The sequence below is a fragment of the Centroberyx gerrardi genome, chromosome 22 (genome assembly GCF_048128805.1).
Source record: "Centroberyx gerrardi isolate f3 chromosome 22, fCenGer3.hap1.cur.20231027, whole genome shotgun sequence".
NCBI classification, from domain to species: domain Eukaryota; kingdom Metazoa; phylum Chordata; class Actinopteri; order Beryciformes; family Berycidae; genus Centroberyx; species Centroberyx gerrardi.
The window spans coordinates 10153923-10219844 of record NC_136018.1 but is presented as its reverse complement, the minus strand read 5'-3'; the positions used below and the strand labels follow the sequence as shown (position 1 = coordinate 10219844).

Below are 65922 nucleotides of genomic sequence, written 5' to 3'. Positions count from 1 at the left end.
CCAAGAATCTCGGATCGATAACTCTGTCGTAACACTGTAATAGCATTTTTTATAGTACAGTTAGTTGTGTGTATGATGTGACATTATTTCCCTTAACAGAAATTTTATTTGAACTCTCTTGCAGACAGTAAATATAAATACCTTGGGAGTTCAAATAAAATTCCTGTTAAGTGAAATAATGTCACATCATACACCCATCTAACTGGACTATAAAAAATGCCATGACAGTGTTATGACAGAGTTATCGATCCATGATTCTTGGCTCTTTTTATTGGTCTGATAACGTGGAACATTTCCTAATGGCTCAAAAGCCGTCGGGAGGATCTATAAGGTGAGGCGGTCGATGATCCCACGACAAAGGTGCCGCTCACCTGACCTGGCATCAAGCCCCGGCTACGTCAACATGGAAACCGCTCAACATGACTCATACCTCCCTTTGTCGTGACCGCCCATCAATTCTCTCTGTCACACGCTCACTCTCTCTCTCCCTTTCACACTCTCTCTCTCCCTTTTCTCTCCTCGCCGTGTCCCTGTCTTTCTCACGGACACACAAACGCATTAACGCGCACCACAGGCACACTCCTTCTCCCACTTCCCGCTCTTTCATTATGAATGAGCTGAACGGAAAAAGATCAAATGCAAAATGTGCTGAAGTAAACATGTGACAACACTAATTTCAGAGGGACAAGGTGGCCTGTTTGGGAGAGCAGAATAAAGCAGCGTGACCTGATTGCACATTCACTGTGCATCTATGCTGTTCAGTATGTGGCGTGGCCTATTCTGTATACCGAGCTTCATTTTTGTATTCTGTTGAGTTCTAGAAATAGCATTTCACATTTCAAGCTACTCTGCAGTCTGCCAGGGTGCCCCGTTGACAGCTGCCTGGCCGTATAAATAGGATCCCTCAGGTCAAACCCACACAGAGAAAAGAGTGAGAGAATGGGAGGCAGAGAGACAGGGGTAGAACAGTTGGAGGGGTGGAGATCTGTCCCAACTTAACGTGCGTATAGGTAGCGTCATGATATCAGAAGGCCGTGTGCCAGAAATGAGGGCAACACATCTTCAGTAAAGCGTAACACTTCACTGTGCTGTGAGTCGGTATGAGGAGAAAAGGCTCCGCCAAGGAAGTATCCTCCCTAATGAGCCCATGACGGGATGCAGCAGCAGATAAATCAGCACATTCTTCCAGACTCTGACATTCTGGCTCTAACAACTTTAGTAATAGTGTCCCTGGTAGGATTCCCTTTTTTCAGAATGAGGGACTTACTAAAAAAAAAAGCAATCTAACATCCTTGCATATTTAAGTATCACGTTCCCAGTGATAACAGTGTTAAGGCAAGTACTCCTCCAGCCATGACATCCTTTGAGTAATCTTTCCAATCGGTGTCAGATAAAGATTTTTAGGTGGCTGAGGGGGAAGGATCACTAACTCATCCAGAACCAAAGAGCATCCCATGGTGATCAGGGCCGAAGCATCAGCCTGTGAACGATTGGAAAATGAATTGAAGAGAGGCAGAAAACACAAACAATGGCACAGAGGGGGAGCGTATTGGTCACTGGCACTGAAAGAGGGATGATGACAGGTCAGTGTTTCTGTGTTATTTTGGATGAGTACCTGCTCAGGATGTAGCCTTGGTCCTATTCTGAATAGATAATTGCCCCGTGTCTGTTCTCTGCTGCCGTCATTGTGCTGCCTTGTTGTACATGGTCAGCGAGCCTGTCTGTAATTTGTGCGTCCTCGCTCTATGTGACATCACCCATCTCTTCATGGTCCATCTGTTCACACAAAGGAGGTGCATGGGGTTGTTTTTTGCCACTGCTGACTCCCTCCATCTGGTAACAAGGCAGTAAAGATAATGGCTACCGAGAGAGCCAGCCAATCAATAAGGACTTTAGCATGTTCCCCGGGTCGATCAGAGTTCCATCCAGCTCTAAGGAAGAGACCATGGGAACAATGACAAACTGGCTGTGGTGGCTCCTCGGTGATTGGAGCAGAGGTAATAAAGCGAAGAATCTATAGGAAAAATAAATAAATAAAAGGCATTCTTGGAGGGCTCCAACTAAAGTCATTAAACATACTCAACTCCCATAAGAATTCATCCATCTTTACTTGCAACGTTCTGTGCGTTTGAATTCATACTGCGTGAGTCACTGCAAATAGGTACTACCATACAGATTGTTCAAATATTACTTTCAAGGTGTATAAGGCCTCAAGACTGCAACCAGCCACACCAGCAGTAACATATAGACTTACTTTGTGCTTATAGCAAGTTCCTTATAAATGTGTCACGACTGAAGCATGCTATAGACCTCACCATTATTCAGACTCAGTGTAGGGTACGGATATTGTTTGAAGTTTTTTTTTCTGTGCCGTATTTATTTCAAACTGCAGCTTGAAATTCAAATGATTCCCAAGACAAGCTGGGGTGAATCACTTAGGCATGGGAAAACGGAGACTATCCAAAACTCCACTATTTTTAGTCCTATTAAAATGTATTGGCAAATATGCTCTCCCCTGAGCTTTACATAACGTGCTGAAACATTCTCCTGGATGACGAAACCAAATGTCCTTGTGCTATGTGCATGAAAAATCTCTATTATCTAGCTCTTCATTAGCCTACTAACATTCACACAGTATGATTTATATCCATCCTCTCATAACATTATACATGGATTAAGATGCATCAGTGCACAGATCTATTAGAGCCAGTTTGAGTCTGACATACTGATGGCAGTGGGCCATATTTCAGTATATATTGCTATAAGCATCAGTTGTCTCATGTTCATTCCTGGCTGAAGCATCGCTGTTTACTCTGGCCCTGTTATCAGTCTTGCCACATCCCTTTCCTCCTCTCCTCACTCTCACTATCTGATGCTTGCCAACCTTTTTAACACAAACGCAAAAATTAGTGGACCGACAGATTTCGTGTCCTGGTGGGTTGTGTTTGCGGAGATAAGTGTAATAGGGTGACCTGCCCGTTCAAATCAATATCCTGTGGTATCTGGCGACAATGAGTCTTAGAAGAAAATGTTCCCTTCGACCAAATCAAAACAAACCGCCTTGATCTAATTCACTGAGAGAACATGGCGATGTGTATTTCTAAGGGGCGCAGCGGGCCACGCTGAGGGCGAAATGGCAAATGCAGGTTGTCTTGCTACTTTTAAAAACATCAAAGTGTTCTCAGGGACAATGATGAAATGACACGCTGTGGCCCGCTCTAGACTATTTCCTGAAAGAAAAATAGTCTGGGAAATCTCTTTGATGTAGCGAACACTTTGGAGTAACTACTGAAGGAGATGGACTTGCTCTGGTTGCAGCAGCCCCAGGTTTGAATTAAGAAATTGCAGGTTAGTTTTTTGATTTTGCACATGTGGGAATCAAACCGTTATCGCTAAACTGACAACTTTCATTGGATGATAGAAGATGTCTAGTTGGTTATACTGGCCTGGCCCAATTCCCTCAAACTGAGCCCATAAAAACAGCTTGTCTTTAAAGTCTGTAATACATCAATATATATTACAGTGCAAAGCAATTATGAATAGGAGGGTTTTGATTTAGGTCACTGTTTCACATGGGGGCTTCAGTGAATCTATAATCTCCCTCCAATAAATCACCTTGCTCTCTGACCTTCTTAACTCCCACTACTCGATCTTTAAACGACACACTGATGATTAATTCTCTATCAAATAATGGATCATCCTCCTCTAATAATCTGGTCTCACATTAAACTGTAATTACTGGTGTCTATCACAGCTTCCACTGTGTGATAGGCTGGTTAGGGAAGGGAGTCATCACACGTCATAACATCCTCCATCTTTTCCTGCTACAGATGCTCTACTGTCAGAGTAGCAAACACATCAGGTATAAAATGTGATAAATGAGTCCAATACCTTGACTGCTTGTTTTGTTGCACACTGGCGACTCCACAACGGACTTTGAAGGACGCATTTATTCTCCTGTGCTGCAGTCAATCTGATTTCCATTTGCTGTTGTTTGAGATTGATTTTATTCAGGCCCTCGGTGGTGGCGTTCGCCTCAGTAGACTTACTTTGAGTCAGCCGAGGTGTAAAACAGAATATCCTATTGATCCCTTTTTCTGTCATGTCTTGTCTCATCAAAGGATACAGTGATACTAATGTTTCATTGCTAAAACCTATTCAAAGTAGGAGATTTTAATTATCTGATCAGATTACTGATCTGATTACTTCCACTGAACTGAACAGACTAACCCTATAATTCAGACAGAACACAAAACTAAAATTAGAGGCAGCATGAATGCATCTAAAGTCAGTGGAATGAGGCAAACTGGATGAACTTTCACTCAGCTGCAGATTGAGGCGAAGAGGTGTTCACTCGAGTTTAGCTTTTTCAACATGAGCGAGAAATTTGCCTGACACAGAAAAAGCCAATCAGCTTCCAGCAGGGCTTTATCCAGGTGCCTGTACATTTTTCCCACCACCTAATATTTACAGCAGTACAAATGTCCATCGGGTATTTGTGACCAATAACACTCACTCCAGTGAAATCTGCACAAAAAGTTTATAAAAGCTAGATTCCTCACAGAAGACATTGGTCATTCTGGCTGCCACGCCTGGCGCAAAAGGAAAATGCAAGCATGATAGAATCAAAAAATATCATGCTGAAGCATAATTTCAAGCAATCTACATTGTCTCATCATTCCTCACCGTTAAAAAAAAGCCGTCAAGCAGAAAGATGTCAACCAAAGCCACTAATCATAATAGCTGTGACTGTGTGTCAAGTGGTGTCATTAAACGTGCTTGCATATCATCACGTCAATTTCCCTGCTTATTCTTCAAGTCAAGTGTTCAAACTCATGCGAGTAAAGCTTCCTGTCTGAACGTAGGTCTAGACAATGAGTTTGGACAAAATGAATTGAGATATAACACTTTTTTTTAATTAGAGAGATCTAATATCCTTGTATGCGTAGGAGGACGAGTAACAAGTTGTTTTACTTTGGCTACAGTTGCACTTTGTCATTTCATTGCTGCTTTCATCATCTGATCCAGCCAGGACACCTGAAGTGACAAGTGTGATTGGATCTTCAAAACCAAATATGGAACTGGTCAGGTTTGCATGAGGATCAGCATTTGGCATAATCTGGATGCAGTCCAGAGAGAGAGAGGGAGAGCAGAAAAAGTCGTGCAGACACAGATTCAAGCAGCCACAGACGGTGTATAACCATTTTCATGTCCACACATATTCATTTTCAGTGTGGACAATTTGATCTCATAAAATGTGATGATTAGAATTAGATCTCAAAAATCATGTTTGATTTTGGACAGTTAGTTTCTATCACATCAGACTTTAGTACTGGAAATATACTCTGAAACGAATACCCTACTTTAGCCATGTGTTGGCCTGACACTGATAATCAATACCAGTATTGATGTAGATGCATCTCTACTTTGAACTGCTGGTGTGGGCTGCTGATACACCACATCACACTCCAGCCTTTGCAGCACCAGCTGGCGTGAAAGACTTAAATCAGTGTTATTATTGTTCTGTGTTTCTACAGCAACTACAGCCTGCAGTGCTCGCACAGAGAGTGTAATTTATGCTGTCCACAGTTTTGTACATTCTGCACCTCATAATTGACTGAAGCATCCCTCATGCTCTCCATAAACACATGATGGATGAGTGAGGCTGCTGAGACAAGGCAATGCCACCATCCATCCCCACTTATAAAACATAATGTAGCTGCTGCATTGTGATAACAATAAACATAACACAGCTTTCTCTTATGTTTGCATATCTCTACAGTCTATCTTCCCCCCCGCTCTCTCTCTCTCTGGCTGTCTAGCTGTAACTCTACATCAAATAAATCTAGAATAAATAGACCAGACAAGACCTTCAACAAAATAGCATCCACAACAGCATGATGATCCATTAAGACATTTGCATAATTGTAAATCTAATAAACTGAGCAGAACATTTGTTGGTGAATTGTGATAAGAAGAGATGTGATGGTTAAATGGGCGGATGGATGCAAGAAAAGGTCATTCTCATGAGAGGAGAGAAGGCGTCTAGTCAAAAGGATCACATGCATTATGGATCAGCACACGTACACACACGTACACACACAACACACACGCACATACATACACACACACACACACAGGCTGCTGTATTAATTCTCCCTGGGCCTCCCAGGCCAGTCTGTGGCAGTAGTCTGAAGGGGTTGAAGCATAGGCTAATCAAAACCAGAAATGGCCATGTCTTAATCACAGACTCTGACGCAAGGTTAAACCACCTGGGGCAAAACTGGATGTTTCTGTGCCAGATGGTCTTTCTGATGTTACTTTTAAGATACAAAAGAAGAAGAGCAGTTTGTTTTTCAGGTATATGGAAGGCAAATTTATGCATTATCTTTCAGATGTAATGGTTATACCGTGATGTTGAATGGTACCCAGTAGTAGAATAGATTTCTTTTGATACAGCCTGTAGTGAGGAGAGGTCTCCAACATAAAAAAAAGAAATATCCGCTCTGTTGAACAGGCACAGAAGTTCCCATGCTGACTCACTCAGGGGACTCGGCCTACGTGTCTATCTATTGTGAAGGGACTGAAGTTGTGTCATCCACTTGTACACTCTTACACGGTCCCCTTTTCAAGCTGTAGAGATTGGTTTGTCAAGCACGCTCACAACAGCAAACCACACAGCTTACTGTCAACCCTGGCCTCCCTACCTCAGCTCACAATGTCACTGAGCTGAAGACTGGGCAGCCTTTCAGCTGAGTCCCAGACAGCAGGGAGGTAAAGGCAGTGTGCCGCGGCAGCTCATACAAAATGCCCCCTGTCAGATCTGTCTCCCCACAGCAGGGGGAAACTAGCTTGACTACCTTTCTTTCATAACCTCATGTCTAAATGCTGACTGTGCCTTCTGAACTGCTTCTCTTGGGGTCCATTTTCGGCCCGCAGATACAGTAGGAGCTACACTCCTGTTAGGACTTTGAACAATTCATCTCCAATCTTACTTTTACACATTGAACTCCTCTGTTAGGCTAAAAAAAGAATATATAGAGCCAGAATCCCTTTCCCATACAACACTACACTACTCACACACTGTGGGACTGCAAGCCATTTCCATACATACATATAAGCAAACTAGCCTCTCTAACACATTAGCCAAGAAAACAGGCCAAATTCCAGTCTCATAAAATTTTGTGAAACGAGCATGAACTCATTACATGTTATGAACACAAATTAATGTCAACATTATGTTCCTATGCCGCAAATTGGATTATGTGACAATATCACAAATTAGACCAACTATTGTCACCTGTTCGTCGTGTGAAGATGTTAGCTAACAGGTAATTTTAGGCAAGTAAAACAACTTCAGGTTAAGGTTAGGTTGGTTAGGCAACTAAAACAAAGACTTTCACTGAAAATGAAAGCTTCACCCACAGTAGAAAACATCTTGGCATGAGTTGAGAATTGAACCTGGGTTGTCAAAGCTGAAGGAAAATGTATTAATAACCATCCACCACCCTGACCACAATGCCCTCTCTGTCGTTTTCACTACTTCAATGCCAAACTGGTTGTAGTCGACTGTCCTTCACACGATCCTTTGTGGTGGGAAAACATATTTCTCTTGCTTATTGTGCATTGAGGAATGAAAGGCAAGAGAAAAAAAAAAGGAATTTTCTTTGTGGATCCAAATAACTAAGTCTTTCTTGTCTTGTGTTTATCTCAATATATAGTAATATATGTATCTCAATGTATAGACTTACCAACAGGTGGAAAAAAAAATTGTCTTTTTCTCACTGTTTTTTTCACTGTCCAATGGCAAGTGGACTGATATTGCACCACCTCTGTCAACTGATGATGAAACCCAGTGCCAGTTTGATGAATGGTGGCCATATAGCCAGGGTCAAAGCAATATCACTTTTCTGGTGGAAAAACATAGACATGATGCCATTAAAAGCTCTGAGAATGTGTGTGGCTTACTGTGGATCACTGGTGAATTGCCTCTCTTAGACAGAGACACATATAAATGCACATATGAATCCATTCATACATGCATGGACTCACATATATGCATACAGGTGTGTGTGTGTGTGTTTTGTGCATGTATGAACAAACATAATACACCTTCAGCTCCATGGATTTCCTCATGCCAATTACCCAAGGAAAGTAAATGAGGCAAATCATGGCATCATATTACAGTGAGCCATCGGCTGCCCACGGTAAATCATGCTAATGAAGCCTCAAGTCTCAAGGTACTGCCACAAGCCTGTGAGGCATCTGGAAGGAACATTGCTTCCTTACAGTCCACACCGCAGCATTGCTCCCAAGTGGGGCCGTAATTCAAACATACCCACAGAAAGGAATAGTATTCTGCATAGACTTGTATGGAGTTTTCACAGGCACACACAAGATGTCACAGCAAATCAGCAAAAAAAAAAAAAAAAAAATCATTTCACAACTGCTGGAGCTTCCAATTATGCTTGGTTGCACTGATATTATCAGAGTGAGAGAGAGAGAGACAGAGAGAGTGACAATGTGTTGAAGCTTGTTATCTGCTACAGTGGAAGTGCAAGTTTGATGGAGAGGAGGGAGGGGACTTCAAAACTGTCCATCCTCAGGGAAACTTCTCCCCTCTCCGTAATCTGCATCTAGTTGGATGAATATGATTTTAGGTCCCACAGTCTCTCCTTTCATCACTCAGCAGATGGGGTTGAAATCACAGAGGCAGGATGGGCTGAGGTGGGATGAGCTTCAATTAATTTCAATTTTACAACTGGAAGACATTTATAGCCCATGGATCACTAAAAACCTGCTGTGTAACAGTATAGGAACCATAAAATGTCACATACCACAAGATAAACCATTCCTGTTTAAGTTATCAACTTAATCTGTATGATTTTCACGTGGACTGTATTGTATAAGACTTTATGAGATTATGTTAGTGTTAGGGTTATTGATTTCTCTGTTGGTGAGCAAATAATCTTATTTGATCAACTGATTGGTTTTAATGTACTTTGATTGTAACAAATGTTTTCTGTGTTGATAGGTATGGTAGGACACAGAGCATTAGCTTCAAAGGTGTTGTGCACCCTGATGATTGTCTTGTCAAATTCAAGTGGGTTCACTTGGGTTGAATACTTGGTAAGCAGAGTGTGTGTTGAGGCTTGGTGGGTTATTTTGATTTCCGTTTGAGAGAATCCCCATTGCATTGGTTACTGTCTGCTGGTTTGTTCCCTTGCTGAGGTGCCACTGTCTATCTGCTTTTACTTCCTTCCTTTCCAGGTTTTAATTAAATAACTTAATACAATAATAAAGCATGCTTTGTTAATGGCAATTTGACCCACACTGACTGTTGTGCTTCCTGACTGAAATAGACATGTGAATGTGTTGCTTTTGAAGTTGTTTCTGAATGTCTACTAGTGACATAATGCATGACTTTGTTTCACCTTCTTATAATATGTCGTAAATCAGTTTTCCCCGTTTGGGCAAAAGAGTCAGGAAAAGAAAAGTAATGATATGTATGAAGTTGTGTGATCTATGATGATACATTTTCATATTTAATCTCTGTGACCAGATACTTTTTGAGACCTTTTGAGTTGATAAAAAAGAAATGAAGTAAACACTTAAGTTCCATCTTTATTTAGTTTTTTCCCACGGCGCAGCCGAGGGGATCATGAGGCAAATTCAGGTCAGTCAGTCAGTCAGTAAGAAATGGATCTAAATTGATAACGCGCCTGATGTGCGCATCATGTCATGTCTGGAATTTGGAGATGTACAGACAGCACACCAGCAGCATTGAACTCAGGACCGTTTCTAGCTTGTTGGGGGCCCTATGCAAAATCTTGTTTGGGGGCCCCTCCCTATTTCAAGCACTCATGAGTACACATCAAATCTGCATTGACACAAATTCCATATGCATATAAATCAGACCGAATGCTGCATTTTTCACATAAAAAAACAATTTTAATTTCAGGAACTTAGTTGCATTGTTAAGACATCAAAATCAAAAGAAACATGCAAATTGTAAATACTGAACAAATAAAATGGTTTTTTTTTTCAAAAACAGAATGCTTTGAATAAATTATAAACTTATGAACAAGAATACACATAAAATTAAGTACTATAAAATGATACTAGCATCAGGATAAAAGTGCAAATGACAAATAACAATCCAATAATATATAGCCTATATTATGCAAAATAATTTCACAAATCAGACAAGAGGTACTTGCATCTGGTGTTAGTGGGTCTGCTGAGGAAGATGATGATGGACCTGGTGTCCCCTGACAAGCAGAGAGGTCTGGCTGTGCTGAGGCTGGTCCTCCAAAGTATTTCAGAAGTGCTCCTGCAGAGACATAAAGTTTCTAGGTGAATGAACAGATTTTATCATAATTATTACTCATATTGTAATACTGTTGAAATCCAAAACCTGTTCCTTGGTAAAATTACATTAGTGACTAGTAAATGGAAGAATAGTGACCAGTCATTAGAAAATAAGCACTAGTGCCTAATTTTAGTGACTAGTGCATTTTAAGGATTAAATGTTAAAACGGCCTGCCATAGTTACTGTAGTTTAAAAAAAATCCCCTTAAGTAGCTTTAAAAATGCCTTTTCCATATAGGACAATGTTATATAGGCCTACATATTCTGTATCTGCTCGTTCCAACACATCATTGAAGTGAGTGAAATATTCAAACCCAAAACGCCATTTTTTATGGCTGAGCCATTACATAAAATGGAAAGCTCCAGATGTCTTGTGCATCATTGTATACATATTTCCCTGTAATTCAGCATGACATATTTGGTAGGCTATATTTGGAAACCTTGGAATCTTGAGTAGGCTGTGAAATGTGTGTTTGTAATGATAATCCCGCATGAGGGTCCTTAATCCCCCCTCCCGTTAACAACCACCGCCATAACTAAATTGTCAACCTGTGGGAAACACATATTAAATGCGAGCTGTTCGGATGATTATATACATGCCGAATTATCAGAACACCCTATCAGTTAATAACAAAGTCTCACGTCATGTTTTCATATGCGTTTTTTGCCGATAACTAATGCAGAAACAAATTGCCAGATGTTTGAACGGACCTTCGCCTACCGGTCTCCCCTCGCGGTGCGCAGAGGCGGTAGCCGTGCCGATAATTCTTACCATGATACCATAGATCACGTTAGCTAGCCTAGCCAGCTCTGAAAACAAAACTCGTGTTACTAGGGTTAGCAAGCTAGCTAGGTCTAGATAGCTGGCTCCTATTATAGGTAGTAAACCTACATAGCTAACGTTAGCTATCCAGTGATTCAGGTAATTTTACACCGATCGCTGACTGGTAGAAATATTTATAATATAATTCTCAATACGTGAGAATCTGATGCTGACTTTGAAATTGGTTTGCTTGTAAGGCAAAGAGCTCTCGAAATAATAGCTGCTTTTTGATCTATCTTGAATACAGTAAATGCATTTTATTTTCGCCATTTTGTGCTTATAATGTATGTGTTTTTGAACAACACATGAAGACGCTTGGTTACTAGAAGAGGCCATTTATATTCGAGGAGGACAAAAATACGGTGGCGCAACGAGGCCCCCTAGCGGTCGCGGGGGCCCTATGCAGCTGCGTAGTCCGCGTGTAGCAAGAAACGGCTCTGATTGAACTCAAGAGTCTCCCGGTGTGAAAACAAAAGTGAAACTCTCATTCACAACACACATTCCACAGTCAGTAACAGGGATTTGCAGACAGTAACTTGTCTTCGCTGCCCTACAAACTTTAACGGTAGGTGACGTCATCTTGTGATATTTAAGTAACGTTAGTGGAATTATGTAATTTAACCGTGCCGCATTGCTTCAATGCATAGAATTGTACGCACGCTCTGTGGGTCTGTACAGGATCTGTGCTTGTTTTTTAGTGGGAAAAAAACAACAACAGAACAATACCACGCAAGAAGGTCCTCTCTAGGAATGCCTTTACTTTTGTTCATACATAATTAAAAAGACTCTGTTTAGGACAAACTGCTGAGTCGGCCCATTTATGATTCATGGAAATATGAGGCACTATTTGAAAGGGAAAGGGCCATCCCACCATTGCAGGTTATCACCATACTGAAGAAAGTTAGGCATGGTCCTTAACAGTTGGCTGAACATGACAGTGTTTGTGTTCCCCCAGACAGAATGAAAATCTCTAAAAGCCTAATTTTATCTGAATTCTCCTTGGTTCATTCAATGGCAATCCACAGGAATTCAATTTTGTACACAAAGTTTGCGTAAATTATCTGTCCAGGACGCCTCCGCTGCTTTCTTTCTTGTAATAGATACCCAAACTAAAATTATTTGGGCTCTTGTGAATATGTTTATGATTCAATAAATAGCCTGTATTCAATTATGCATGTAGATATTTAGCATTGGTCTTACTGATTGGTAAGATAAATGTTATGCATGCTTGAGTGCATTCGCTAGTGTGCTTGCTTGGCCCTGAAGGTAGACACAACACACACACACACACACACACACACATCCATTCACTCACTATAACCCCACCACCCATCCACATCGATTGCCCATCAAAGTCACCATGCATTCCACATGATTTGTTCTATGTCAGTGACAAGCCGCTTCTCACATTCTCCACTCCCCAATTCCTTATATTGCTGTATAAGCCTGTCAGTCATTCTACCAATAGAAGGGATAGTGGGTTGTCGTTTTCTACTCTCCACCCCAATAAAATGGAGATATATCTACTTAATCAATGACAGATGGCCTGGCCTCCAGACAGAAGATGAATGAGCCTCATGTCTATTGTGAAAGCCCATTAGAGGGGCCAGACAAGTCTAAAAATCTAAACCACAGGTGTTGAATACAAAACAGAGACTTCAAACCTCTCATTTTTTCCCCTCCAATATGCTCACCAAATGGCCAAAAGAAAGATAACACAGAATTCCAGCTTTTCAGTAGAAAACAAGCCATCCAGAGACAGAGTGAGAGAAATGTGAGATGACTCATAACTTTTATTCCTTTGAGCAAACAGACTGTTAAAGCAAAAAAGCTTCTAGGTACAGAGCAAAATATTGAATTTCATACCAGTCTAGTAAAATTTCATGACATGAAACTGCACATAATGTTTGAGTTTCTATGCGAAATCCCTACAAATCAGGAGATCAATGTGATGCCCAGTATACCTTCTGTTATCAAACATGGCAGGCTGTGAAACAGATTTAATCAGCGATCCAAGCAGCTCCTGTCTTTTCACTCCTAGATACAAAATAGCTCTCGCTGTGTGCTGATCACTGCACAAAATACATTAGTGTAGATTCCTCACAGAAAAAAATAGAAACCTTACGCATGACCGCTGATTAATCATAAGCAAAACAAGTGTTGTTCCTGTGCATACTCCTGTGCATAAGTGAGGATAAACACTTACATTTTCAATTATGAATGCAGTTCATTGGCTTGAAATTCTGTGTTGATTTGTTTTGCCCATGTCAATAATCAGTTGATAACCCGAACGCAGCCATGTAACGAAGCTCCAGGGATAATAGAAATTTATTGACATAATATATTGAGTAATTAGTCTTCATTATGTGGGCTCACACCTATTTAAAAATCTCCTTGTCTGCGCATGTCAATTCTTGACACCTATTGATTTTAATGGACTGCGTTCAGACATTATGAATGATGGAAGCAACTTAGATGAGGATTAAATGTTAAAAACAAGCCAAAATGGAACAGGGCAGAGTTAAAGAGTCAAAATAACTGATATACAGTGAAATCGACAAGTGTTTATTTCTAAGTAAGAAAAGCATCTTTAGCATTCAGGCAGCTTAACATGTTACATCTCCCCTGAGTTATCTTGCAGAGCAGATACAGGAAAAAATCTGTTCCTCTGTTTAGTGAAATAATGTAAAATCTCCATTTTCAGCACTGCAGCATCTTGAACTTTTCACCTCTCAAGTGAATCATGACAAACCTCCTTAATTGAATTCCCATCCTGTATGTTCATCCTGAATGGTACAAGGAAAAACTGCACCGTTGCTTCACAGCTTCATCGTGGTTCAATGAGCTGTGAGGCAGTTCAACATTTACCAGGGCTTTTTATTCCTTCACTTATTTCTGTAGCAGAGGCACTGAATGCTTAAGCAATTACAGCTTCACACACTCCTACGCTCCCTCTTAAAGTCACTTGTTTTGAAAAATCGAGGTGTTCCCCCATTCTTTTCAGAAATAAATGCCTGCTCAAGGGAAACTTCAATGTCATTTATCAAAGTGTTACAAAACATTTTGCAAAGAAGAGCTATTTGCATTTGAACACTATTTACACCTAACTAAGATCAAGGGAATGATTGTAGAAACTCATAACTATTAAATTGAGATTTAATACAGAAGATCTGCAATGATTCTACTGCATCTCAAACAGTACAACACACTTTATGAGGTTGGTAAACAGATTATGTGTTGCTTACAACAAGAATATTCAAGCAATAGTAATTTCTTTTTTTCATAACACATTAATATTGTAAGCCCAGGTAAGTATCTATTAACAATCCTAAAAAAATCCATCCTTCCTCATTTTCAAAGAAATGCGAGTGAAATTCAAAACACGTACTGTAAGTTGAGTATACTTAAGTATTTTCTCTGAGTATATAACATGATATTTCCTGATATACTCTAGTCATAATTTGGGTTAAGTTTATTGTATGTTACCAATGATATTATGATCAGACCTAAGTTTGTATGAGTGTTGTGATGTCAGAGGACAACCAGAGTGTCTCCACAAACCATTGTATTATATTTATGCTTGAGGTCCATCATCAGTTCATCATCTGAAAGGTTGACTTGCCATCAGACCCACAGATGTGTGTGTTTCATATGTTGAAAAGATAACAATACAGTCACATCTAACCTAGCCAACTATACTTTTTGCATCACTAATAGGTCTAAATATTATTATAATATCATCCCTTTAAGTCCATATTTCCTACAGTCCTCCTTGAATTAAATATGTTGTACTCCCAACTAAGCTGGCTTTAAAATGCAACCTAAAATTACAGTTCACACAGCCATTTTAAATGTTCAGTAAAATGTGACATTAAGATAACTTTGTTTAAAGAACACTTTTATAAAGAACACTTCATACAGCGCCTGCAATGATTCCAATTTGATATGTTTTCTTTTTTCTGCCATGACTGATTATAACCTTTCATTAGCTGATTAACCAGAATGACAGCTATTTATGGCAATTGTAAATAGCTAAATGTAAATGTTGAGACACAGTTAATGGCCATAGCATCAGGAATAAATGTCACCTGGTGCTCTATCATGGTTAAAATCAGAGGCATGTAACCGAGGCAGAGGGTATAACAGCTAGTAACAGTATGATCTACCAGCTGAGGCTCCTGTTGCATTGCCTGGGGGGGTAAACTACACAGTGAATCTAATTTCAGTGCTTTCAACTTCCCCATCTTGAAATGACTATGAATTTCTGCCTGCACCCAACATCTGGCTCCCCTTGATTTTTCTCCCAAGGATGTCATCATTTAACATCCACAGGCCCATCCATAAACTGGCCTCCCAGCAAAAGACCCAGTGGTATTTTTGCAAGATGAATCAGTGTATTTGCGCCTATGAAAACAGTGGTCAAAGTGATTTGCCTGAAGCAAGATAGAAATCCATTGTTCTTTGGAAAGAGCCTGGCTAGGAACTAGTAGTGACTGCCTTGCACACAAGAGAGAACCGACTGATCCCATGAGATTCTCCTTGTGGCAAATGGGAAGATCCCAGAGAGGATTGTGGGAATCCCAGTGGTTGCAGGCTGTGATACCAGATAAAAGAAACAGTAAGAAATACCTTGACAAGCTCATCCAATATCATTTGGCACATAAACGAGGATGTGGCAAATATGTCTAAAACCAGGAATGTACTGTAAATCGTACATACATAAATCTTAATGACATAACATAGGCTACTATAAGATAAGATAGAGTCTTTTAAGGCAAAAAATCAAAACATAAAGCTTTGATTTTTGTTTGTATTGGTGGTTGTTTGCCTCATGGTGATCCAGCCTTTTTCCTTCATCACTGCCTACAGCAGGATTATTGCAGAGCGGCAAATCAAATGCTCTCATTAAAGTGAATGGGTTTGACTCATTTTCATGTGCTGATGATGATGATGATGATGGTGATGATGGTGATGATGATGATGGTGATGATGATGATGATGATGATGATGATGATGGACCAACGCACATCTTTTTCCCTTTTGAGAGATGACGAAGAAATAACATTTTGAGAGGGTCTAGGTGGGGGCAAAAAAATAATTTTGGGGAGGAGGAGAGAGCGCTGGCTGTGACTAAGTTCAGTTCCCATCCTTCCCTCCTCTGCCTTTCCCCCGCTCCAGCAGCAGCAGCAGCAGCAGCACCGACCATCGACAGCGTGGAGAACAAACAAGCACCTCGCATCTTCAAGAGGCGCTCCACTCGGAGGGGAAGATGGGGAAATGGCAGTTGCAGTTCACCAAATGTAAGGGTCGAGAAATCAAACAATATTTCCATTTATGACACAAACCTGGCTTATGCATCGGTAGGAACTCATTAAAGAACAAAAGGTAAGATATTTAACGTTGCTTATATTTTTCTATTAATTAATGTTATTAGGCAAAAGCCTCATTAGACCGTCCTTTTAAAAATGCATGCCTACTGATATAGCTATAAACATATACATGGTATCTGAATTTAGTGATATGGGCTGTGAAGAAAATAGCAGATATACAATATCTAGCAATGCAGACTTACGTAAATGCACATGCATTCTCTCAACCTATAAGTTAAAACTGATTTTTAATAATTCACATGACATAATCCTTGCATTCATACAGAAATAATTATTACTCAAAGGAAAGCATTAGTCGGGTTTTAGTCGGTCCATTTTCTGACTTGAAAGTGTTTGCCCATTCTCCAGAAAATGAGCTTTTTGTCCGATTTTGCCATCTGAAAATAATAAGACGTCGTTATATTGGATGTAAACGCTCACAGCTTTGCTTCAGGCTGTCTTTTCATTATCAAATGGAGAGAAATGTTTCAAATGGAGAGAATTGTTTCTTTGTCGTTTTTTCCCCAACTCAGCATTTTTCCCAACTCATTATTATTGTTGACATTGTTAGACGTTAATATTTCTGAATATTTCAGGAATTCAGAAACAAAGAGCGAGCGAGTATTGAAGAGAGAGAGAGAGAGAGAGAGAGAGAGCGAGAGCGATGAGGGGGAGGGCAAATAGGGATATGTTTCTGCCCCCTTGTGGTTTTGAGATATTAATGTTGTGTGGAATTGACAGACTGAACGTGATGGTAATGATCATCTTGAAATACAGGAATTATTGCCTGTAGTCTCTTTAATCACAATGATATCAGACATGTAAGATTTAATTTCTTTCTTTGTGACCCATATTTGTGGCTGCATTTTTCATTCTTTAAATAATCCATATGCAATTTCTTTACAATGCAATTATTGCAATGTAATGAATCCCTCTTGCAACAATAATTGTTTTTAACATAGGCACTTTTCAGTTCTTTGCAATTTGGTACTTTTCTGGAGACACAGTCATGCAGTGCTTGCATCCTTCAACCCAGTCGCACAGTGTTAGTGTTAAAAGCAAGCATCAGGAAGCACTTTTTTTGAAGGACCCCAAGGTATTAACCCTTTCACGCAATCCCTTTTACAGAATTTGCGAATTTATAGTGTGTCTCTCCTATAGTCTTATAAGTGGAGCACATTCATCTATCTTCACTCTGTGGTTTCCTGTTATGTAATTTCATCCCCATCAGCCTGCATCAGCCTCACAAGCGTTGCTGCTTGGCTTATATGAGCTCGTGATGGATATATATATAGAAATAGCACAACACATGAGTGTAAGGATAGACAGGGTAAAAAGGTAAGTGAGAGGGTGCTGAGAAGTGTGTGTGTGTGTGTGTGTGTGGGTGTGGGTGTGTGTGAAAGCACGTGTGTATATGTGTGAAGGGGCGAGGGAGGGATGCTGAGACAATGAGCGATGAATTATGCAAACATTTTCCTTTCTGTTTCAGAAAACCTCTTTCTTGACTGAGTATGCAAAAAAAAAATCAGACCATGGTGACAATATTTGGATGCCATTTTAGTAATATTACACAGTAATGACTTTTTATTTTATTTTTCAGATTTCCCCTTTGACTCCTAAAGAAACATGGATACATCCCCATCCAAGCTGCAGTATGGATCCAAAAAGAGGGTTAAGATCCACCCAAACACAGTCACAGTGAAATACGCCACTCACTTTCCCCAGCCTGGTGATGAAGGCTATGATGATGCACCTTCTTTTGAGGACTTTGGCGCCTTCGCAGAAGCAAATGTGGGAAAGAGACTGGTGTCGGACAGCAAAGGTGGCAGGACTTTCTTCGGAACCATGGACACCCAGCCTAAGCAGCCAGGTGTGCAGAAGGACAAGGGGGTCGGGGGCCAGCTGGCCAGCTTTGGCGAGGCGAACGTGTTAGCCTCTAGGGTGACCTGGATGGCCTTGTTTGGGGCAGCGGTGGCCCATGGGTGTGTGGCACTGATCACCCGTCTGGCGGCCGACCGCTCTAAAGTTCCCTCGCTCGAGCTGCTCTTCATCCGCTCCGTGATCCAAGTGCTGTCCATCCTGGTGGTGTTCTACTACCACGAGGCCCCCTTTGGCCCTAAGGGCTACCGGCTGCGTCTCTTCTTCTATGGGGTGTGCAATGTAATCTCAATCACCTGCGCCTACACCTCTTTTGCCATCGTGCCACCCAGTAACGGCACCATCATGTGGCGCGCCTCCACCACGGTCTTTAGTGCTGTGCTGGCCTTCCTGCTGCTGGATGAGAGGCTGGGCTACACAGATGTGGTCACAGTGGTGGGCAGCGTCTTCGGCCTGTGCCTGGTCATGGTACCGAACGTGGCAGATGAGGAGAAGTCCAGGCTGAGCTTCTGGAAGGAGGCCTTCGGCTACACCATGACAGTGATGGCCGGCTTGACCGCTGCCCTCTCCATGATCGTCTACAGAGCCATTAAGGAGCGAGTCAGCATGTGGACGGCGCTCTTTACCTTCGGCTGGACGGGCACGGTGTGGGGTGCCTCCACCATGTTTATCATGCAGGAGCCCATCATTCCCCTGGATGGCGAGACCTGGGGCTATCTAATTGGGATCTGTATCTGCTCCACCGTGGCATTCCTCGGAGTCTACTATGCTCTAAACAAGTTCCATCCGGCCTTAGTTAGCACCGTGCAGCACCTGGAGATCGTGGTGGCCATGTTCCTCCAGCTCATTGTGCTGAGGATGATCCCGTCCATCTATGATGTCATCGGAGGCCTGGTCATCATGGTCAGTGTATTCACCCTGACAGGAGTCAAGCTTTACCGGGTGAGCAGGGCCATTCGGCAGGATTATCAAGAGATCCTAGACTCACCCATCAAATGAGTTTAGATGTGTCAATCTATTTGTTTACAATGTTGCTCGGTTCATGTGCAATTTCAAGAATGTCTGGATCATCATTTAATGATTTTGTATTGTTGTGTTGTTGGAAGAGTGCCAGTTATGTAATGTCTTATATTTGTGTGTGAAATAAAAGAGAAATGTACTATGGTGATTTTTTCCCCTGATAGTATTGCTTTAATGTCAAATGGTGTCTAAGACCAAAGTGTCAGCAAAAAACAAGAATCTATTTCATTTTTGTGATATATTTTACATACATATGAAAACATGTTGAATCTGGTCTTGTGAGTAGCAGTGTAAGAAGATCATTTTAATGATTTGCAACCTATGGTTATAACATTGACAAGGTGTGGTGTATCCCTGTGTTGTCACACTGCCACACTTGTTTCACTAATTGTCAGCCCAGGAATCATTCATATTCATACAGAGTGAAAGAATAAAAAAAATACCACCCACCATTCATAAATTAACTGGTATTGATTTTCTTAGCCTTAATCCATTGCTTGCCAAGACAATCAGTGTAATTCGTTTTAACAAAATGCCATGGAATCAATAGAGAAGACAGCAGCGTGAATGGAGGAGGACATGGTTGCTTTTATTTGGATGAGAATGGTTAGGTTTATTGTTTATTTTGACTCTGAAGAAAACTGTCTATTATTTTGTGAATAGGAAACACAGTACTGTGTATTTTCTTTCAGCAATACATTATGTACATACCTTTCCATGTTTTCCTACCGCCTCTTGCTCTGGCCCCAGCAGCTGGTTGATATTTAACACTAGTGATTACATCTCTGTGCGCGGCTCCTGTTTACTTTCAGACGCCTATCATCCTAATGGCCAGAGGCGGGTGCACAGTACTGAATTTAACTCCCCTTTGACAACATGAATCCATGTGCTTTCCCTTTTCTGTAGAAGAAGATTCAGTGGCTCGCCAGCAAGGTTTCCTTTCTCTGTGTAGAAAACCCAGCTGAGGCAATCAGTCTCTGCATTCTCCCTCAGGCAAAGCAACAGTGATGGAATGAAATAAGGACATAATGGCAATACAGAGTGGATGAAAGAAGACTTGCATGCTGCGGTCAGAAGCTGACACAGCGTGGATGTTTCACTAGGAGCCCACCAGGTGGCATTCACAATCCACTTTGTCACTCAGACCGAGGGCAGGGCTAGTAGAAGTAAGATTATACCATGTTAAACTACTGATAAATCCAGTGCTTATCAATAGTCAGTTTTCTGATATGATTTATTATGTCAACACAATTTTCATGCATGGTTCAAAATTCATTTTTATTCAGTCTGCAGAATCAGTAAAGTTATTGTAAAAATGTATAAGCTATTCTTCTATACATATGTTATTAGATAGAGTGTTATATATTTCTGATATGCCACTGAATGTTTCTCTTACATCAGATGAAATTCAAAATAATGAGTGTAAGCCTTGTGGTTACAACCACACTCAGTGGAGAGTTGTAGCTAATGTCAAATTAGTCTGTGTGTAATGACAATCTACTATCAGTGATGTTGCGGCAAATAAAAGAGGTGAGTAATCTGTGAACTCTGGTCGGTTATCACCAAAAGATAAACAACCACCAGTACAAACTATTAGTCTAAAATGATCTTTTATTTTCCTAAAAACACCTTCTGTCATGTGATGTATATCAGTCTCTGCTTCCTGCTCTAATGATATTAATTTCAAGATTTTTATAAGCTTGAAAAGATGGGTAAGCTTAATTTCTCAAACAAAAAGGCAAATAAACTGAATTCAGGCTGTTTTACCTGCCACTATACATCCCTGTCAGCTAGATACCTTATTATAGCTATGATAAAGCCATTTAAAAGTGTGAGTTTTGGTAATATGAGGGCTCTTGGTTTGAGGTTGGGTTATGGGTGCATAAAGTAGAATGCATGTAGAGTAGGCCCATCTGTTTGTGCAGGAAACAGATTGCATCCTGCAGTGTGCTGTACAACCCTCCAAATTACCCTGCAAGATTTCACCACAGACATGTTTATTAGAAGTAGCATCATTTCCCAGGAGGGGCCTATATGGAATTTGAAGAAAAGTTATTGTATTTGTGTGTGTGTGTGTGTGTGTGTGTGTGTGTGTGATGGGGAGAGGGTGGGGGGGGGGGGGGGGGGGGGGGGGGGGGGGAGATATTGGATTATTACAGAAATAGCCTTACTTCAAACTGTAAATATTTTAACCGAGCTGATTACTCATAATTGGCTAATTACTCATAATTGGAGTTTTGGTGTTCACAGAGAGCATAATGCATATTGCATATTTTTTTCTATCATACTCGCATAAAACTAAACAATAGCAGTGCTGATAAATTCATATTATTATTTTTCATATAAGGAATTAATTGCTATGGAACTGAAAACATGGCATAACATATTGTCGGTTGCAAGACTAAAATTTATCAAAACTGATGAAAAGAAAGTGCATTTCTGCAACTCCTGTTTTTCTTATTTCACATACTCATGTAGGCTGAATTTCCACATTTTCTACTTTTCGCTTTTGTTTATCTGTTTGTCCATTAAGAATTAATGAAGTTAACTAGACTGCAATAGCACCTTGATTATGCCAGGCCTGAACTATAGCCCTACTCAATACATTAGAGACCTGGAGAAACTAATCAGCTGTATGACTTTGCTTTGACCAACTGATTCTGAGCTATAACAGGCATGTAAGTAATAATCTCTCTCTCTCTCTCTCTCTCACACACACACACACACACACACACACACACACACACACACACACACACACACACACACGTTTTTTTATGTTGATTAGGGTGGTAGTTTTACAAGCCAAGGGACATGGAAAGATGCTTTGGAAAATGCAAAACATCAGCAGCTGCAGTGTGATTGACTGACAACGCCACTGTCCAATCAAAAGAGAGACGTTCCTTCTGCAACCAATCGAGTGGGATTGGGAGGAGCTGGAGTCTGAGAAGCTTGTGTAGCTAGCTAGCCTGGCTAGCTCCCGACCCTAGCAATGACATGCTTTGATATAGGAATGCTATTCCAACAGGGCACAGTGTATCATTAGCTAGGCCAGCTTCTTGAAGTTGTACAATTATTGGCGGCTTGCTAGGATTTGGTAATTTGTGTGTATCAATTTCAATTTGTGTAACGCTACATGGTAACTATTTCCAACACAAGATAAGAAAAGGTGGCCACCAACAAACAACAGCAACCAGGTAAGACACAGTAGGAGCAGGGTAGGGATCTCTGTGCTGCTACTAACGTTATTGCTATCAGACCCTAGCTCTCGCTAGCTTCAGGCTAGCTCCTGCTATACTCGCATTCACCGATAGCTAACGTCGGCTAACAGCTAACCTAGACAGCTAAACCAGTCTCTTGCCTTGCCAACATGGCCAACATTCTGTTACCCAGCTGGCTAGCTGGGTTAACCGTTACATACAATTCAGGCTGTGGGGGCCATGAATATTGCTTTGAAAGGGCTAAAAGCATAATTGGTATTTTTCTTACCCAACTTAACGTTAAGTTAGGTAACAAGACATGTTGTCAAGCCTAGGCTATATAATAAACGCTAAGGTAAAGCTATTGTACGACCCCAGATTTGTGGGGTACACTCGATTTTCTTGCAGTGCACCACGTTAACGTTACTTGATTTCTGAGATAGAAAATGAGGAGAACGCCTAAACTATTGTAGCTACAGTGAGCAATATATGGCGTGAATGAATCTTCTAGTTTATATTGCATTCTTAGATCTTAGCATTAGCTTATTGTGTTTTTTTTAATGTGGGAGTATTGTGCTTTTTGTGCCAAGTTAAACATTAAGTTATGGTGTTTTGTGCACTGATTGGACTCAGGCTTTTAGGATCCAGTCACACAGCCAGGGACTGTTCATGGTCACGATGGATGCATTCCCTACGTTATGGTGCTCTGCCATGAAAATGTATTCATCTTGTTTTAAACAGCTCACTGGCTGAGACTATTGATTGTAATCAAATGACGGGTTATTGTTGTCAGTCACCTGTTGTTTGCCTACTAATAGGCCTCCTAATAACCTTGTACCACTAGGAAATCGTATTGTTTGTAAACCTTCCTACCTAGTGAGGCCAATAGGGAATATACATTCTGTCTTATCACGTCACATTTTGCACATCTAGTGTAACTGACTCTTGTTTCAGTGGTTAGATTTCAGGTACATGCTCCTTCTGCTTATCTTGGTAGTGGTTCTACCTTACACAACCAAAGCCAGACTAAATGTCATGATTCAGTAGCACAATACGTGATAAGGTTGTATGGCTATTGGGAGGTACTTTGGGCTTATGTTTGTGAAGCCCATTACAAAAACAACCATGCTGCAACCATACTGTGAGATAATAAACAAATTTATATGGCCCGAGTAATTTATCTCACAATTGATTCATTTTCAGATGTGTGGTTGGGTTGTTGTTTGAATGTGTAAGATTGAGGGGGTAGGAGATGGCCTGTGTGCTTTTTCTAAATGCCTAGGAAGGGGGGGTGGGCTTTTGCAGCTGGTGAATACTATAGTTTCTGTAATTATTGTCACACTGACAGACCTCTTCACAGTCTCTCATTAAGGTTTAAGGGAGGGGAGAGGGGGAGAGAGACATTTGGTCTGCTGTAACTCTGCTGGGAGGGAGTCAGAGGGAGGAGGATAGCCATAGTTTGCAAGGAGAAAGAGGGTTGAGGCCCATTCAGAAGTACCATTTCCTTCAAGGCTAACATTAAATTTCCCCAGTCCATTGAGGCCAATTTACAAGACTTGCGAAAATGGCCATTAAGAGCTCTATGAAAAAGAGAATATTTGCCTCTTTATGGTCCTCTCCCATCATCTGCCAGGTCCTGAACTCGCTCTCAGATAAGTACAGAACTGCCATTCAGGACCGGGGCCTCCTGCTCCACTTTAGTCCTCACCATCCGGCTGGGTACATATGTTGACATTGCAGTGACGTGGCCTTATTTACTTCATCTGTCTCCTATTCATAAGCTCCTGTCGACTCAGATACCCTCCAAAAGCAACCAGCCTAGCCTTAGAATACTTGTTTGAATGTTATGGTAGTATAATCCTAGAGACATGGAGTGATATGCTTCAGGGCTAAATAAATGGGGTGAGCTCTTTTTGTAAAGGAACTTACCCTTGCCTCATTCTCGATGCCTGGCTGTGTTTTACCAGTGGCCTCCAGCAGCCAAATCTGGCCCCGCAGTCTAAGGGAAAATACCAACTGTGCAGTTTTCACGATAGCCAGAAAACTAATGTGGCTGAAAATCTCCCTGGTCAAATAACAAGCTCGGCAGTCTAGCCTATTAAATGGCTTTATGCTTATATTGAAGTTGAGAAATATGGGAAAATCTTTCTCCGCAATCATGTCTCTCTTCTCTCTTGTTGTCTCTCTAATCTCAGTTGTTGCATAAGCTCTCTTACATTTCCCCTTTTTCTTTCATAATTCTTTTTTTTTTCTACCTGAATTTTTTTTGTGTGATTGCCCATGCATGTAGGCATGTTTGAACAGTCAATGGCAAAGATACTTTCTAGACCCCAACCAAGGTCACCTGCCTCAGAAGGAACTTATGCCTTAGCCAAGGCACAAGGAGCAGGACAAACAAGCCCTTGGTTCTAACGTGGAAGAATGACATATACCTTTTTACTTGACCTTAATCAGAGGCCAGTACACTTGAAAACATTCATATGCCCTGTCATCATTGATGACTGATTTCTCCCCAGTCCTATAATTAGTAAGTCTTTTACACTCTAGGCTATGTGTGGGGAAGATATTTGGTAAGATTTCTCATTTCGAATAAGTGAACTAGCTTCGTCATTTTAGAGAAGTGGTCTGCAATAAAAATCAGGTGCTTTTCTTTATTAGTTCATCATGGTTTGTGGTTTTCTTGCCATGGTTTTGGCAGAGTAAAAATGAGGATGTATGTATTTGATGTTGTGACTTATCGTGAAGACGAATTGTTGTGTATCTGGCCTATTATCATGGAAAACATTATTATTGCCAAAATGTGTTCTCTAGAGATTGAAATTTCCTCACTGATGAATAGACTTTTTAAAAAACAACATATAGGCTATTTTCACTGTGTAGAGTGAAGCTTGGTCAAATCAGCCCACCTCTAGGTATCTTGTGTGAAGTTGTTGAATCAACACTACGTGTAGCCTACAGCCTCTAGTCTATTTGCTTCTACCACAAAGTTAGCCCCGGGCTCACTATGCGAAGACAGCAGGAAGATTTCTTTGTCATTGCCAAGCTAGCTGAAATGGTATCAAGGATCTTTGATGTGCAACTGGTGGGCTGTGGGCTGCGTCTGGCCCCCACACTGTTTAAATTTGCCTCCCTCCTCATGAATTTCTTGCTTGTAAGTGCAGTAATACAGTAGGTGTCACTGCCTAAAGTGAGGTTAATCTTAATTGGACCCCAGTGAGTATGCATGCATTTGGTATTGATGGAAATAAGCTTGTCTCATCACACTGGAGCACTTTTGAAGTGACCCTCCAGCCCCCTTCGCCACCCTCCGATGTCCTATTTTTTTTCACATGGGATTCTGCATGGAACCACTAGGTGCTAGGTTGTATACAACAATTACTCTTAGTAGTGAAGAACGATTTGATGGCTCAAGTGGTCCTTCAAGTAGAGGTGTTTTATAAAGCAATATTCTAATTCAAGCTTCTGAATAACCAGAATTGTATTTAGTTGGGTAGTTTTGAATTTGCATATTATAACAAAAATGCTAAATATAAAGTTTTCCACATGACCAACTAGGCTAATTTTCTGCTATGATCTTGAACAAAAACAAAACAAACATTCATGCATTTAAAAAAAAAAAAAAGAAAAGAAAGTAGCCTATATTACACTCTCTTATTAGGTGATCTTCTAAATGAACTTACAATTTGAAGCATAGTCAATCAAGCACAGTCTCCCCAGTGAGTGTTTAAAATGTGCGAGTGTGCACCTCAACCAGGACAGGTGCAGGTACTGTGTGAAATGTTTCCTTCCTGGTTTCTCTCCTATCAAACATCTCATTGATCTTATTTGCTCAGGCACCAGATTTTTGTGGCATCACCATGCAATCTGGAATGCCTCCTGCTCCCAAAACGCTCATACACAAGTTCCAACACGTGCCTCACCCAGAGTTTTGTCCCAAGTGGCTTGTTTAGTCCTATTGTGACAGCACCCTAGGGCTTATACCTGTCAGGATGCACGAAGACTAAGAGGAAGCCAATGTATCCATTTCAGCTCTCTCACACAAGCTGTCTGGGATTATTATCTCTTGTGGTTTACAAATGATCTGCTATTTTGACTGCAACAAAGGCTTTTTCTAGAAGAGTGCTATTGCGAAGAGGTATACAGCTACAGTACATTGCATGCACATGGTTTGATTGTTTTGTGTGGATCATATCTTCCACTGACTCCTGTGAATGCCACTAGTAGCCTGAAGTAGCCTGGCACCACACAAGCTGAAACCGCAAACAGGTTTATTGTACTGTAACACTTGATATCATGAATCCTTTTGCTTTGTAAACTTACATTAGTGATTGGGAAATCCCCTGTAGCATTCAGTGTCAGTGAGATTACATGGAGGTTTAATTTAATGTTGCCTTGATCCCAGATGGTTTGGATGTGGCCATTGTTGGACTTGAGAGTGATAGCAGTTAGGCCACCCAGACCAAGAACCGGCAACTGAGGCAAATAGCAGGGCGTGGATGCAGATGTGCAGGCTCCACTGATGCAGGTGGAGTCTGGGAAAATGGATTCCTTCATACATAGGTACTGGTGCATATCTCAGAGGAATAAGCCCAGGTATACTGCTAAGACCAGTTGTAGACTTTCAGTTAAAATACTGAAAGGAACTGGTTAGCAAACGTTTGGGTGTGCCTAAATTTCATGTCTTCAGATTAGAGTAAGGAATAGGCTGTGAGAATTACAAAATACCTGTACCGCTACAAGAATATAAGTATATTCTTATAAAATCCATATCCATATACATGGCTATTTGGATGTGATATGCCCAAAGATTCATAAATATTGCTCTTATCTCCTTCTAAAAGTTGTGTCTATACAGTAAGTGAGACTGTTTGGATATACCAAAGATTTTGCATGAGATTTTGCATTTTATGGCTTTGCAAGCTAGCTCCCAAATAGTTGGTACGAGACTTAAATTCAAATGCTGGCAGTTGGTGTCCAGTACACTTAGAGATTTGTTATGAGCATAAGATGAGCCTTTTGATGTGAAGTAAAAAAAACTTCACATCATTTTGCTGTGAGAGTAAATCTCTGGCTATTCTCAAAGGACATGAGCCATGGTCTATTTAAGGCCATTCCCAACTGCAGAGCGTGATCCCAAGGGGTGGATAACCAACTCAGCTCATAATACTAGAGGCCTCTCTGTCCTTAATCGAAATTTTAATGTGAAACATGTTGGATGATGGAACAATGCTGTTTTCAAATGCGGAAAGATCACATCTTCCTCCTGCAACACTGGTGTGGCATTTCCAAGTGTAAGTTTGCTCTGAACTTGATCTCTCTTATCTCATACATTGAGGCAAATACTGTGCATTACATGCATCAATGCAAAGCAAAGATGAGATATCTGAACTTGTCTGAACTCATAGGTCAAGCCTGCACTCTGTCAGATTGCATCACTTTCCCACCCTCCGTTCACTCCTGTGTCCCCACTTCCTGTCTCACAGCTGGCCTGTCAAGTCTCCCATGACCCTTTGCTGCTCTGCTGCAGTTTTGTTTTGAGAGGATTTAGGACAGCTGGGATGAGATGCAGTCTCCTGGGTTTTAGTTGCTGTGGTCCAATATGAATAGAGCGCAAGCATGTATTCATCGGTCCTATACCATCCTGCTCTGTCCATTCATGGAGCAGACTTTTCAGGCTGCTGACCTGCCCTGCGGCTAAAATGTAGGCTAAGTTTTGGTGTAAGTTAGAGGAAGTACAGCAGTGCCGGAGGGGCTGAGTGAGCAGTGAGCATACAGAGCACATTCCAGAAGGCACCAGAGCCCTGTGATTTTAGCAGGCTGTCACAGGGATTAGGTTACTCTGTCTGCCTCTGTGAGCTCATGCTGTTGCTGTCTCGGTGCCTCAACACTCCTGCTGAGTAGTGGTACAGTTTTGCCTATCAGCTCCCACAGTGAAAAAGAGAGACACTGATCCATAGATGTTCTCCCAGGCCACTTTAGCCCACACAATGTACTGTAATGTAGTCTCCACTTCTTGTGACTTCATTTTTACCTAGAACCTCTGATGTTAACCTTTGGTAAATAAAGGAGGTGCCATGCACTGAAATCCATGCTGAAGACTAATACACTTACAGTTCTTTGAAAAGGATACTTCTCTCTTTTCATTACACTCTTCAATATAAGCCTATCCCTCCTTTTGAAATGCATTGCCTCATAGGCCACTGGGTGTGCTCTTTGACTAGATCTCAACTTTTTTTTCCCTTTTTTTTCTGTGGAGACACAAGGTCTTGTGGCAGCAGCTGAAGACTTACAGGATGTGGTGAACTCATGTCACTCTATTGTCTCATAGTAACATACGATAACTCGCAAAGTTGCACACTGCATTTCTTTTACCACTGACGTGCAGTTGGTGCGGTTTAAGTTTGCAGTGCCATTTTTAACTTGAAGTTTTATTGTCTAGCAGAAAGGTAGGCTATTTTCAAAAAATCTAACTGGAAAAGCACTACCCTGTCCTTTTAATATTGCTAAGATAACAGTGCCAGAATTGGGTGACTGTTTTTGTGCTGAAGGGGCACTGTTGTGACCAGTGTTGGCACTCTTGAGAGCATGAGTGGATTACTGATAATGACACTGGATGACCTGTCATTGGCCCACAACCACTGCCTTGGCAGGAAATAAGATTGACCCGCTCTCTGTCAACTTGGAAATGAGTAAGTCTACCTTTGCCTGACATGAATAGACTTGCCATTCTTTCCAGCAGTATTATAAGCGCATAGATAATTTGGTGTTGTTGCCAATGAATTGAAAGCTTTTTAGCACAGGGCCACTTTGTAGATAAGATATCAAACATGTCCCTGTATTGTACAACCACTTGTCCAAGCCTAAAATGGCTGTGTGACCCCTGCTAAGACAAGAGGAGGGGGTTACACAAAAGTGGCTCAGACCTGTTTATTTGCAAGCTAGCTCCCCATTTGCAACATTGATGGGTAGAAATGACATCTTAGCCCCCTCCCTCCTTTCTTTCCAAGAAATTACAGTTGGGCTGTAACACTTACTGTGTTATCACAGTAGAGAAGAGAAGCCCATTTTATGGTTACTAATAAGAAAGAAAGTGAAGAAACTCAAACATAAACACAACAAATGTTTTGCCAGTTCATAGATGTTGCATGAAGCTGTTTCTATGCCAATGGCTGCTGAGATAAGAGAATACCATCCTTAGAAATGTGCCAGACTTGTCCAAGTATGCTCTCATTTAATGTGTGCTGTGAGGCTGGGGGTGGATTGGGGTACCTGTTAGTTCTGCCAGGCAGCAGGGTAAATAAAGATCTCTGGGATGAATGTGACACCATTTGAGCAGTTTGACCTGTCTGACCTGGTTTTTAGTGCATCTGAGTGGCCAGTGCCCTTGGCTCAGTCTGCAGCTGCACGATTAGCCGGGAGCATCTGTTGCCCAACTTTTTGATCCCCCTTCACATCTGCACCGTCTTAAGTCACTGTGGTGTTAATGTGCACTTAGTGTTCAGCCACTCTAGATGTGGGTGGGGGGTGGTGGCAGTTAAGGGTGGTGGGATTGGGATGCAATCTGCTGTCTTAAAATGGGCGTTATCTGGGAAAGGGATATCCCATTGATGATTCTGTGGTGCACTACTAAGAAGAATGGAAAGAGTGGAGATATTAAGGAACGAAATGGAAATGGAGGGATATTGTAAATGGAGAAGGAAGGAGCACACATACACACTCCTCAGCCTCTTTGGCAGACAGTTGTCCAGCCCAGCCCAGGGAGTGGAGAGATTGTTGCCTTTGTCTTGGCGAGAGAGACAGCACTCGAGGAGAGTAAATCAGCTCTTTGTTTTTGCATGCCGCTCCCTATGTTGCCTCCCAGTGTTCATTAATTTAATTAGAGATGGAATCGAGGCAGGCAATAACATGCCATGAGATAAAACCACAGTATACACCCTAATGTGCTTTTGCAAAACAAACCAACAAAGCCACACATGGATAAATACAGGCCAGACCCCAGGTGTACCCCTTTAAAACTTTAATGTGAGCTCAGTTATATGTAATAGAGGGCCAATTTGGGATCCTCAGCCTTGGACTCTACATTGACTGCTCATCGTCTTATCCACCCTCCCATAAAGTATTAGGTAAAGAGGAGGCTTAAATGAGATGTGGTACAATCATACCCACTGGCTTTTCCATGAGGATGCAACATCTCAATGTTGTGAATTTTTCTCCAGAAAAGCTTGACTAAGGATCTACTCAGCACTAGCCTGTCATGCTTATTTGGCCTGTATTCCTGTTGGCTAATCATGCTGAAACATAGCTCAGCTCCCTATGCTCCTTGTGTTTGCCTAAGATCAGGTTCTGGGCCTATCTCAACGCCAGCTGCAGCTGAAACCCAGACACTACTGCTTCAAATAAAAACCAAGAGCTCTCAATCTATGAGGTCAGTGTCTAGGTCCCCTATGTCAGTCAGAGGGAGAAAGGTGAAACTCCATCCACTGCCATGACATCAGAGTAGCTAAGCAGCCCCTTCTATAGTGCTTAACTCTTTCACCAATGTTGACCCATGTATCTGTTAACCTAAACATAGCTTAGTTGTGCTGATAGCTAGCTGGATCATAAGACCCAGTATGTGAATGTACTCATTGTTAAAGATGAAGAAGTTTTCAGAGCGGATCATATGTGATATAGGCCTACTCCCATATCATAATTTGAGAATGCCTGGGGCACCTCAAAGTGCGTGTGATTAATAGCACTGGAAACAATGAAGCTAAGCTTGTCATGTGGTCCACATATTCTCAGCGGTTGATTTGCATAGACTACACAGGACAGTTTGTTTTAGACCCATGCTGGATTTAAAACAATATCCTACTTCATTTGCCTTCAATGAGTACTTCCACTCACTGACATAACAGCACTGCTGACATAGAGTGCCTCTCTTCCTTACTTCCCTGTTACTGTAATCTGTCCCTTTGCCATCTTCCTGGCTCCTGGGTTCGTGTTTGATGCGTAACACAATAGACAATCGTTGGACGGCTCCAGAGAGGAAATCGTCCCCTCTGTAAATTTCTGAAGAATGTGGATACTGAAAGATTAACTGTAAACTTTCTGGCATTTGTCAGTGTTGAAGACTGAAAAGAATAGTCACTTTTATCTGTTATTTCAAGAATACAATTGATGGGGGGGAAAATTATGTCTGAAGAAACTAAACTATGGAAGTGGCAGTTGGCATGTCCTCAGGGTTCAGGTCAAGCTGTAGTGTAACTTGGATGACATGGGCTAGGCCTGATGGCGTAGGGTATACTTTCTTGATGTTTGTGGTGTTATGTTGGCAGTAGCTTGGTTGTGTTGAACAACCAAGATTCAGAAACAGGATCTACTTAGAATGACAACGAATCAGCAAATTTCTGGGGAAACAGTTCAGCTACTTTTTTGTAATGCTCATGCATATTTTTGTTCTTTTTCTAGGTCATCAGAGGAGTATCAGAGTCTTAAGTTCTCAGCTTTGATGCAGTACAGGTACAGTGATCATCTATTTTCAAACACAGTTTCAAAATGTATTTTTGGTGCGTCTCTTACCTTGCCATTTATTCTGTCTGGAGTAAATAACACAGTTGGAGAATGAAAATGTGTATGAAGGTTGGCAGACAGAGAGGAAGTCGATGCTACTGGTGCATAGTTAGTCCAGATATGTCAATCCAGAAGGCACTGATGGACAGACTGCACTGAGGGAGTCCTGATTTTTGTCTATATACCCCTTATTCCCTAGTTGTGTTCATGGAGATAAAGGCCTTATGACTCGTCTGCAATTGTAAAAGCAAAATTAAAAAAAAACTGTCATTGATCATCTATCCACATCGAAGTTGGTCAGCAGCATTTTACCTCAGATTTGTCTCTCCTGGACTACAAATCTAGAAACTCAGTAGAGAGTCTGAGTTTGTTTGAGGAGGAATGGTGTTAGAAGACATTAGTTCATCAGTAAGAGAACTTGTTACTGTTTGCCATCATAAATAGGCTACAAAATGATATGTTCATTGTAGCCTATACAGTATGTTGATGTGATAAGCTAACAAGCTACTGCCCAGAAATGGCCAACAAATTGTACTTTTCCATTTTGAAAGATTTAGCTTAATGATATGTAGGGCTGCAACAAACTATTAATTTCGTAAACAATTAATTGGATGATTATTACGATTATTAGTTCAGAAACTACATTTGAAAAATGTTTGTCTTGTTTTTGCTTTCTTCCCTTTTTTTTAAAAACAAATGCTTAAAAAAAAAATTCACCAATATAATGTTTGAGGGTTAAGTGAACTGATATTTCCACTTATTTTTCTCATTACAATTTTTTTCTTTGAAAGAAGCTACTATACACTATACTTTTACTACAGTACACTACACCACTACACACTACACTATTATGCTATTGTTTGACTACAGTACAGATTTAAATATTGCATGTCTTCTGAAATAATGAAAAAGAAATGCATCATGTCTAAATTAACTATACTCACTCCAGCCACACTAGCCTCTATATTTTGACAGGCAACAGTATTTGATATTGGAAAAAAAAACATAAACCTCCTTGACCATTGCTTCAACATACCCGGCCTTGCATACTAACACTAAAGTACTAAAGATGTGCATTCAGGCTCTTGATAGGTGATAGAAACTGAAACTAACTTTATTGCTACTACTACTGCACTGTAGCCAACATTAGCTGCAGATGGCACTGTACAACGGAAATATTATTCGGTCATCTATTATTGTTGAAATTGTTGATAATGTTGAATAATTGTTTCAGCCCTACTGATAGGTCAGCCAATATTCCTTGACATCTGTTCTACATCTTCTCCATCTCTCTCTCCCTCAGTGCAACTAGTGCAAGATGACGGAAGAGGTGATTGTCATCGCCAAGTTTGACTACATGGCCCAGCAGGACCAGGAGCTGGACATCAAGAAAAATGAGCGCCTCTGGCTCCTTGACGACTCCAAGTCCTGGTGGAGGGTTCGAAATGCCACCAACAAAACAGGCTTTGTGCCCTCCAACTACGTAGAGAGGAAAAACAGCGCCAGGAAAGCCTCTATTGTCAAGAACCTCAAAGACACACTTGGTAAAAATCAGCTACGGTTTCTTCATTTTACCAATCAGTGTTTAATTCAACATTTGATAGTTTAATAAGCAATGGGCAGAAATCATGTTTAAGTTTACACTCTCCAGCTCTTTGTTTATTTTTATTGTAGGAGCTTACAAGGTTCCAGTTAACCTGCGTAGATATCTGCACTGTAAACATTTATATTTCCTCAGTCACTCATAACATAACTGTAGGCCAACTTGCTTTGTATTTCAAACAGTTGGGTGATGACATTCAAGCTCAAGAGAGCAGTGTCAAAGGACTTCCTTTATCTAGGCCAGCTCATTGTGTTATGCCTGCTTTTGTTTTTGACCACAATATTGCTGTGAGATACACCACAGGAAGATGGCCCCCAGTCTTGTTATGTATCATTGGTTGAAGCCACTGAGCGAGATTTATTCTCACAGTGTCTTTACAGTAAAGCTTTAAAAGTGTCTGTTGTGCAGTATCTGGTGCAAGGGTTAGGCTGCTGTGTGCATTTTACCTTGAAACACTTGCTCAGGTAAGGCAGTCATATACTTTGTGATTTCAGATATCCATTTGAAGGTTAAGTACAAATATAAACAAAGTTTGAATTTGTGTTTGGCAAATGAGGCTGTGTGCAAAAAAGAAAAATAAGTGTTTAACTCAATTTATATTAAGTGTCAATGCACAGGAAGTGTGATGGCTGGCCAATACAAAGACGTTAACAAGACGTTAACTGTTTTGTGTTAACAAACAAAGATTTGTACTTTGTGTTTCTGCATTTTGCATGAAGGATCACAACTGAGGATTTCATCCAGTCCTTATACCAAGACCAGAATCGAAATGGCACAGGTGTTGTCTGCACTGTCAACACAACAGTAATATTTCTGGGCACTGTCGTTTGCCAAGGGGCCTGTACTGCTAGGAGCACTCCGAGCCAAATGTGGCTGTATATGTGAGCCCAGGTTACCATTTGTCTTAGCTTAATTCTTCTTGATGACAGACATTCATGATAATTTAGTTTGCACACACTGACCACTGGCATCCAGTCTAGAATCCAGCCAAATAGCCTGGCATCTTTTTGGCCTGTGATTTGACCTTTCTATTTCTCGTATGTGTTTTCATAAGATGTCTGTCAGTGTCGGTGTCTTTAGATTTTAATGCTTTTCATACTACAGTCTCCAAACTTTTCTGCTCTCCAGGGTATCACTGTCATCTAAGAGCATGATGGCATGGTCCTGTTTGTTGGTATACTTCTGCCATGTTTGTTTAGCCCAGATCCTATTAGATCAATAATGTTACAACGGAGTAAGGACAACAACATAAGCCACTGTATTAAAGGGAGCTTTAAGACACTGTAGAATAGGGCTGCATGATATTTACGATAATTAACGTTGACCAGTGATATATTTGCATATGTTGTGGTATTAATCCAATACAGTAATTCCCTTTTTAAGTTGTTAAAAAATGTTGAAAGAATTGTGTGTTGGGGACTTGTATGCTTGTCATTGTAATGCATAGGATTTGCTCATTTTGATTAAATTAAACATTTTCAGAGGTTTGATAAACTTCCTAAAACATCTTTGCCAAAGGAAATTAAGTATTGCAGCCTATTACAGTTTTCAAGTTATGATAGTCAATATTGCGATTTCAGTATTTTTTGTGAATTATTGTGATTTCCTCCTATAGAGCACAAGCCAGTGCTCGCTGTTTGTGGCCCCACTGAACATACAGTACCATACAACACTTGTCAGGCTGAGGAAGAGAGAGGTAGCCTTCTCTTCTCTGCTTGGCTTTGATGTGGGGATGACCTACTCTTGCATAGGGTGACCCGTAAGGGGGAAGCCCTGGGCCCCAAATTGAAGGGGGTTTGTTTCGGTGCTGCTAACCTGAAATGTGTCACAACTATATTACTGTATCACACACTGCGGTACTAACAGTATCTACTGGACACAATGAGTAGGGTCTTCCTGTTAGCTGCACAGTTTGTGTGTGTATGTGTGTTGTGGTGAGGGGTGACTGGTGGAGTAAGGGCAGGGCTTTGTGCTGAAATGCTCTGATGATTAAGAACACTATAACAACAGGAAGAGGTCTCTTGAGGCTGTACTGTGCACTGCAAACAAAGGTCCCTGGGAGTTTAAGTGTGGTGACTTGCAAATCATTCATCTCTAATTTGTTTTCTTGGATTTTTTGTCACATTTTTTCTCATTTGTCATTTCTTGGCCTAAGCACATGCATTGTTAAAGTTAAAACATAACTGCTGTGCACTTTCAGCCTATACAGTCTGTTGTGTCTGGTCTGTTGTGATGTGTGTAGGTTTGTCTGTCAGTCTATAATGTGTAATGTGTGTGTGTGTGTGTGTGTGTGTGGGTGTGGTGTCATGGACCACAGCTGTGAGGCTCCCACCACCTCTTCACCTGTCACTGTATCCATAGATCACATAACCTCAGGTGAGCAGCTGCCCAGATGACACACACACACACACACACACACACACACACACACACAGGCTAAGGGTTGTTGGAGAGCCAGCTACTCTGTTGGTCCCTAGTACCCACACACACCCAGTAAAGCATGGAGTAATGCAAAACATGAACTAACACAAAACTGAGCCCAATCAAATCCAGCTCTTAAAAAGTGCTAATAACATTGAACGCTTGTTAATAATTCACCTTTGTGTTTGTTTGATCATAGTTATTTTGGATAGATTTTAACTGGTAAATAGGGAAGGGGGGATTGTGTAAATGTTTGTGGAAGAACAATGAGAGAAGCAGCTTGATGACCACATGTTCATATTTTATGTGGGAGGAAGAAGCCTATTTTTTTTTTTAAAACATTGGCTTGGTTGCTGGGTGTGGAATAGTGTCATCATATAAAAGAATGTGTAAGGGTATGAGCTATCTGCAGATGGCTGTGTTTATGTGTGTGTGTGTGTGCGTGTGCGTTTTGAGGATTCATGTTTCCTGGGTTTGTTGTAAAGTTATGAGTGTGTCTCTACAAGCAACTGCAATCATGTGACACTGAATACTCCCTGACTCACCCATGTGCTGTACACACAGATTCCATAGAATGCATCTGTTTGGAAAAAGCCCCTTCTTTCACTTCTCAATCCGCTCTAAGTGGTGATGAAATGGCTCCTTCCTTTCCCCTTTCTGTTTCTCGCTCTCTTGTCTATTTCTCTGTTTCTCTCTCTCTCTCTCTCTCTCTCTCTCTCTCTCTCTCTCTCTCTCTCTCTCTCTCTCTCTGCCTGCCCCCCCCCCCCCCCCCCCCCCCCTTTCCTTCTCCATGAGGCCTCTGTACTCTGCCTTCCAGAGTTGGACTCGAGGCCTCTCTCTCCTGTTCTCCCATTGGTTAGGCCAGACCACATGGTCCTGGAGTGGGCTGCCCTGCTCCGCTATCCGCCCAGCTCTCTGGGTGTTCACATGGAATAACTCTACAGCTGCAGTGGGAAGAGAGCAGGGGCCGGGAAAGACAGAGAGAGAGGGAGAGAGAGCGAGCCCAAAATGGACATGGCTAACCTATTCAAACATTTCTTTCGTGAGTTTTCAACTTTCCTAGTCTTCTCTAGCTCTTCGTTTTGAAACTTTTTCTAACTTGGCTGTTGTAAAAATGGGTGTAGAGTTCTTTTGTTAAGTTTGTGCTGTTTTTCTTTTCTCTCCCTCTCGCTTTGAAGGACTGGTTGTCAGGTTTTTTTTCTCTTCCTTTTCTGATTTTTCACTTTGGTTGTGAGATGGTTTCTGCTTGAGGGTATGCAAATGAGTCATATTTAGTTTGTGTGAAAGCCAATTTTTGTGCTAACATGTTGTGTTGGCAGAGAGTGAGAGGGTGTCTTCACAGCTTTTGAGTATCTGTCTGTCTGAGCGGCTGCAAAGACTGGGTGGATATGCTTTTGAAAAGCCTTCTGCTGAGCCGAAGCCTGTAATTGCCTCAGCACTCATTCTCTCTCTCTGTCTCTTTCTTTTAAACACACATACACACACACACACACACACACATACGGTAATCCTACTCCATTTTTTTCTCCTTCTTAGTGAGTGGGCCGCAACTCACTGGATTACATTATCATGCTTGAAGAACCCCCCCTCTCCGCCCTGTTTAGGAATATCTCAAGACATAGCCAAAGCCTGTTTTCTTTTATGCTACCCTCAGGGCGGGCTAGCTAGTTCTGGGAGGGTCCCCCCCACTCCCAGTAATGAGCTACAGTGGAAGGGACGCGGGGTGCTCATGTAGAACACTGTAGTCATTGTGTTGAGAGGAGGAAGGGGTCTGTGCTGATTGATGGGGCGACTAGGCTCCCATCTCCTGCACCTCGCTCGGTTATCACAGGAATGTCATTACCCGGGCAGTTCCGCGGTCCGCGGATACTTTACAGCCACACTGACACACTTTTTCAAAGGGCCCCGGCGCACACCCATGCTGTAATCTCACCTTGTAACTGTTGAGTGGTGTCCTCTGCCTCTGTCGATCTCCCCTACCTGTGTGTGTGTGTGTGTGTGTGTGTTTGTGTGTGTGTCCGCTGACTGGCCTAAAGTCTGTATGTAGTCAAAGGATCTAGAGAGTGTTATAGGATGAGAAACTGGGCTCTTTAAGTAGTGATGAGCTAACAAACCTTTTGCTTGTGTAAACTTCAGAGCCGTTGGTCTCCCTTCTCTCTTTCTCTTTCTCTCTCTCTCTCTCTCTCTCGCTCTCTCTCCCCTCCCTCTGTTTTCCTGTCTCTTGGCCTCCCCAGTGAGCGGAAACTCTAATTTGAGCCACATTTCTCCCAGAGCTTTGGAGGAGTGTGGAGCAGAGAGGAAGTGAGAAGTTAGAAGGAAGTTGAATCATTGTTGAGCGTCTGTCTGTTGGTCTTTCTGGGAGTTTCTGTCATGCTCTCCCTCTTCTCAAACTTGTTCTCTTTCTCCAAACCTGTTCCCAGAGCAAATAAGCAAAATACTGTTGTAATTAGGAGACTGGTGGGAGAGTTCTCTCAACTTTAGTTTGTTTTGTTTTTCCCCCTCTAAAGCTATCCACCCGTCTTTGTTTTCCTGTGTCTTTTGCCATTAGGAATTGCATAAGAGGAAGTGAGCGATGGCTGGCCTCGTTGAAGAGTAGCCAGTGCCATAAACATGTTTGTAGAACAGAAGAGTGGAAACAGGACAGCTCCCTTTGTCTGTTGAACTTGGTCTGAGTTTCAGAATTAACGTTCTGGTTAGCTCTCTAAAAGTTAGCAATAGCTTACTGTTGAAGGCTCTGTTGAATTAGTTTGTGTTGGGTCTGTGAAGATGTAGCCTAAATAAAGGTAACAATCCTTTAATGTACTTGCCTATTTGCATCTGGTGTGCCAGTATCTTTCTGTATCATCTGAAATTTAAGTTCATATTGGGCAGCTGATGTGTGACAGTAGAAATATCTTTCCAGCGTGGCTGCAACTGTGTAACTGTGATCATGTGCTCAAAATGTCAGACTCACAATTCACTGTGATTTTTCTACTTGTCTTGTGAGTGTTGGTCCAGCTCATTGTAAAAGACTTTCCCTTAGAAACTATTAATAGCCTTGCTTGATTCAAAAGCAGTAAGATTTCAGAGCTGAAGTTAATATTGGCTGGAATTAATGAGACCACGTGTTTGTTTTGCTCTCAGGAAGGGTTGTACTTGGCGTAGTCTCTGAGGGTAATGGTGCACCGTCCAGGGCAGTAAAAACCAAATGGAGAGCTCTGCTTCTTGCTCCCCGCTCCTCTCCCCCTGCCTCTCGTCTCCATCGTAGAGACTGATAGCTGCGCAGGAAACGCACGGCGCTCTTTCAACTTCAGCCGTCTGAGACATCAAAAGCACTCAACCATCAGTCAGCCATGTTAGCAGCACTGCCTTGATTGAAGCTGCAGTCTTTAAAAGGCAGCCTCCACCAACCCAACTATAGAATGCGCCAACTCACTCTTGTGTTCATGATTCCTTTCTCTTTTCTCCACTCTCTCTTTCCCACAGCATAGGCTGTTGGTAGCGTTCAGTGTGTAAGTCACATTCTAAACCATATGGCTGAGGGTTGCCATGTTGGCTCCCAACTGGATATAGTCCATGTGTGTGACACATGGCTGTCAGAGTTCAGATTTCCATTGACGTATTAGAACTTTTTGAGACTCCAGCAGGTATACTTACTGTCTCCCCAGTGATTGCATGACTGTTGCTGCATAATAATTAAGGCAACTCCGCTAAAATTGCAATTAGGTTATGACAAAGTGACTAGCGCAGGACATTGTTCGGGCCAAGCGTTGATTAGGCAAGCTACACTTGTACTTTGGCCTCAAGCTGACTACCACCAGCAGATTTATGACACACATTTGGACTCTAAAATATTGAGTGTTTCTTTTTGTCAACAAGCCATTTCTCTGCTGCTGAACTTGGTTAAATGATCATGTTCTGTTGAAGCAGGGGATGTTCAGGCACTGTCAGACAGCCTGACGCGGGGTGTTGTCGTCCGCAGAGGAAGAGCCCTGGAATGGAGGGAAGCGACGGGGTCAAGAGGGCCGTGGCAGACAATGGACAGCCAGCCAGCGTAGGGAGGCCAGTGTTAAAAACAAAACTAGTTCCTGTCTGTCACTGCTGGCTGAATAAACTGCCCAGCACTTTCTTCACCTCCTGCTGCTTCACCTCATCTGTAACAAAAAAGTGAAGTTTTTGGAGGGGTAAATATATATAAGTGTTAGGCCATTGTCGGTGTTTTCACTGATTTACCGCCATTTGACGCAACATGGTTTCCTTCCTCAGCATCTTCCTCTCAGGAAACGCACAGGAAACAGCGTCTGACGTAGAAAGAATTTCCAGCACACAATGCTTTTCTCCTCCATTTTGAATGGCTTTCCCAAGTAGCAGCATAGTAGGAGGATGGTTTGTGGATTTTGGTGGAAGCACTGGGCTACCGTGTGTGTGTGTGTGTGTGTGTGTGTGTATACACGCACAATAGATACAGTAGGTAGTATTTAGGCCTAACTTCAGGTGGAGGGATCAAGTATGGGCAATGAGAGACAGGATTGTGCTTAGGTGAGCCAGATGGCTGACTTGTCTCTCATGCAGTAGGAGGACTTTGCAGGAGTAGGACCAAAGGTGTTCCTCCTGTCTACATAATAACATTATGCACAATGTTAACATCTTTGTATTGGCCAGCCATTACACTTCCTGTGCATTGACACTTAATATAAATTGAGTTGAAAACTTTTGAATGTTTTGATTGATGGTTTAAATCTACACTATCAGGCAATACCTACACTATTTTAATTTTGTGGTAGTGGACATAGTGGTAAGCCACAGGAAATGTAGCACCTTCAGTGGGGTTTCAAGCAAAATGGTGTGTATTTTTAGTTTGTCATTTTTAACCTACTACTCTCATGAGTATCTAAACCCAGGAATATTCATCTGTTGTCTGTCACATGGTTATGCCAGTCTTAATGGAATTTGTTATTTTACTTTTTTATTTTTTTTTTTGTTAATTTCAATATATATATTATTTGTTTACACATTGTGGTCTATTGTGAGCATGACTATGAGTTGCTGAAATATAGCTTGTCAGATATGTTACATTGTAGTTTCTGTGAATCCACTGTAGTTGGGACCTCTATCAACAAAATACTGCATCAGAACTGTGGTCTGTAGAGTTGCTGGAGTGCGTTCCTCAGTTCACTGGTGATTTGGCTTCTTGCTGCAATGACTTTTGTGCAATTCATCAAATTAGAGCAATTTGAACTTTTTATTTTTTTATTTTTTTAGATGTGCTGTCTCAGACTGCCAGGCCAGGACTAAAATGCCACTGCCCTCGCAAACACAAAAGCATTCCATATTTAAACGCACAAGCACACACACATTGTGGCTGGACAGATGATCACAGCACCAATACCAGTATTTCCTGTAATATATTTTTTTTCTGTAGTATGGATGTTGGGGTAATTTTGGTTCTGAGACCCAGGTTCACTCCTGGGCCCATGCCAGGATCAGATCCCATGGGTAATGCAGTTTAAGAATGTAACGGAAGCTAATAGTCTATCATTGACTAATACTATCAATATTATTAATAGTAATATAGTACTAGAATATACCCCACTAATTAACACCATGGAATTGTGATCTCTGCAAATTTGAGGACAATTTTCAAGATATTTGAATTTGCTTTATAGTTTTAAAAAATGTGATAAAGCCCAGGACATATTGGGGTGTTATCAAATTATTTGTGGCTCTAGAGATTTCAGTCACAACTTAAGCAACAAATCTGTGTTGAAATGACCTTCCAGGAGGGCTTTATCAAGGTTTGGGTGTATTCTTTTGAGGCCCAAATATCAGGATTACTTCATTACGATGTGTCTTTCATTACAAAATGCACTAAAAATGAATGGGAGGTGATCCATGCTCAAAAAAAGAGATATGGCTTTTCTTTTTTATTTGTCTTCACTTGTTTTTTGTGCAATGTGAAAAGGCTAAGTCTTTTCTGAAGCTTGATGCCCTGACTGGCTGGTGTGCAGGCTCCTTTCACTTTTGATGACGTGTTTGGACACAATTGGCACATTGTATCAGTCATTGACTACAGTTCTTCCCCCCCTCAAGTGGTCTTGCTGTGGTGTAGGTGCCAGTCCTGGGCGGCAGGGTGGCCTACTGGTAAGAGAGATTGTCGCATAACTAAAGGTTCCCAGCTTCAATCTCCATAACAACCAATGATGTGTCCATCACAGCAGCTATGTGTCCTGTCTAAGTGTCCTTGAGCAAGGCACTGAACCCCTACTTGTTATTTGAAGTTATTTGAATAAGAGCCTCAGCTAAATGCCATAATTGTAAAGGAAAGTACAGATATTTTACACAGATATTTTATACTACCACAGAAATACATTTTCATTGTTGAACCTATACAAATAAGTCAGTTGGGCCCTTGGATAAGCAGATGCCCTCAATAACAACTCCTTATCTTCTCCCAGTATCATCTACCTATCTCTGTATAGGCAAATCCCAGTTCCCTTTAATCACTTTGGTTTAGATTGAGCAGCCAGCCAAATGCTACGGTTTTGGGTTCCTTGCTTATTTAATGCAAAGCATTCGTGTGACTTCAGCAGGAAGCATAAAATAAATTCCTCTGATAGTGTGTGTGATAAGGCCACCCTCTGTTACCTGGCCAGGAAGCCAAAAATACAGGCTCTCAGCTGGAGCTTAAAGGTATTGTATTTATGCAGAGTTGACCTCCAACCTTTCAGCTAACTAGGTCATTTCCAACTGTGCACAAGGCACATATCCTGGGGCTTGCACCTGCACCATCTTGGCTTGTTGTTTTTTGTTTTTTTCCCCCCCAACATGTGATAGTTTAGCTCTTGGTTGTCTATATTCTCAAATCTTTGTATTATTTCGAAGTTTTGTCCTCATTTCAGGTTGGAGTTGGAGAGAAATAAGCTGTTTGTGTTGTTACACGTGTGTATTTATGAGAGAGAAGGAAGATTCAGTTACCAAAGCGTACTTTAACCAGGCTGTTTCATGTGGAACTGATTTTATATTACTATTTTTTTTTGCTGTTTCAGCTGTTCTTTGTTCTTCTTTTTGTGTATTAGAGTTGGTAAGGTGGCACAACCAGACCTAACCAATAGACATCAGCTCTAACACCCTGTCTGGAGTCTGGAGTCTGTAGTTATGTACAGTTGTGTGACTAATGATAGGGTCTACCTGGAAGCAATTTGACTCTGGACTCACAACGCTACCATGAAATTTGTCTGCACTCTCGTTGAGTCACGGACACCTTTCGGCGACAATTTATCTGTGGTAAAACAGATTTACTGTGGCGTCGTGACACATTAGTCATGTTCTCTCTGTTCAGACAACCAACACACACACACACACACACACACACACACACACACACACCATCCTCCCAGCACTGTCCCGGGACTACACCCTGCCTCCCTGTATAATTTCACCCAGCTGACTTTTGATTATGCAAGCAACAGCCTTGCGAACGTAATCAAAAATAGAGTCACTGCCTTAGTCTGCTCACTGTGTCTGCTATCAGAGTCTGCTTAGTCTTGCCTCTCGTCTAGTCTGCCTACATCATCAGATAGATCTTTGATGATAGCCATAAGCCTATAATGATAACAATGCACTAATGGCGTATTAGCATTGCAATGACAAGCAAAATGGTGGCATGTTGCTGTCCCTGTTTTTACAGGAGAAAGTGTCCCGTCTAACGTATGGATAGGCTGTGGCTGTGAATATTTGAGCCGTCCGCTGGTCTGTTGGAAAGTGGGCAGCAGGGGTGTTCTCACCATTATGCGTCCTGCGAGCTACGTATGTGTTTCATACAACTGTTAACGTGCCGGGCTGCCAAGTGGAAATTCCTGTCCAGTAAGACGATGACCACAGGCCTGCCAAAGCTCGGCTCCAGGGCTCCATAACGCAGGGAAAGGCCAAAGGGCTTGGTAATCCCCCTCCTGTTCCCCTGTGGGCTGCTCAGAGATGGTGTAACTGAGTGCAGTCCTACAGTATGCCAAGAGGGTGACAGGACACATGCTAAACCACACCCCCTTCCCCACTGTCACTGTTGTGTGCGTGTGTGTGTGTGTGTAAGTGTTGGCCAATGTGTGTGTTAGTCAGTGTGGGTTGGTGGGTGGACTTGGGGTTGTAGCCCATATCCATGATCCTCTCTGTGATGATTGTATGGTGCCAAATGAACATATGGCTCGTTGTAAGCCAAGTAGGCCGACAGAAGATGAAGTATCATACACTTTGCCCTGCTCAAGACAAGAGAACCAGCCAATTTATTCGTTTATTTATTCCTCTCTTTCCCTGGCTGACATTAAGCCTGCAAACAGAAAGGAAAACTAGTTCTCTGCTAAACCACTGTTGACGGAAGTGTTGATAAATATGCTCTTAACCGTCCCTGCACTACACTTAAGTCAACTAATCAGCTCAGTGCGGTGCCTGTAGGACAGAGTACAGAGTGACTGGCGCAGGGAGAGATGGAGGAGTGGAGAATGTGTGAGGGATGAGGGACAGAGGGAAGGAAGCGGCGAGGCAGAGTGTTGGCAGAAAGGGGGATAGAGTTTGGTATCCAGCTGCAGTGCGAGCCAGGCTCGGTCAGGCCACAGATGTCAGGGCGGCCGAGGTGATTAGCGCAATGCGATTAGCAGCAATGAAATGTGACTGAGCCTTTTTGCCTGCAGTCAGAGTCAGAGATGAGCAGCTAGCATAGTCACCGCCAACAGTGAGTGCAGAGGAGCTGAGAGGGCACAGTTGATTACATGCGCTCGCTGTGTAGGGTGGAGAATGTGGTAAGATATTAGTCCATGCTTTGCAGTAGTCCTATTGAATCAAATTGGTAGAAGTAGACCTAATCATCCTTATTTTGCTTCAGTCATCTTTCTTCTCAACTCCTGTTGTTTCTCCATTCTTTTTCAAACCTTTGTCTATCTGTCAGCATTTGTTAAGCATGCTGCGATGTAGTGTAGATAATTATATTCCTCAGATATTCCTCAGATTTTTGACAAACTGAATTTGTTTTTGAAGGCGGGTAAGCTAGTAATTTATTTCAGTGTGAGATAGTTAGTACTTTGATAAACTGCTGTAATTGCTTATAGGCCCATGCCAAGAAAAGTTTGCAGCTCATTCAGACATTTTTTCAGACTGCGTCAGACCTGCATTGCCTTTTTGTTTTTTCAGATCCTAGGCCTAATCTGTAAGAATGCATTTGGATTTGAAGGGGTGGGGGTTAAGGCCTAGGTACTGTAATATGGAAAAGGAATGATACTTAGGCCTACTCACCCACCCTCCCTGTATTTCAACACAACCACTAATGCTTATTATCGCTGCCTGGTATTTGTCTGGGATTTTTTTTCTCCCTTAACTTTTCAAAGGTGTTTTTTTTTTTTTGTTATATTGTGTGGTGTTTGTTTTTCTGTGGAGACTTGTTTCACGTCAGTGGAGTGGTTGGAGAACTAGGATGCTGGGACTTGTGCTTTACGAACAGGCTGACTAAGTTTTAGTGTAAACAAAAAAGTATGTAATGTAAAGGCCTAAAGGACTACAATGTTAGTTAGCTATTTAGAAGGACACCCATTAGATTGTTGTAGATAGACCTAGTAGTGGATACTTTACATCAAATAGTCTATATACATTGGATTTGTTTGGGTTTTTTTCAGTTGGCCAGATGTCTCATACTAAAGCTCCTGACCTAATTCACTGGACTTTATTTCAGTGTAGATGGTGATATTCTCTCTGTAAACCCTTACACTTTGCCCTGATTGTTCTGTCCAGGAATTGGAAAGGTGAAGAGCAGAAAGGCAGGGATGAGAGACACAGCCTCCAACGCCGACACAGACATGTATGCAGATAATGGCGAGCGGCTGTACGACCTCAACCTGCCCGCCCTGGTCAAGTTCAGCTACACAGCAGAGCGTGAGGACGAGCTGTCGCTGGTGAAGGGCACGCGTGTCGTTGTGATGGAGAAGTGCAGTGACGGCTGGTGGCGTGGGAGCTACAACGGACGGTCTGGCTGGTTCCCGTCCAACTACGTGACGGAGGACGTGGATGGGACGGCGGGGGGAGGGGGTATGGGTGGGCTCGGCGACCCGGCCGGATCTCTAACAGAAAAGCTGGCGGCCGTGGTGAGCAGCGCCACAAATGGAAACCGGGTGCTGCACACAGTGCAGGCGCTCTATCCTTTCAGCTCGGGCAACGACGAGGAGCTGAACTTTGAGAAGGGCGAGGTGATGGAGGTGGTGGAGAAGCCCGAGAACGACCCCGAATGGTGGAAGTGCCGCAAAGCGGACGGACAGCTGGGCTTGGTGCCTAAGAACTACGTCACTGTGCTGGACTCCACCTCCCATAATCCCTCGGCGGGGCCCGCCGGGCCACCCACACCTGACTGTGACTACATCTCGCCTTCAGGCAGCGGGCGTTTCGCAGGGAAGGAGTGGTACTATGGGAAGGTGACGCGCCACCAGGCAGAGGTGGCCCTTAACCAGAGAGGCGCAGAGGGAGACTTCCTCATCCGAGACAGCGAGTCATCGGTCAGTAGCCAACACCTGATCAATATATCTGCCACCTGGTTATTGATTTGATATGCTGTCTATTTCATACGGTCGCTCTAAAGATTACTCAGCAGACATAACACTTTGAAGCTCTATTTGAACACTAATGGTAACCCTGTCTCTCCCTTTCTTTTCATAGCCAAACGACTTCTCCATCTCCCTGAAAGCGCAGAGCAAGAACAAGCATTTCAAAGTGCAGCTGAAGGAAACCCTTTACTGCATTGGACAGCGCAAGTTCAACTCTATGGAGGAGCTTGTTGAACACTACAAAAAGGCCCCCATCTTCACCAGTGAGCAGGGAGACAAACTGTACCTGATCAAGGCCCTGGCCGCCTCCTGATCTCTCTCACTCACACACACAGACAACACACACACATATATACACGTACATACATGCAGACATACACACATTCTTAACTGCATCCATACAAACATTCACTGATGATGCTACGCCAGAACACACACTAACATTCAAACTCAAAGCCTGAAGACTTAACACATCATCAGGACTTAAATGCCCAATTTGTGAGCATTCCAAGAGGAGAGAGGGGAAACGTATGGGAGAGACACAGAGGAATGGAGGGGGGAGATAAAAAGACTTTGGACCCCTGAGAGTAGACTGTAGACCTCTTGGTCGACTATTCTAAAATATCCAGATGTGTTTAGGTCATAGGCAATGCCATGTATTTCCACCTTGACATCTATTAGATCTACATTTAGTTTTCTTTTTTTTTGTTGTTGATAATATATAATCTTTTTAACAGTTTCTTTTTAAAATGTGATTTTTAACTCTATCCAGTACACAACAGCCACCAATATGAGGCATTTTCGGATGATGGTTTGCAAATCCAGAATCTAGCCTAGAGTTCTACATTTCAACTCATTTTTGTGTTGTCTGTCTTAACTCGTTCTTCATGGAATGCTACGTTGTGGACACACTAATCCACAGCTTTTGCTAACTGCTAATCATGAATAAAAATAATTAAGTGACCAAAGTATATTTATTGATACAATTCTGTTAGGCTTCTATCACGGTTATGGAGATTGGAATATCACACTGTGTGTCTGCTTTTCGAAGATTCAGTGACTGCAGGAGAGATTTGGAGGATTCCTCTGCCTGTGCATGGTTAAAACCAGACATTTAACTATTTCTCCTTTTTGTACAACACATCTGCTCGTCTCGCACATCGCTGTGTCCATATCATTTGAATGTTACAAAGCTGAGGCAGCACAGAATGCGGTGCTCACCCCCTCTCATAAAAATCCCATGACTGTGCGTGTGTATGTGTGTGTGTGTGTGTGTGTGTGTGTGTGTGTGTGTGTGTTTACGATAACAGAACAGAGAGCTCAATATCATCACACTCTCACTGTATCTCCCAAGAAACGGCAGAGCGAGAGATTGGCAGTCCAAATGGTGGATGGGAATTTACCCAGGTCTCTGGAGGTTATGCGAAGAGAGCTGAACCGTTTTTTTTTTTTTTTTTTTTTTTGTTCTCCGAGTCTGGAGACTTTCTCAGAGCAGACCCCCCCTCCCCCTCCCCCTCCTCCTCCTCCTCCTCTTCCCTTCCTCGGTCTCCTGCTGGAGTGTGACTGACAGCTGATGCATCCTCCCCAGTGTTGCCTGAGGGGACGTCTCTCTGGAGATAAGGAAGGGGGGGGGGGGGGCTGAGAGCGGCGCAGCTCCACGACACCCGAGTGTCAGGAGCGGGGAGGGAGACGGAGGGGCCTGTCCAGACACTCCAGAGATGAAGTCACTGCTGCTGAATTAGTGATCATGGGAGGGAATGGAGGAGGAAGGGGTCACCCCGGGGTCGTGTTTGTCCGATTGCATACATCAAGCTAGGAAACGCCCTCTTCCTCCCGCAGGCACAAAGGATTTTCAGAAAACAATTCCTTGTGTGCTTTTTGGGCATACAACTAAGTGTGTTTTTGATCAGTGCCGGTGAAAGAAAGGCAACTTGGTGGAATGCCTCTCATGGTTTGGTATTTGCCTTTCTTTCTTGCCCATCATGTGTCAAGTTTATGGTATTTGTGCCTCATGTGGTATTACTAATACTGTAACATCTCCATGTGCAAGCTTTTGATTTTTAGTGCAGAAAGTGTTCCAGTTAGTTTGTCAAGAGGTAGGTAAAGGTTTAATTTATGGTCAACGTCCGGTTAGAATATCATATCGTTAAAATATTTTCAATAGAAAGCAGTTGCTATTTTCAGTTATGGAAAATGTGTCTAAAGGAAGGTCATTTGTTGAGTGAAAATGGACCAAGTAGTGTTTGAACTAGTCTGAATGTTAGGGGCAGCTAGCATCCAGCACCTACAGTCAAGCTGCTGCAGCAGCAGTGGCAGAGAGCTGCTCCAGTGGGCTCAGGGGGACGATCATGACGCCGCGATGATGAGTTCTCCAGCTGTGGCGAGTTGGACCCGAGCACAGAGTGAGGAAGAGGGATTGCAGAGAGGAGGAATGGAAAAATGACCCTAAAAAACAAAAGCAGCGAGTTGAGATCCAGGGAGGAGACTTGGAGAATCTGTTCCACTGGCTACAGTATCTGGAATACCAATCCCAATCATACGGGTGGGGAAAGGAACGGAGGCCAATGCTGATACATCATGGTGGAAGAAAATAATAGTTTGTAAATGGAGTATTTTGGGAGGGACTTTGAGGTCCGGTTTGTAATCCAAGCATAAACAAAGTTAGACCTGCCACAAAGAACACAAAACATGGGTGTGAACCTTTTTTTTTTTCTCCATTCCCCAACTGATTGACAGAGATGAAAGGACTATGTGACAACTGTTTTTGTGTTTTGGAGTATTTCTGGAGAAGAACGACCTGTATTTGATTTATGATGGATTAAAAACTGCAAACTCCTAACTTTATATCTATAAATCAAACTCATAAATTATGTGATACCTAATAGTTGATGAAAAACAACATTCCAAGTTGAGGACTTTTAGTCGGAGCCACCAGTAAGAGATTTTCGTCAGGGTGCAACCAGGATTGGGAATGCTGACCTTAAAAATGTAATATGTAACAGATTTCTGATTACCTGCATAAAAGTGATCAAATATAATTCAGTGGATTACTCATTATCATGGTTTGAATTATTTCAGTTAATTAAGAGAAGAGGAAGTTTAAGACGCTTTATTTCAATTTACAGACCAATTTGAACGCAACCATTATTTCAAGATGTGTAAGATGTTTCTCTATAATCTCACTATGAAAATGTTTTTTCCTCATTCTGAGTAATCCACTAATAGCCAATTTTCTTTCCATCTGATTATATTTTTTCAGTCACTAGATTAATTACTGTTTGTAATTGGGTCACAGGAATTCTGTTACATTGTTGTTTTTTACGCCCCAACCCTGGTTGCAGTATGGGTGTCATGCTGCTGCCACTTTGCAAATAAGTGAGACAGAGGGTGGATCTACAGTAGTTTACAGTAACTACTCAGGTAGAAATCAACTATTATGAAATGTTCACCCTTGGCTTCCAGTTCTACAGCATCTGCAATATTCTCCAGCGTTAGAGTGAGAGACGCCAACGCATTATGCCCCAGTTTGGATTGGATTTACCAGGACATTTTAATGTGCCTTCACAGCTTACTGTCAACCAAAGGTTTAGTGTCCCTTATTTCATCTTGTTAGTAGTGCTCCCCCCTTCTCTTGTCACTGCAGTGTGCTATTTGGTTAAAACTTTGCATGTGCGTCAGCTGAGTCTGATTAGTGAGCGATGTGTTGGGGTGATGTCCTCACACCCCGGCTTCCGAAAACATCCTTATCCAGATTAGTATTTCCTTATGGAGTGTCCTTTGGCTGAAAATGTCAGTGTCTGTAACTTTTTTTTTTTTCTCTCTCACAAAATGCCCATTAGATGCCATTGTGTGTAGTATCAAGTGACCTTACTATAGTCGATTTCATCAAGTATGACTTCTTAAGTGAACAGTGAATGCCTAAATGTATAAAATATGTGCTGGTGTTCATTCAGATCATAACCCCAGGTGTGATGTAATCATGACCTGAATCTCATGTATGAGCACCTCAGTAACGGTATCACACATTGTTGGTTGTGAAGAAATGCTCATGGTTTCCAAGGAAATAGATTGTTTATGTCTATATGTATTTCATATAAGGCTAGTGTAAGACATTCACTTTTGCAGTTTAGCCACTTAAATATGTAAAAAGTTCCTCAATACTTAAATGTTTTAATTGATATTCAAATACAGAACTATCTCCCTGCATAGATATTGTTATAAACTGGGATCTTTTTTCATTTTACACCAATGGAGGCTGCATGAGCAGAGCCTTACAGCTGTACAGAAATGGTTTTAAATCTGCTTAAAAAAGACATTGAGGTCAGTTGTAGCAAATATTATCAGAACATTGTTAAACAAACTCTTTTTCATGCAGAAATTATAATGCAGTCAGAAGTATCTTTGACTGCTAAACGAGCCTGAATTCATCTTCAGTATAGATTAATTTCTTGATAATATTCAAAACAACTGATCCATGTTAACTTGGTGCTTTTGTGCTGCTTCCATGTTTTCTATGGTGTTCTTTGTCTCACAAAGCTTTTTCTGTACGAGGGAGAGAGAAGAAAGCGGATACAGGCTGTGGAATGATAAAGGCCGTGCTGTGAAAATTAATGTAATGCTCTTAATACTGTTTTATGGAGGGGAAATCATCTTCATGTGTAATAATTTAGAAGAGTTTATTAGACTGTTCAAAGGAAGTAATAAACCACATAAAAATGATACTGCCTGCACTGTCTGTTTTTATCTAGTGTCAAAGAGATAAAAGAATCCCATTTATTCTTGAATAATCAGTGCAGATTGAACGTTTGTGATGCCACTACTATTTTATTTGTCTTGAATTCAGTATATTACTGCCATTATAAAATGCATACATTAGCACAAAATATCTTTGATAAAGATTAGGCCTAGATTTTCTATTGTATACCAACATAGTAACATATATACAATCACATACAATGTTAATTTGTATCTGCAGTCATGCTTTGGTTATGTATTTGCGATTGTGTGCAAGTAAATATCTGAAAATTGGGTGATTTTGTGTAGGTTTAGGCATGCAGGTTTGATTGAACTTGAATGTGATTATTATGCTTAAATTGGGACATTAAGCTTATCTGGTAGACAGCAGAGAATGAATGCTTAGGAACAGAGCAGTGATGGATGTTAACCGGTTTCTTTCAGCAGTGTTGTGTGGTGCTTGTACACCACCTGGTGGCCGGTTGTATCAGTACATTTAATGGCACCGCCCAAGCTGAGATATCTCAAATGAGGCCTTTAAAACAACAATCACGTCACTTTATTTCAAATCATCCTTTAAAAAGGCCATTGTGATTGTAATATTTCCAAAATATAGCAATGGTCTATTCATTCACATCTTTCCACACACACAAAAGACTTATTTATACCAAAGAGGAGAAAAGAAAAGCATGCCCATGAATCACACCAAACAACCTCACTGCAAAAGTAGCACGCAGGATCTCATGGAGCATGTGAGACAAAGCGGGCTTGTGTTTTCATTACATAACCTTGGGGCGAGTCTAGCCAAATCTCAACATGGTCTTACAGTAGCTGACCTTGGCGTGTTCCGGCATAAGCCACAACAGAACAGCAGGCGCCTTCTCTTGAGCTTTACCAGCTTTGGTCCTGGTGCCAGTGGGGCCCCCGAGTTTCCCATAAGGCCAACAGTTAAATATCTCTATCAGAGGGGAAAATCTCACCAAGATGCTGAAAGGGGACGAAGATCTTTTTTTCCACATTATACCATTGCAACTATGCATTGTTTGGGGTTACGGGCATATCAAACTCCTGCTGATATCCAACACAAAGTAGTTATACTACTTATCTACTACTTATCATGTTCATGTGATATTTGTGAATAGATAAAAAGTTTCTCGGTTCTCATCAGACATACAAAAAGCAAAGTGCAATAATTTACTTACAGTTTACAAAAAAACATTAAGTTTTAAGGCTTGATCAGTGAGTGATTTCAAGTGTTGAGGAATATGTAGCAGTCTGTAGATCTGTGTAGTGGAGGATAGTCAGTTGGAAAACATGCTGCTAACTGCGGGGGGTGGGGGGGTCTTTGATTGGAGGGGTGGAGCTAGTACAGGAGCAGGCTCGGTTTCAGAAGTAGAGGCGGTCAGATATGGCGGCGGGCAGGTGGGTCATCAGCTGCATTCTGATCCACCAGTGAGGCTCGGTGGGGTTGTATCGCGTGTAGGGCCGCTTGGACACGATGGCGTCCGTGATGTCATCCAAAACAGGCGTCACCTCCCTCTGTCCGCTGTTGCAGTAGGAGCGCACCAGAGCCATGTGCTGCTCAAAGTGGGCTTTCCCGTAGTCCTCCTTCACGGCGGCGGGGGCCTCGTTCCACAGCTTGTTGGCCGTGTTGGCCACGATGTCGCGGGTCAGGATGCCCGTGGCCACGATGAAGTTCCCCGGCTCGACGATGGAGACTTTTACTCCCCAGGCCTTCATCTCATAGCGCAGGCAGTCGGAGAAGGCTTCCACGCCGTATTTGGATACGCAGTAAGGTGAGCGCAAGGCGTTGCCAATCCTCCCATATATACTGGCCAGGTTCACCACACGGCCTGCAAATAGAGACATGAGGTATCAGAAATGTACTCAGGTTTTATACTCTGGTGCCACAGATAATGCAAGGATCCCCCTCTCTAAAACAGACATGTTATATGATGTATATACGATGATTTGCAGTTTAACACAGCATCACCAAGCAAAAATAACGTCAAGCCCAAGCAGGGGCTTTTGGTTAAGCCTCTAAATCCAAGCCTGCCAGGCATGCAGGTCCATATGTAGGTCCAAGCCGTCTTTAGAGACATTGTTCACAGAGACATTCCCTGGAGCTTTACTAAGCCAAGTGAATGATTTAACTGCACTGTTGTCGCTTGATAAGTCACTCATTAGAAACTTGCTAAAAGTAGTGCACCCCAAAGAAAGCCAATTTTTTGCCAAACTTTATGGTTTTTTTTTTGCACTGCATTAAAACATATTCTATCATCATGACCTGAACTCATTTCTAATGCTCTGTATTATGAGCCTTTAGTTAAAGTGACATTTCAAAATTTGACCTAGTTATTTTTCTTCACCAAACGGTTATCACATCACAGATAAAAGGCCTTACACTTTTCTTTCAGTTTCCTAGAAATGGCTTGTTTACATTCCTCACTGAAACCAAGGGACATGACTAATGGGTTAGCTGCACCCTTTGTTTTCAATAAGGAATGCTAACGAGGCTTATAAGCCATTTTAGAGAACCTGGGGAACAAATGTGATGCAGGTCTGGTAAAGAAAAATATCCAAGTAAAATCCAAAATGCCAAGGTATCCCTTTAAGCTTCTTGCAATTTGGCACTGCTGTTCTGCTTTAATTTAGTAAATCATGTTTAAATGTCACAGTGATAATGTGCAGTTTGTGATTTTCCAGCTGCTGACCTTTGGCCCTGCGGATTAAGGGCAGGACGGCTTTGGTGACCCTGATGGTGCCCCACAGATTGACCTCTGACACCTGCTTGTAGGTGTCCATGGAAGTGAACTCCACTTCTCCAAACGTCGACACGCCGGCATTGTTCACCACAGCCCAAAGACCTGGGACAACAACAGTGGGAGAGTGTCACAGCGGATAAAGTGTGTGATTCAAAGCACCACCGGCTGAAAGGAGTTAGAATTCAAAGAACCAAAGACATTTTACAGAAACTCTCACCTTAGATTGAAGTTTTTAAGTTTATTTTATTTCCAAACTAAGACTAAGGCAAACTAAGACTAAAGACATTTGTTTTTAGCCAAGTTAGTGGAGGTAGGTGCTGATTTACCTCTCTCTGCGTCCTCCATGTTGTCTTTGACATATTCCACAGCCTGGTTCACCTGCTCCTCACTGCACACATCCAGCTGGACTACCTTCATGCGATCTGAATGAAATTCCTCCAGCTCCTTTGCACCCTCTCCGCCTTTATCCTGCGAGGATGACACTTCTCATCACTGATACTTACATTAACTGTCATCACATTAACATGAAATGCCCCAACTTAGCTCAAAAGCAATATGAAAAAAAAAAAAAAAAAAGACTTTCAAAATGCATAGCAAAAATAATAATGTGATAATTGAAACTCATAGGAAAATTCTGTTTGCTTGCCCCCATCTAGGAAGGTCAAAGGTCAGGATCAGCTGGTAGGGAGTCAGTGACTTGCTCAAAGCATCCCTATTTAGATGTAGCTTACTGGGCATGTCAAAATCTCGTTATGACTTGGTTTGACTGGAGGTGTGTCATTTTGGATTGGTAGTTGCATGTTTTCATAGTACAGCAGCCTCTCTTTCTAGGAATTAAAGAAACTAGTAAGCTTCAACTACCACTATGCTGCTGATCATGGTTAAGCTAAATGAGCAGACGCGTTTCATCCGTACCTTCAGAAGACATCCAGCAAAGACTGTGAAGCCCAGCTTGTGCAGATGTTTGGCAAGTGCATGACCAAATCCACTATCACAACCTGTAATGAATACAGCTTTTCCCTTCACCTAGAGAGAGGGAGAGAAGACAGTAGGTACAGCCTATTTTTTCCCGAACATAATTTTGCTAACAGAAATATATTGAGAATATAAGAGGATTATGGAAAAGGTTAACATCAAGCAGTGCAATGTATTATTTAATTTATTATATACATTGAAATAATAATTTATTTCCGAATTTTCCCCTAGGCGATCAATAAAGTGCATCTTAAGAAATACTGCATAGGATATATTACAGAAACCTTAACTAAAGTAGGTTATATCCGTTATTTATATAGAGTATACACATCATGTTTACAGTAGACTACCTATCTTAATCAATGTAGCCTACTGTAAACACACAGGCTACATTGATTAAGATAGGAATTTGCAAAACAGCGCATGCTCACTCCACTGATCTTTACAGACAGCTCAAAGGAAGTGTCACTGTAATATTCCTATATTACTCAATAGTGAGTAGTCGCCTTAGTGGAATTTGTATCTCATAGGGTATCATTATAGGATTTTCTCTGCTATAATGTTTCACCCATACTAGCTGCGAAAATGCTGCTGTGTCCTTCTAAAATTTGTAACAGGATTATAATGGTTATTTTTCGTAAGGCAGATAACAGTCGATACTGTAACGTTACCTCGACCAGTCCTCTGGGGATCCGAGGCGTCGCAACATACACCACAAAAACTAAATACAGCACAACTATGCACTCGGTTACACTCGTCTCCGGAAACCCACAAAGCCTCGCCACGACGTTTAGTAACGCAGGTAGTCCAAACCCCAACACTACAGTCAGAAATACTGAAAATGACACCAGGAGTGCCACTCGGAACAGGGACAGCGGGGCCATCTTGACGAAATGGTGTGTTTACTTTCCTGGCGCTGCTCTCGACATCATCGTGGGGTCACGCCCCCTGTACCAAATACCAAAGATGTGATGCATTCAGGCAACTTGGGAAAATGGTAAATACGAACTTCTATTTGAAAATACCGTTCACGTCATATAATAATAAAACTTGGACGTGTTCAAACCATGGAAGTATTATATTAACAAACTCGTTGATAAAATAAATAAATAAATAAATAAATTACATTTATTTTCACACTCGTTTGAAGCTGTCAAAACCCCATGATTCAAGTTTTCTGTAGAAAACTTTGGCTGCTCATGATAATTAATCAGTCTTCCATGCACTCAATGAGTGATACATCTGAGTTTAATGTTTTACAGCAAAACAAACATTTCCGTGTCAATCACAAACGAAAAATCCAGACAGTAGCATAGCTGTGGTTACATGATGAAAATCATTCATCTTGGTTGTTTTAGTTGAAATGAAGCCATCGTTCCCTATCCATTCATTGAGACACTCACAGACTCAGACTTTTCCCTGCGAAGAAGCAGTCTAGTCCTCGTCCCAGCAACCCACCCCAATGCCAGGATCCCTTTGTGTCAGATACTGTATCTGTTTGCAGCTGTAGCCCCATGCAAAAATCCTCCACTAGAGGTCAGACTAATGGATGCAGATGCAGATTTTGCCCTGTTTGAATTTGTGTATTGTGTCTTGTGCTTAGGGGGCTGTGTTTGTATGTTCTAGATCCGGATCCAGATCCAGACCCAGGCCCAGAGTCAGGTCCAGGACAGGATTCTGCAGTTGGAGCTCCAGCTGCAGACGGCCCAAAATGTGGCAGAGCAGCAGGCCTCCAAGTTCAAGGCCTTAGAGATGGAGCAGGAAGCCCTCTGCAAACAGAACCTGGTTGCAGAGAAAACCATTGCTGAGCTCCAGTTGCAGCTGCAGACAGCCAAAGACAGAAGAGTCTGAACACCCTGCCTGCTGACAAAAACAAGGAGAAGATTCTAGACCCGCAACTTGAACTTTCTCAGAAGGACATCTGTGAGAAGCAAAAGGAGCAAAGTGATGAACATAACGGGATCGCAACCGAACGGAAACGTACTGCTCGGCTGGTGGGGAAACTACAGTGGTTGAAGGAGAAGTTCGATCTAAGGATGGCCCAGACTAAGCTCCAGTTTGCCTTGGAAGACAAGCAGAAGTGGGCAGAGAGAGAGAGCAGCATGCTGAACAGGATTGCTGAACTAGAGGAGAAGGTCAGTGAGAAAAAGAAGCGCAGCTGGCTGAAGAGACTGACCCGAACGGGAAAAGAGAAGAAGGAAAAGAAAGAGAAGGAGGAGGAGAAGGAAAAGGAGTCCACTTCCACCAGGGGCTCCAAAAAATTCTTCAGGCTCTTCAAGTGAACCTGAGCACACTGACACCTGTGCTCACAATCACACACACACATACTCAACCCTCCATCCATTTCCACGGCAATGATAGTATTTCTGTAGACATTTGTAAGTTCCACTACAGCCAACAGTGTAACTGTAACTACCGTATTTCCTCTAATATTGGCCCGGGCCTTTATTTACCTCAACTGCAGAGGGTACCAGGCCTTTATTGGAAGCAGGCTTATATTAGAGACAGGCCTTTATTTCTAATTCCCTCTGTTTGATAAGTATATTTGCTCCTATTTTAGTACGAAGCCTCCTTGTTTTCTGATCTGCTTCTGTTACGGTACGTTAGGTAGACGTTTTTTTGTTACTGCAATGCATTACGATAATTACGGTAATCGACGACGGCATGCTCCAGAGACTTCCGCCGGCCGAGCCGTCTTGTGGCACTTGTACGTTACTACAAACTACAGTTACAAACAGGCACCAGGAGTTTACCAGTATCCACCGTTGTTTGCATGTAAGCTGAAGCTAACTGAAGCTAACTGAACCTGGGCGCCGATGTGTTCCCGGTGATCCGGCCGAGATTTCGGCGGGGGTCCGGGGCTTGGATCGGGAGGATCAATGCGGGCCGTGGGCGCGGTGGAGAGGCAGCGGTGGAGAGAGGAGACGGACACGGTCCAGCCATGTACTAGGTTTTGACCTAGTTTTTTCCCCCGGCCTGTATTTGAGGCCGGCCTTTATTTGTTCGTGTCGACCACGGCCCCGGCCATTATCGGAGACCCAGCTTTTAATTGACTACAGGCCACTATTAGAGGAAATACGGTAAACAGTTTGTGTGGTTTTGCTATTTAAATGCTGTTAAAAATAGAACCTTCTCTTCTCTCTAAATGATCAAACTCAGAAATGGAGGTGGAACTAGTATGTTGCTGTACATTTATCTCATCCTGGAGTCACATCATGACCTTTTTTATTTTAAGGTTCCAGCTGACATTTTGGTCAAAAACAATTTACTCATGTAATGCAGCTCTAAAGAAGTCTTAACATTGTCAAAGTTTGATACAGATGGGTACATTGATTTTGTAATAGGCTACTGGATGTGAGAAAGACTGTCAATTTCTCCACTGACAGTAGCCTCAATGGACCAGAATGCAATGCAGCCACAAGACATGTTGTGCAACTCTCAACCCTTTCTTGACTAGAAAAACCTGCTCTCTTGCTCTTACTACGCTATCGCTCTCTTCACCTACGTAAAGCACAGAGAACCCCCTTCTCTGGCGGGTGTCGAAAGGCATTCTGGGAAATGTAGGAATCACTAACTGGAGTAGAAGTAGACAAGGCAGGTTGAGGGAAAGTAAATGATTGAAGTGATTTTTCCAGACTGTTACCCTTTCCACATTAAATAATTTTCCAGTTTTTGTGACTGATGCTCCTATAATTTGGCCACTGATTATTTGGATCTCTGTCAGTTGCCTAACATAAAAGTGATGATTGTCCTAGCTTTTTAAAGCTGACACTTACTGCTAATTGACATTCAATGTAATTTCGCCTGTGCAGCTGCCTTTATATAAAAAAAATAAAAAATAATAATATATATATATATAGAGAGAGAGAGAGAGAGAGGGAGAGAGAGAGAGAGAGAGAGAGAGATCATAATAAAAACAAATATATATATATATTTATATATTTTTCTTTTTTCCCACGGCGCAGCCGAGGGCATCACATTCAGATCAGGCAGTCAGTCACTCAGTCACTCAGTCAGTCAGTCAAGTAACACTTAGTGAGATGTTGCTTCGTGAGATGGCCTCTAGAGGGCGTCTCTGACTAAGAGATGGCCCCGAGTCTCTTGACAGAGGAATGGGCCAGAACGCACCGATACGTCTTTCTGGGAGTGAATTTGACGACGCAACCGTGTTCCGGTTCTGAAAAAATAAATACAGAGCAGTACCGGTGGTTGTAGCCAGGCTACCTGTTTTAGGAGCTTAAACTACGGGCTCGGTTCGTTTTATGACCAAAGTTTTCTGGCTGGGCGGTGTTTGGATCTTTGGACCTTTGTTATTCTGTGCACCCTTATACTAGCCTGGTAAGACCATCCTGATGACGTGACCTCACATTCTGTTTCGCTCTGGACTTTTAGCCGCCCACATCGATTTCCTGAAATTACAATCTAACCCGGGCCAATCAGGGACTGCGTCGTAGTTGATGATGTAATCGGGCCAATCAGGGACTGCGTCGTAGTTGATGACGTGAAATACAGGCCGCCGCTGGCAAAACAGTAATGGCGTCTCCCGAAGCAACGAGCGTTAACGTTAACGTTAGTAGAGTAAACACAGCCATAAGTGCAGTTATTGCAGAAATAGACTCAATAACAACAATTAAACAAGAACAAGAGTATGCACTAGCGGAGTTTCTCCGTGGAAAAGACGTTTTCGCCGTTCTTCCGACTGGATTTGAATTTGGATTCGCTGATTGGCTGAAGGAGTTTGTCTGTCAAGGCAAGTACTCCCGCCCACTGAAATCGATGTGGGCGGCTAGAAGTCCAGACTGATCCGTGGAGCGAAACACTGATGTGAGGTCACGTGATCAGGATGGTCTTACCAGGCTACCCTTATACTTGATTATCTCTTTTTCGAGGAGTAACAAAGTTTACACTTTTATTCTGAAGGCAAAATCGAATTACTTCCTGTCTTGCTGTAGCTAACCCTAGCGAACTTGATGCAGCTGTGTAAGCAAGCGCACAGGGAGTGGGGGTTAATATAAAGCGTCATTGAGTGACACCTCTTACTTCGCCTGTACACTTTTTGTATCCACTGCTGTCTTTTGGGGATCATCTGGGTTACTTTCGGCATGTCGGCTTGAAGCTGATTAACTTCATCTTTAAACATGAATACCTTATTTTGCGAGGAAGGCAGGTAAGGTAAATAAACGGTGTCTTATAGTACAGCAATACACAGTAATTCTACTGCAATGGCCCAAGTGCGAAAAGGAAAACAGCGTGGTACGCGCAGAGGCTTGTTCTGCAATAAAAAGGTGGGGGCAAGAGTCGTTTATTTAGGGTGCAGTTACAACCAGTAACAATGATTCAGCTCCCCAGGCTGTGACCACAGGATGGCAGTGGCACACCACTTCTACAGCTTTCCCAAGAAAATACTGCTCTAGAAATTCCTACTGGGTTAAATGCATTATGATGAGGGAAAACTAATATTAAGCAACACTGCATGCAACAGCATCATGCAAGTCTGTATTAGGTTACTGATAACGCCCACGCTGTTTGGACACATTATTTTGTCAATATATCAGTTTCATCTATCTTCTCCAATGACAGCATCTGTTGCCAACCATCTTAGCAAAGAATTACATTAGTTGTGAAATTAATTCCTGGCTATGCTGAGATAGGCCTGTGCCAAATGTATCAACGCACTTCATAATGCCTCTAGTCAAGTCGCCTAGATGAGTTATGCTGTTAGAAGCAAATCTACACCCTAGAGTCATTACACCCCAATCTTACACACAAACAGCAAATGAAGATATAGCCTACTCCAGTATTATCAGCACTACTAAGGACTTGTAAATGTTCAAGAAAAACACGTCAGTCAATCCAGTACTTTTAATGTTTTATTTTTTCCAGGTGACAGGTTCTGTGGTACAGGCAACATCTGGGTCAAGTACAACAGCGGTGAGCTAAACAGCTAATCACCTTATTGCAAGGACAGTAGAAAGAAGTGCTAGTCAAGAGTAGATAGGACAGGATGACAGAGAGCAGGAGACTTTAAAGAGTCTAACAGGCACTGAGGTTGCTAGTGTATAAGGCCGACTGAAGACCCATCCAAACAGGAACCATATTAAGTGGCCTTCAATCTAAACAAAGGTGTTGTAAACAGAGGCTTTTAGTTTCATTTCAAAAGAAAAAAATCAAGTTCTGAGAACTGAATGAAAATGTTTAAGTTCAGAATATTGTTAAAATGCTACTTTATTCTCTACTGACTGAATAGTAAAAAAAAAAGAAAAAAGGAAAAAGACAATACACATGTAAGTGCTATGCAACACTCACTCAGACGTAGGAGGCCCGGTTCAAAGAACTCTTGGATATGTTTCCATTCCATTTACAAAAAGGGCATTGACGTGCAAAAAATAATGAATTTGGCACAGTGTTTAATGAGAGTACAAAAATAATATTAATTTTATGTTATAATCATGTTTGGCCTGGCCTTCTTCACTGTAGCACAACAGGTGCTAGTGACAGGCTTAACTGGATGGTGATGAACTTGCATAGACGATTGAAGCTGTTTAGAGTATTGTGGCTACATTTCCCATTTAAACAGCCTTGTCTTTGGAGTGGGTAGTGGTGAAGGGAGAGGCTCAACCAGTTTGTAGTTGAGAAATAGGTGGGAAGGAAAGACTAAACTTGCATTACAGTATGTTTTTGAAAGACCCGTGCAGCTAGTTTGTTAAACTGCAATTGGTCTTTTGATGTTCCGCTTCATTCCATATTTATTTGAGAAAAGAATCAAGCTTTCTCTGGATATTTTCAAATGAGTCCATTCCCATGTAGTCTGCCTGTCCTTGCTCCCATTTCTGCTTCCGTTCTTCTGAGGACATGTGGGGCATGGCCGCTTGTGCATGTGAAGAGTAGATTCCCTCCTGAACAGAAAAGAAAAAAGATGCACAATAGTAAAACAAAGAGCAGGAAAAACAGCCAGTGAAGGAAATGTGACAGGAGACATGGACCGTTTAGAAAACGATCATTGCCATTTGAAGCAATGATCCTAACGCAGCATTAACACACTGATGCTACTCCAAACTATTTACCACCAGCAAACACAGAGCCATGGCAAAAAGCTCTGATGGAATTCAACTAAGAGCAGCAATAGTGGTAAACAAGGCGCTGACAAACTGTTATTAAGCCATTACAATGAAATCCTCTAATCCATACCTGTCCAGTCTCAAAAAAGACCACGTCACTGAACTGGAACTTTATAAGACGAATAGGAAGACAATTAGACAAGGTACATCATCAAGACTCAAAACACAAAAAACACTTAAGTGACAAGAGAGTAGATGTGCCTACAAGGAAACAGCACAATTCCTCGCATCTTACCCACGTTCACACTGCGAGCAACAAGTCACAGAAAGTCCATTAATTTCCTATGGAGCTGAGGCACCAGGGAAACTCTGTGGACTGTCAACAAGGTTGTTGACAGCATCGACTGTCAACACCCAATCAGATTTCCGCGCTTCCTTGTTTCCCTACCAGTGAGATTTAGTTTCATAAGATTTCAACAATAGTTATGCTTTCGGGGGCGTCCTGGTGGCTCAGTGGCCAAAGGCACATACCATGTAAACGAGACGTCCTGGGTTAAAGGGTTAGCTACTAGTTGAATGTTATGTTTTATGGTGAATGGAACTTCTTTAAAAATGACAAAGTTTAGGCCTACTGCCTGATATTAGCGTTGTGATGCAACTTTGCAAAATGCAACTGCTGGCTTCTCATTCACTGTAATGGATTAGCTTTACCGACTGAATAAGTCTCCACAGTTCTATGCCATTTGGAATTGAATGGGAGCAAAAAATACACGATTTGACTGTTCAAAACTTTGTAGCTGCACCAGACTACATGGATGCAATCGGAGCCTCTCACACCGCCCACAATCCGTCAGAATAGGGCGACCAATCAATAAAGTTGCTCGCATATTGAATGCAGGGTTACAGGTCAGAGAAAACAAATGTGTTGTTTATTCACCTCCACACATCCAGAGTGGAAAGGCTGGTCTCCGTAGTGCTCCTGCAGCATGGGCACCACAGTGCTGGAGTACAGGGTCCACCAGTCCAGGAGGAAAGTGGGATGTGTGGCTGCCTCCTGCACATCTCCTCTGATCTGTTTGGCTTTGGGGTCAAATGTGTAGCTCCATGGCTTGGTCTTCCCCAGGAAATGGACCACCTTGGCATTGCTACCATATCTGAAAAGAGTAATAAAGTGAATGCAGGTTAGAATTTAAACAAGTAAACTGGTTTTGGATGCTTTATCAGGATGACTTTTTGAATTGGTATTAGTCTCCTATTTGGTATGTACTGCTCCAACAAATTCTATATTATTATTCATGTGATTTCTTGGGAGGCAACACATACTGAGCCTAGTGTTAGACTGATATATCAGGGTAATAGGTAAGCTGGGTCACCCTGCTTCAGTGTTTCAGGGGCGTTTCCACCCTGACAACTATCAAATTATGTGGGAAAGAATGGTCAAATTTAAAGAAATTGAATATTGGCACACAATATTGGTAATCAGCCTTCAAAACACATAACTGAGAACCAAAACGGAGACTAAATCTGTATAGGGAGAAGTGTGAATAGGCCCTCTGCTCAAGATGGCTTTCATTCTGTAATGGGCTAATGATATCAAAACAACTTTGAATACAATCAAGGATTTACATTGCCATCAGGCCATCGCCAATTCCACTGCCATCATGCTGAGAATTAGCCAGCCAAGCCCTACAGATATGCGTTTCTTAGTAATGGCATTCTGCATGTGTACACAAATCAACCAAATGTCTCTGTCTGGCACTCTGGGGTGTGTTGTGTATTGCAGAACTGTGAGCTGGCAAATAGCAACAAGTAAATACATGCATGTCATCTGTCATCTAGTTTGATATGGTGCCAAGGAAATTCCATTAACTGATTTTAATCCTCAAACACAAGAGCTTGTCAATGATAGGTCTGTAGGGGTGTGGAGGTAGAGAGAGAGAAGGGAGGGGGGGGGGGGGGGAGGGGGGGGCTAAGGCTGAGTGCACAATAACCAGTCCCGGTGGAAAGCATAAAGGTCTTTAAATAAACTGCTCTATTTTGGGGTTTGGTATCAGCTGTTGGGATCCCAGGGTGGATATGCAACCCAAAGCTGAGGCCTGGTGGGGGACACTCCAGCAGAGTGCCGCTCCAGCTACTGGGATCTCACTGCTCACCTCACCGGTAACCTGATGTCATGTCACGGCATGACTAGACTTTCATGTGACTGCGGATCCGCTTACACCTTGGCTTTGCATCCCATACCTAAGATTTCAGCTATACTGACGGAATCACAAGTGCTATAGTAATAAGTCTCTGAAGTGTACAATAAAGCATAATAGATAGTAAAAAACAGACCAAATTAAAGGGCGTTAACATGTTGAGAGAAGCTTCTTTTAGGAATATTTTATAGATGTGCTTACTGCTTGAATGCTGGAAGGTAAGTGTAGATGGCTATGCTGCTGAGGTTGTAGATGAAGGGGAGGTGTTTCGATATGTCAGCTGTTGCCCAGTTACTGAAGAAGCCATTCAAAACCCCTTGGTCTCCCCCTGCAAAAGAAAAAAAAAAAATCAGTATGCATTACTAAGTTAGTTCAAAACTGTTTCCACACTTAGTATATTAACACCAGACTTTTATCAAGAATAATCTTTACAAATTTTCTGTTTGATTTTTTTTTTTTTAAGTCAGATCTTATGTGGTAAATGTACACCACTGTACTAAATGTACAGTGGCATAACCATCTTCCCGTAGTCTGATTTGTCCCCCCCCCCCCCAAACCACAACCAGCGTTTATGCAGGAAGAGATCTACAATCATGATCCACATAAGAGATAGCACACCTGACTTAATGTGTTCAAAGTCTAGATCGGTTAAATCAGACATATGGGCTGAAATGAAGCTTGTAGTTTTATAAGATCACATCTAGCAGTAGTGAGAAACCAGATGTATGCATGAAAACACACTAAACTCACAAAATGTTTTGACAGGTTTAGTTTATGGGTGGATAGCTTTACTGAAAGAGGAAAAGCTGAGTGAGAGTGGCAGTCAACTGATCTCTACACCTGTGACTGCCAGATTAATTAGTCTTTCCGCTGACACTGGTCTACATTAGTCAGCAATCTGATGAGATCAGCCCAGACAAGCCATTACAACAATGTTCTCACACATTCTGAACAGAGAACCGGATCTGCTTACTTTACAAAAGGCTATGCTCATTTGAAATGCAAGTATCTCACTACAAGGCACTGGCTGCTCTTAACAGTAAGTTCCGCTCTCTGCAAAGTGCACACGGTAGGCAAGGGATCACCAGAGACATTTCTAACTTACACTATACGAGGTCATGCACGTAAGGCAGCAGAAGTTTATAGTGATGACAGTGACAGTACAGAGGGTGAAGGAGACACGATGTACAGAACGCGTCTAGCCTGTTTGCATTTGTGCGGAGACCCTTGCGTTCCACTGGTGGTGCGTCGTCAAAGATCGTGTGTGTTGTAGCAAGCCCCAGGAGTATAAATAGCAAGTCTGGGCTATCGTGGCTAATCCACCACAGCGGTGAGGATTCACTCAGCTGATATTTGACAAAGACAGATTGCCTGCTGCTTGCACACTGGACTCTAACATGCA

The 65922-nt window shown here is 42.0% G+C and overlaps 4 protein-coding genes across 6 annotated transcripts in view; 2 read left to right on the top strand and 2 right to left on the bottom strand.

The window, feature by feature from the left end:
• The first annotated feature begins 18189 nt into the window (after window positions 1-18189).
• On the top strand, window positions 18190-19440 carry slc35g2b (solute carrier family 35 member G2b). Its single transcript, XM_071922434.2, has one exon. It carries the CDS (start codon window positions 18190-18192, stop codon window positions 19438-19440), a length of 1251 nt encoding a protein of 416 aa, XP_071778535.1.
• A 3026-nt stretch (window positions 19441-22466) lies between these two features.
• Window positions 22467-49475, top strand: nck1b (NCK adaptor protein 1b). 3 transcript variants are annotated; one of them, XM_071922413.2, is made up of 5 exons: window positions 22467-22658; window positions 32112-32162; window positions 33517-33757; window positions 45988-46742; window positions 46903-49475. In XM_071922413.2, exons 3-5 carry the CDS (start codon window positions 33532-33534, stop codon window positions 47101-47103), a joined length of 1182 nt encoding a protein of 393 aa, XP_071778514.1. In that variant the 5' UTR covers window positions 22467-22658; window positions 32112-32162; window positions 33517-33531; the 3' UTR covers window positions 47104-49475. The 3 variants fall into 3 exon arrangements, with proteins under 3 accessions (XP_071778514.1, XP_071778515.1, XP_071778517.1); XM_071922414.2 differs by lacking the exon at window positions 22467-22658 and adding an exon at window positions 29334-29350; XM_071922416.2 differs by lacking the exons at window positions 22467-22658; window positions 32112-32162; window positions 33517-33757 and adding an exon at window positions 37124-37279.
• Window positions 49476-52057: 2582 nt separating this feature from the next.
• bdh1 (3-hydroxybutyrate dehydrogenase, type 1) lies at window positions 52058-56148 on the bottom strand. Its single transcript, XM_071922422.2, has 5 exons — window positions 55936-56148; window positions 55205-55315; window positions 54616-54757; window positions 54239-54391; window positions 52058-53377 (listed from the first exon to the last, which is right to left on the bottom strand). Exons 1-5 carry the CDS (start codon window positions 56146-56148, stop codon window positions 52911-52913), a joined length of 1086 nt encoding a protein of 361 aa, XP_071778523.2. The 3' UTR covers window positions 52058-52910.
• A 4973-nt stretch (window positions 56149-61121) lies between these two features.
• The window catches only part of gyg1b (glycogenin 1b), an 11098-nt gene continuing 6297 nt past the window's right edge, over window positions 61122-65922 (bottom strand). The window contains exons 5-7 of the mRNA XM_071922394.2: window positions 64722-64848; window positions 63260-63476; window positions 61122-62160 (exon numbers count right to left, since the gene is read on the bottom strand). Of these exons, the coding sequence (XP_071778495.1) occupies window positions 62011-62160; window positions 63260-63476; window positions 64722-64848 (494 nt within the window). The 3' untranslated portion in view covers window positions 61122-62010. The remainder of the gene's footprint in view (window positions 62161-63259; window positions 63477-64721; window positions 64849-65922) is intronic.

Coding starts and splice junctions, on each gene's coding strand:
- bdh1 (XM_071922422.2), bottom strand. CDS start 56,148: ATGGCCCCGCTGTCCCTGTTCCGAGTGGCACTCCTGGTGTCATTTTCA. Junction 55,316..55,935: donor TCCCCAGAGGACTGGTCGAG/GTAACGTTACAG, acceptor CCCTCTCTCTAG/GTGAAGGGAAAAGCTGTATT. Junction 54,392..54,615: donor CATGGAGGACGCAGAGAGAG/GTAAATCAGCAC, acceptor TTGTTGTCCCAG/GTCTTTGGGCTGTGGTGAAC.
- slc35g2b (XM_071922434.2), top strand. CDS start 18,190: ATGGATACATCCCCATCCAAGCTGCAGTATGGATCCAAAAAGAGGGTT.
- nck1b (XM_071922413.2), top strand. CDS start 33,532: ATGACGGAAGAGGTGATTGTCATCGCCAAGTTTGACTACATGGCCCAG. Junction 33,758..45,987: donor GAACCTCAAAGACACACTTG/GTAAAAATCAGC, acceptor TGTTCTGTCCAG/GAATTGGAAAGGTGAAGAGC. Junction 46,743..46,902: donor TCCGAGACAGCGAGTCATCG/GTCAGTAGCCAA, acceptor TTCTTTTCATAG/CCAAACGACTTCTCCATCTC.